We start from the raw sequence: 72,089 nt of genomic DNA, 5'->3' as shown, positions 1-72,089 counted from the left end.
GTGGTTTATCAAGTACAGCTCATCAGTCTGCGTCTCCATAGCGCCAGGGACACAGTCGTCACACCTACCATGGAGTTATTTCCCATAACCCGTACCACCCTGAGGGAATAGACTATCAGCCGACAACACACTGCCTGCCACCTCCCACGGGCCCTGTCACACACAATCCTACACATACTCCTCATCTGCTAGCAGATACTGTCATTCCTTCAATCAGCTAGCCCCAATGCTACTGAAGCTACTTATGCCAGAGGACGCTTGTGAAGGGAGGACGGCTCACAATGATGGCTGAAATGGATTTAATGGAATGGTTTCATTCCGAGCCTGTCCTCCGACTTAAACTGCCACCAGTCACCACTGGAAGTTTAGTTACCTGTATACAGGCTAAACAACGTAGAGCTGTATCTTGTCTGAGAACCATACAATGGTATTCCCTGACTCTCACACTCTATTCTTCAGCATTCGATATCAAAGCTACTGTATGCTGGCCAAACAATGCAGTGCCAGACACTACTCAGTCACAATGGTATTCCTCTGCTGTTTGTGAGACCCTACATGAATTCACTGTTATTCCCCACAGTATAGCGAGATGGCAGTGGAAGGGAGCAGTAGTTGTACACATCAGGGTTTCAACATCTGGTTGAATGCAACAGACCATGTCGTGAGCACAGTGACTGATTGGCTGCCCTCATAGATGACTCAGGAAGTAAACAATAAACAATGTGACTCACAGAAAGGACTGCACTTCCTGATGTCAAATTACTTAATGTCATCTGAGAAAGATGAAAAATATGTGTAATTTTTCTACAACACAAAACACTGGAAAAGCAACTAATAAAATTGTATTTGTCACATGCTTCGTAAACAACAGGTGTGGACTATCAGTGAAATGCTTATGGGCCTTTCCCAACAATGCAGAGAGAAAGAAAAAAAAAAAAAATATTAAAAAACTAAAATGCCTAATAATAAAAGTAATAATAGAGACAGTGCATAATGAGTAATGATAACTTGGCTATATACAGTACAAAGGCGTACCAGTACCGAGTCAAATCTATGTGCAGGGGTATGAGGTAATTGAGGTAGTGCCTTCAGAAAGTGGAAGTGCCTTCAGAAAGTATTCACACCAGTGTTAAATTTGAGCCAGATCCTGTACCTCTGTGTCAGTTCTCATTCTAATTCTAATAAAAGCGATCAAAGTTTATTCGAGTTGCCTCTTCTTTTATTCTCTTTTTATGATCTCTCCCTTTCTCTGCTCTGATAGAAACGAGCATGCAACTCTCATCTCTCCAGCATTGCACTTCATAATTTATTTCCTTCTAGAGCCGCGCGAAGGGTTCTGGAGGAGCTGCAGCACGCCTGATGAATTGAAATACATTTTCCAAAGTTATAGAGTTACTACTGTCTGTTCATAAAGAAATGTAATAATTCAGAATAGCCTATTGCACCATGAGAAAGACAAAAATTTTGCCACAGAGTACAAAGAGCTTATTTTAAAAATAGCCTCGCTGTGGAGTGTAAGCCAATAACAAGGCATAGCCTGCAGTCGGGAACACACAGCAAACCTGTCAGTGAAGAAACAGCATGCAGACAAAACTGGCCTTCCGCAATATTTCAAAAAGTCTACAATCGCGGAAAAACACAGGTTGGAAAGCAAATGGCTCCTACTGAAAGGAGAATACTCTAATCTGTCAACTGTAGGATACCAAAATACTTGATCAACTTGTCTTCCAAATATTGTTTTACAAAGTAAAACACTAGCGCATATGGCATCACCAGCAAGTGAGCTGCACATCATTGGGTGAGGTCAGAGAAACTGGAAAGCTTTTTTATATTGTAGCATACAATATGTCTCCCCACACCTAGGCCTAGGCTATTGATGGATTCAAGACAAGATCGTTTTCATTGATCTCAGATTCTCAGTTTGTCGTGTCAAAGTAGCCTGTCATTTGTGTGGTATTATGGTGTTCAAGACAACGGGGAACTTTGAAAAAAAAAAAACTTGGTTAAATCATGACGTCGTGCTCTTCAGGTCGGAAAGTTAGAGCTCTAGAAAGAGGCCAGAGTTTCCAATTTGGAATTCTGAGTTGGATGACTGTTCAAAACTCATTTTCCTAGTCGGAGCTAATTTTTTTCCAACTTCCCAGTTGTCTTGACCACACTGAAGTTGGAAGTCTGAGATTGCCCATCTTTTATAAAAGGACATATTCTGGAACCCTAGGCCACACATTTTCCCATATGTGCAACTTCTGTAAGTGCCTTTCCTCTACTGCTCTATGCCACTATGTAAATGTCATGAAATGTATGCAATGATTTATTATAAAAGTTTTTTTTTTTTCTTTATGTAAATGTCATGATATGCATGCAGTGCTTTATTATAAAAGTGATATTTTCTCCCCAGGTCACCCTCTAATCCCCCCTTAACTTCCATCACCTCCCGATTTACAAATTAGGCACTGATTCACACCCCTTGTAACATCCTGAATTTTAAAAAATTGATTAAATGTAGATGTTTTGTCACTGGTCTACACATAATACCCCATAATGTCAAAGTGGAATTATGTTTTGATTATTTTTTACTAATTAATTAAAAACTTGAACCTGAAGTGTTTTGAGTCAGTAAGTATTCAACCCCTTTGTTATGGCAAGCCTAAATGAGTTCAGGTGTAAACATTTGCTTAACAAGTCACATAATAAGTTGCATGGACTCACTCTGTGTGCAATAATAGTGTTTTTATGATTATGTCCTCTTTGTACCTCAAACATACAATTATCTGTAAGGTCCATCAGTTGAGCAGTCAATTTCAACCACAGATTCAACCACAAAGACCAGGGAGGTTCTGCAATGCCACGCAAAGAAGGGCACCAATTGGTAGATGGGTAAAAATTATGAAAAAAGCAGACAATGAATATCCCTTTGAGCATGGTGAAGAAATTAATTACACTTTGGATGGTGTATAAATACAACCAGTCACTTCAAAGATACAGGTGTCCATCCTAACTCAATTGCCGTAGAAGAAGGAAACCACTCAGGGTTTACACCATGAGGTCAATGGTGACTTTAAAACAGTTACAGAGTTTCTTGGCTGTGATAGGAGAAAACTGAAGATGGATCTACAACATTGTAGTTACTACACAATACTAACCTAATTAACAAAGGAAAAATAAGGAAGCCTGTACAGAATGCAAATAGTCAGTCTGCTTTCCACCAGACACTAGGAGATGAATTCACCTTAAAGCAGGACAATAAGCTTAAACACAAGGCCAAATATACACTGGAGTTGCTTACCAAGAAGACAGTGAATGTTCCTGAGTTGGGAAGTTACCGTTTTGATTACGGTTTTTAATTAAATCTACTTGAAAATCTATGGCAAGATCTGAAAATGTTTAATCCATTTTGAATTCAGCCTGTAACACATCAAAATGTGGTCAAGGGGTATGAATATTTTCTGAAGACACTGTATGTACATATAACTAGGAATAAAGTGACAGATTGTAAACAGTAGCAGCAGAGTATGACTGCTGAGTAAAACATTTTTGGCAAAAAGGGTCAATGCAGTAGTTAAATAGTTAACCAAATAGCTACCCGAACAAACTATTTAGCAGTCTTATGGCTTGGGGGTAGAAGCTGTTCAGGATCCTGCTGGTTCCAGATTTGTTGCATCGGTACCACTTGCCTTGCAGTAGCAGAAAAACAGTCTATGACTTGGGTGGCTGGAGTAGGGCCTTCCTCTAACACCGTCTGGTATAGAGATCCTGGATGGCAGGGAGCTCAGCCCAGGTGATATACTGGGCCGTCCACACTACCCTCTGTAGCACCTTGCGGTCAAATGCCAAGCAGTTGCCATACCAAACGGTGATGAAGCCAGTCCAGATGCTCTAAATAATGCAGCTGTATAACTTTTTGAGGATCTGAGGGCCCATGCCGAATCTTTTCAGCCTCCTGAAGGGGAAGAGGGGTTGTCGTGCCCTCTTCACGACTGTGTTGGTGTGTTTGGACCATGATAGAAACTTAGTGATGTGGACAACGAGGAACTTGGAGCTCTCAACCAGCTCCGCTAAAGCGCCGTCGATGTGAATGTGAGCGTTCTTGGCCCTTTGTTTCCTGTAGTCTTGCTGACGTTGAGGGAGGGGTTGTTGTCCTGGCACCGCACTGAAAGGTCTCTGATCTCCTCCATATAGTCTGTCTCATCGACCGTCGGTGATCAGGCCTACCGCTGTCGTGCCGCTGGCAAACTTAATGATGGTGTTGGTGTAGTGAGCGGCCACACAGTCGTGGATGAACATTGAGAACAGGAGGGACCAAGCATGCACTCCTGAGGAGCCCCTATGTTGAGGGTCAGCGTGGCAGATGTGTTTTTACCTTACCTACCCTTACCACCTGGGGGCGGCCTGTCAGGAAGTTCAGGATCCAGTTACAGAGGGAGTCTTTCGTCACAGGGTCCTTAGCTTAGTGATGAGTTTGGAGGACACTATGGTGTTGAACGCTGAGCTGTAGTCAATGAACAGCATTCTCACGTAGGTTGTCTTTTGTCCAAATGGGAAAGGGCAGAGTGAAGTGTAATAGAGATCGTGTCATCTATGGATCTGTTGGGGCTGTTGACCTGCCTTTCAAAGCATTTCATAGCTATAGATGTGAGTGCTACAGGCTAGTCATTTAGACAGGTTACCTTGGCGTTCTTGGGCACTATGGTGGTCTGCTTGAAACATGTAGGTATTACAGACTGGGTCAGGGACAGGTTGAAAATGTCAGTAGAGACACTTGCCAGTTGGTCAACGCAGCTGTTGACCTGTTTAAAGGGCTTACTCAAATCTGCTACGGAGAGCATGATCAGACAGTTGTCCGGAACAGCTGGTGCTCTCACGCGTAGTTCCGTGTCGCCTGCCTCGAATTGAGCATAGAAGGCATTCAGCTTGTCTAGTAGGCTCGCATCACTGGGCAACTTTTGGCTGGGTTTCCCTTTGTAATCTGTGATAGTTTGCAAGCCCTGCCACATCTGATGAGCATCAGAACAGTTGTAATAGGATTCGATCTTAGTCCTGTATTGACTTTGCCTGCTTGATGCATCGTCGCAAGGATTTCTTATAAGCATCCGGGTTAGTGTCCCATTCCTTGAAAGTGTCAGCTCTAACCTTTAGCTCAATGTGGATGTTGTCTGTAATCTACGGCTTCTGGTTGGGAAATACAGTGCATCCAGAAAGCATTCAGACCCCTTAAATTTATCCTCATTTTGTTACGTTACAGCCTTATTCTAAAATTGATTAAATTGTTGTTTTCCCTTATCAATCTACACACAATACCCCATAATGTCAAAGCAAAAACATGTAAAAATACAAATAAAATCAAAAAACAGAAATAGCACATTTACACAAGTATTCAGACCCTTTACTCAGTACTTTGTTGAAGCACATTTTGTCAGCGATTACAGCCTTGAGTCTTCTTGGGTATGACGCTACAAGCTTGACACCCCTATATTTGGGAAGTTTCTCCCATTCTTCTCTGCTAATCCTCTCAAGCTCTGTCAGATTAGATGGGGAGTGTCGCTAAACAGCTATTTTCAGGTCCCTCCAGAGATGTTAGATCGGGTTCAAGTCCGGGATCTGGCTGGGCCACTCAAGGACATTCAGAGACTTGTCCTGAAGCCACTCCTACATTGACCCTAAGCACATAGCCAAGACATTGTCCTGTTGGGAGGTGAACCATCACCCAAGTCTGAGGTTGTGAGTGCTCTGTGGCAGGTTTTCATCAAGGATCTCTCTGTAATTTGCTCTGTTTATCTTTGCCTCAATCCTGACTAGTCTCCCAGTCCCTGCCACCAAAAAACATCCCCACAGGATGATGCTGCCACCACCGTGCTTCACCGTAGGGATGGTGCCAGGTTTCCTCCAGACGTGAAGCTTGGTATTCAGGCCAAAGAGTTCAATCTTGGTTTCATCAGACCAGAGAATCTTGTTTCACATGGTCTGAGAGTCCTTTAGCTGCCTTTTGGCAAACTCCAAGCGGCCTGTCATGTGCCTTTTACTGAGGAATGGCTTCCATCTGGCCACTCTACCATAAAGTCCTGATTGGTGGAGTGCTGCAGAGATGGTTGTCCTTCTGGAAGGTTCTCCCATCTCCACAGAGGAACTCTGGTGCTCTGTCAGAGTGACCATCGGGTTCTCGGTCACCTCCCTGACCAAGGCCCTTCTCCCCCGATTGCTCAGTTTGGCCGGGCGGCCAGCTCTAGGAAGAGTCTTGGTGGTTCTAAACTTCTTCCATTTAAGAATGATGGAGTCCACTGTGTTCTTGGGGACCTTCAATGCTGCAAAAATGTTTTTGTACCCTTCCCCAGATCTGTGCCTTGACACAATCCTGTCTCGGAGCACTACGGACAATTCCTTCGAACTCATGGCTTGGTTTTTGCTCTGACATGCACTGTCAAATGTGGGACCTTATATAGACAGGTGTGTGCCTTTCCAAATCATGTCCAATCAATTGAATTTACCACAGGTGGACTCCAGTCAAATTGTAGAAACATCTCAAGGATGATCAATGGAAACGGGATGTACCTGCGCTCAATTTTGAGTCTCATAGTAAACGGTCTGTACATTTATGTAAAATAGGTATTTCTGTTTTTTAAATGTGCAAAAATGTATGAAAACTTGTTTTGACTTTGTCATTATGGGGTATTGTGTGTAGATTGATGGGGGAAATGTTTTATTTAATCCATTTTAGAATACGGCTGTAAAGTAATAACATTTGAAAAAAGCCAAGGGGTCTGAATACTTTCCGAATGCATTGTATACGTATGGTCACCATGGGGATGACGTCGTCGATGCACTTATTAATGAAGCCGGTAACTGATGTTGTAAACTCCTTAATGTCATCAGATGAGTCCCGGAACATATTCCAGTCTGTGCTAGCGAAACTATCCTGTAGCTTAGCATCCGCTTCATTGCACCACTTCTGTATTGAGCGCGTCACTGGTACTTCCAGATGGACTTTTTGCTTGTAAGCTAGAATCAGGAGGATATGGTCAGATTTTCCAAATGGAGGGCGAGGGAGAGCTTTGTATGCTTGTCTGTGTGTGTAGTAAAGGACAGGGCGAGGGAGAGCTTTGTATGCTTGTCTGTGTGTGTAGTAAAGGACAGGGCGAGGGAGAGCTTTGTATGCTTGTCTGTGTGTGTAGTAAAGGACAGGGCGAGGGAGAGCTTTGTGTAGTAAAGGTGATCGAGCATTTTCTTTCTGCCTCTAGTTGCACAGGTGACATGCCGGTAGAAATTAGGTGAGACAGTTTTCAGTTTTCCTGCATTGAAATCACTGGCCACTAGGAAAAGGTTTCATCCTTGGCAGAGTCTTCCAAAAGACTGAGTGAAGTGTTCATATTTCTACTCAAATGTTCCTATTTCCCCTCCAGCACCTCACCATCTTGTAGGGTCTTGAGAGGGAGGACGCGAGGAGTCAGGGAAATGTAATTGAGAATCTACCTTGGCCTCTTGGTTTTCTTTGAGATGTCTTTCTGTTATGAAAAGTGCTATAGAAGTTAAATAAATTATTATTAATAAATCTCCTGTGAGATAAGATGAAGGTATTTCCCTAAGATGATTTCACATAGATTGGAGGGAAATAAATATTTGATGCACCACAACACTGGAGAAACATACATGATACCGTTACTGTGGAATATCTTTTGATGCCTATGAATCTGGTATCATAACTCCCGTACCAATCTCGAATTAATGATACATACCTGCCTACTAGTCATGATGTGTTGGTTGCTGTGCAGTTACAGTATATAAATAGCACATGTGCACCCAACATTGTGACAATGAGGTACAGAATAGAAAATACAGAAAAGGTAAAGTAATCAAATCACTTCCCTTTTGGCTGTCTAAAGCATGTAATATACAGCATATATTTGACAGTTGTATACAAACGCTGCAAACTTCTACTTGATCATTTGCCTCTTTCTATACCTGCCATTTAGAAAATGTCACAGTATGCAAATGTTTCACAAATGATTTAACTCGCTGGTGTTAAACCTTTCCGACTGCATTTAAAGAGGTTGCTTGTGTACATGACGAGGAGGCTTGCATAGTTCAATTCATTCTAACTTTACAACATAGCATGCAGTTTTTAAGCTAGGTTCTTACAAGCAGCGTAATTTGAATTCTGGTCGTGCTCTTGGCAGTCCAATAGAGGACAGTTTAAATCTAAATCTTCTGTCTGGCAGCTTCACTAATAAGTGACAGGCAATGGAGCAAAGCGCCGCACAAATTAAATTCCTTTTAAGTGGCTGCCACTTTGTGATTGGGCTTAATATGCACATTTAGAAAGTAAATAGTTCCACAATCAAAGCCTCTAAAATTAATTTTGTCCCCAGATAGTAGGTGTAAGAACATTAGGCACCCCAAGTATAAGACCAAATATATATATTTTTTTGTGTTTCAGGTGATAAAATAGAAAGTGATACAATTTGAAAAGATAATCCTTATTAATAACACTGGGTATGTTGACAAGCATTGAACTGAACACTGAAAATGTTACTGTAGGGTATACTTGAAGTGTGGGTGTGTGGGTGTGTGCATGCGTGAATCCAACTTGTGCTAAATTAAAATGTATCCATAGTAGCCATAGGATGTTCCAAGAGGATGACACTGATGAGAGAATCAAGACACAAAACAACAATTCAAGTTTTGTATTATCATTGGACAACACTGACATCAAGTGACAGCTTGCTACCATTGCATAAGACTGACTGACAACAAGACTGTAATGCAGAAAGACATGAGTCAAGTTAACATGTTTAGTGGCTAGATAATATGGCAATGATACAGGTCATACATCCGGGTATTGATATTGACCAAAATGGTATAACCCTTTACAGGACAGCAACCTCTTATACAGGGAAGTAGTGGGATGTCTTGCATCCTATTTACACACACATACCAAGCTCAGTTGCTGTTTCCTCAAACAACTCTAAGCAACCAATCATACTTGTCACCAGAGCCATCCCACAGGGTAGACACTGGTTGAGTCAACCTTGTTTCTATGTCATTTCAATGAAATTGAGTTGAACCAACGTGGAATAGACGTTGAATTGACGGGGACGGGATGGAGCACATGTTGTTACCACTATTATATAATTAAGCAATAATGCACGAGGGGGTGTGGTATAACCACCCAGTTTATAATCCTTTTAATAAATTGGGTAGTCGAGCCCTGAATGCTGATTGGCTGACAGCCGTGGTATCAGACCGTATACCACGGGTATGACACAACATGTCCTTTTACTGCTCTAATTACTTTGGTAACCAGTTTATAATGGTAATAAGGCACCTCAGGGGGTTGTGGTATATGGCCAATATGCCCCGGCTAAGGGCTGTTCGCCCTGGCTAAGGGCTGTGTCCAGGCACTCCGCTTTGCGTTGTGCGTAAGAACAGCTCTTAGCCGTGGTAAATTGGCCATATACCACACCCCCTTGGGCCTTATTGCTAATTGTTCTTTACTATTAAACTCTGAGTAAATATGTGGGTATGATGTTCCCTTCTGAGGGGATCAAAACAATAGCGATGTTGACAAGAACACGTTCCTGATAAACCAGAAATATCACATGGAGTACTGCAACAACTTAAGGTGATCATGAAGTCTAACAAATTAATTAGATATAACTGAGAGACGATTGATTGTTTACAAATGTACAGACATCTATTGAAAATCTGATTTAAAATGTAGGGCTCTATTTCAACAACCTAACTCAATGGCAAATCTTAGAGCTGGCGATAGTGTTATAGGTTCGGGGGTGTGTCAGAAATATTTTTGCTATTTTCACAACCATAATTATGGGCACAATACTGTAGCTGGTGGTGGCTTGTGGATGTGTCGACGCTTGGCCCCTCACTGGACAATCAGAACGTGCTCCATGGTTAAAAATGTGGTTGCTTGTCTATTTACGGTCTTTTATGTATTGCGTTGTCATCAATTTCAATTCGAATGTTAGTCCTTTGTAGCCTAGTTCGTTAAAAAGCCATATTTGCTAAATATGTTGAACGTTTTCAGTCCACTTTGTTCTAATTGCATTTCTTCAATAAGGAAATACATTGTTAAACATAGGCTATAGCCTTCACACTGATATAGGGGCTGGGCCTACTGGAAATTATAATCTGGACATGGACATGCCAAACATAGTCAATAAGCAAGATTAAATTCACTTGGCTATTGTTGAGGACTAAAAGATAGTGTATAATTCTAATCAAATTCTAAATAAAACTCAACAATAGGCTGTTCCTAAATATAGTTAAAGGCACCATAATTGCTCCATGTGGGCGTATAATAAAGGCAGTTTAGACTATGAAAGGTTTTACACACATCCAAACTTTTCACAGGAGCTGGATAAATATCCAATATAAAGATAAATGGGGAATGTTCACTCACTGTTATGTTGCTTGCAAATGTAATATTGTAAGATCATATCTGCACTTCTCCAAAAAAAAAATCCTAGCGGATGAAATTGCATTGCATTCGAGCCATGTACATTCTCACCATAGACCCATGGACAGTGAATCTTTTTGGTTTTTAATCAAATTAAAAAAAAATTAAACATTTTTTTTAAACATTTTTTTAAACATACAATAAGATTTCTAAAAATGATTGGGTCAGAAGCATGATATCATGAACCACTTCTCTCGTTCCACGGCACTTTGTGCACACGTATAAATGTTTTTATGCATAACATTCACACATCTATAAAATATACTAGGCTCCTGTCAATTGTATCGTTGCCTATGTGTGAGGCATATTCTCCAAAATTATTCTTTCTAAATACACAATTCACTGGCACAAAAGGCACATCTCTCCTTCCATGGGCACTGTGTGTCATGGCTGGGTAGGCTGCGCTTCCACTCTCAAAATCCATGCCTTTATCAACTGCATTTAAGACCTGCTTTTTGTGGGTCTTAAAAATTCCCATTAGCACTGTATGAAATTGTCACTTTTGCGCTTGTTTTTAAGGACACGCCTCAAATATTGCCACCCCTCCCCCTTAGCAGAAGCTAGCTGATGTTACAGGTAAATTGTCAAATATATGCCAGTGCGACAGTTTTAACATGACCAAATTGTAAACTAACATGCGTTTGACACTTGCCACTCCTTAGAGCCAGCTGAAAATAGAAACCTTAGTGTGTAACAGTCATATGCACATGATAATGCGTATTCACTTTTTTTTTTTTTTTTAAGTTTGTTTTGTGTCATTAGCAGGATCTCTTGAAAACAAAAGTGCTAGTTAATTGATTACAGTGTAGAGTTGAGTGAAACGTGTGGTCGGCTTTCTGTCAGGCTCTAACATCTTTAATACGTGTCTTTTATTTGCCTTTTGATCATTACAACCATGATGGATAGGGTGATGGAGATACCAAACCCAATGGCCCCATTTTATACCCCAAGCAACGCCCGTACCACAACCCCCACCAGGCATAACATAATAAAAAGAACCATCACGAACAAGCCCCACACCAGTAGTTTTGAGGTAGCCCTGAGTTCTCGCTCTCTTATTGGTTGTTGTCCTTGTTCGTTGTCACCTGAATGACCTAGGTCTTTTGAGTGACCAGCTCCATGTTTCCTGACATTGTTTCTAGTCTAGCTAAAAGCTCTATGATCTGATTGTTGTTTGCCACGGCATTGCTAATGAAACACATATATCCGACCGTTACATTTCTGAACAAGCGGCGGCAGGTTTGTGTCTTGTTGAATGAACTCATCTATCAATATGTTCTTTAGTCTCTCTCTCCCTGTGAAGAGAACAACAGTGTAGTCATTGACCTCAGTCTCCATCACTCTCTGTTCTTGCGGTGTGAATTGTCCCAGCTGAAGGACCAGTAGGAAGGGATGAGGGCATACAGGGGCATACAGAGACAAGGCCTTTTCCATCTGAGCCTCTCCAGAGGGCTCACTGTTGAACAAGCATGGAGTCTCAACCACTGTTACTCCTCTCCCACACAATGCCTCTGCTTTCCAAAAGTCGTTGGTCAGGGTGGAAAGACCAATGCAGTCCATATTCAAATGCCTCTGTGCTTAGGACGGTGTTACCCACAGTGCTCTTCCCCACTCCACACTGGCCAATCAACATCAGTCTCAGACATGAGTCATCAGACCGTGCAAAGAAATAAAACACTATTGTCCTGGACACAGATTAAGCCTAGTCTTCGACTAAAAATCATTCTCAATGGAAATTCTCCATTGAAAGCGCTGAGAGATTATGTCGGTGTCTACATGAAAATAAACTAGAGATGCTCCTGATCGTTGATGGGCTTCTTGTACCTCTGGACAAGTAGCTAGAACACCCAGACCAGTAAACATAGGCCTCCAGTACACTAAACTTCAATTCTGAAAACTTGACTCATACATGTCTCAGCTAAAGCTATAAGTGATTGCCATCATAAATAATTTGGTAACACTTTACACTTTACTTTACTGGTCTATGATGAGGGCTTAATTGAATCATCTTTAAGCGGTTGTGTAAAAAAATCAAGCACACCCGATTCCAAGCTTGTGTCATTCATATTATGTAGATGTGTGCAGTAAATTCATACAAATGTTTCTGCACTCCCCTTGTAAAAGAATCCTTCTATTCTATGAACACAAAGCACATGACTTTTACAGATATATATATTTTTTTTACACAGATGAAGCAAAGAGATTAATCGTTTCATCTTTGTGAAATATGAATGGTATTCAGGTCAGTACTTTGCCTTTTCTTTACCGCGTGATAAAAAAGATCATTGCAATAGAGTGTTAGGGCAGTTTCACAGAAGAAAAGTAGTCAGTGTGGCTCAGTTGGTAAAGCATGGCACTTGCAACGCCAGGGTTGTGAGTTTGATTCCCATGGGGGAACAGTATGAAAATGTGTGCACTCACTACTGTACATTTCTCTGGATAAGAGTGTTTGTACGAAAAGACAATTGAGACAACCTTTTGTGAAGAGTCAACATACACAACATTACTTTTCACACATGAGAACAGGCTCAAGGAACAACCAATTGAGGAATTTGTGGCGAAGATTCCAGACCCTCAAAACTAATTCAGAAATGCCAAGGGTGATATCATGTATTTAACAATTAAGTTTAGAGTCCCTCAGAGACCATTGAGCTTCTTGACAAAGTTGTCATTGATTATTCACATAAACGCATTGTATTCATCACATGTGCCGAATACAACTGGTGTGGACTTGAAAGGGACATGCTTGCTTATGAACCTTTCCCAATGATGCAGAGTAAAAATTATATGATAATTTTTTTTAAATAGTGAGGAACACAAGAAGAATAAAATAAAATACACACGAATGGAGCTGTAAACAGGGAGTATCTGTACCAAATCAATGTGCAGATGTACAAGGTATTTGAGGTAGATATGTACATGAAGGCAGGGTAAAGTGACTAGGCATATGGATAGATAATAATAAGGTATTTGAGGTAGAGATGTACATGAAGGCAGGGTAAAGTGAATAGACATATGGATAGATAATAATAAGGTATTTGAGGTAGATATGTACATGAAGGCAGGGTAAAGTGACGAGGCATCAGGATAGATAATAATGAGGTAGATATGTACATGAAGGCAGGGTAAAGTGACTTGGCATATGGATAGATAAGAGTAAAATGAAGAACAGAATAGAAGCAGCAAATGATCAAATCAAATGTTATTTGTCACATGCGCCGAATACAACCTTACAGTGAAATGCTAACTTACAAGCCCTTAACCAACAGGCCGTTTTAAGAAGGGAAGAAGTGTTAAAGAGAAGAAGTGTTAAAGAAAGTATTTACTAAAAGAAACTGAAGTAAAAAATGAATAAATGAAAAATAAGAAAATAACTGAGGCCGGTACACCCTATATACAGGGTGTACCGGTACAGAGTCAATGTACGGGGGCACCAGCTAGTCGAGGTCATTGAGGTAATATGTAAATGTAGGTAGGTAAAGGTAGAGTGGTGTAAATGTAGGTAGGTAAAGGTAAAGTGACTATGCATGGCAAATAAACAGAGAGTAGAAGCAGCTTTAAAGGGAGAGGACAATTCAAATAGAAGCCATTTGTTATGGCTGGGGTAGAAGCTGTTTAGAAGCCTTTTGGACCTAGACTTGGCGCTCCAGTACTGCTTGCTGTGCAGTAGCAGAGAGAACAGTCTATGACTAGGGTGGCTGGAGTCTTTAGAAATGTTTTGGGCATTCCTTTGACACCGCCTGGTATAGAGGTCCTGGATGGCGGGAAGCTTGACCCCAGTGATGTACTGGGCCATACGCACTACCCTCAGTAGTGCCTTGCGGTCGGAGGCCAAGTAGTTGCCATACCAGGCAGTGATGCAACCAGTCGGGACGTTCTCAAAGGTGCAGCTGTAGAACTTTTTGAGGAGCTTAGGACATGCCAAATCTTTTCAGTCTCCTGAGGGGGAATAGGCATTGTCGTGCCCTCTTCATGACTGTCTTGGTGTGTTTGGACCGTGATAGTTTGTTGGTACTGTGGACACCAAGGAACATGAAGCTCTCAACCTGCTCCACTACAGCCCCGTCGATGAGAATGGGGGGCGTGTACGGTCGTCCTTTTCCTGTAGTTCACAATCATCTCCTTTGTCTTGATCATTTTGTGTGAGAGTTTGTTATCCTGGCACCACACTGCAGGTCTTTGACCTCCCTGTAGGCTCATCGTTCTCTGTGATCAGGCCTACCACTCTTGTGTCATCGGAAAACTTAGAGGGTGTTGGAGTCGTGCTTGGCCATGCAGTCATGGGTGAACAGGGAGTACAGGAGGGGACTGAGCACGCACCCATTAGGGGTCCCCGTGTTGAGGATCAGCGTGGCAGATGTGTTGTTACCTACCCTTACCACCTGGGGACGGCCCGTCAGGAAGTCCAGGATCCAGTTACAGAGGGAGGTCTTTCGTCCCAGGGTCCTTAGCTTAGTGATGAGCTTTGAGGGCACTATGGTGTTGAACACTGAGCTGTAGTCAATGAATAGCATCCTCACGTAAACTATTAGCTAACACAATGTGCCATTGGAACACAGGAGTGATGGTTGCTGATAATGAGCCTCTGTACGCATACGTAGATATTCCATCAAAATCTGCCTTTTCCAGCTACAATAGTCATTTACAACATTGACAATGTCTACACTGTATTTCTGATCAATTTAATGTTATTTTAATGGACATAAAATGTGCCTTTCTTTCAAAAACAAGGACATTTCGAAGTGACCCCAAACTTTTGAACAGTAGTGTTCCTTTTGTCCAGGTAGGAAAGGGCAGTGTGGAGTGCAATAGAGATTGCATCATTTGTGGATCTGTTGGGGCGGTAAGCAAATTGGAGTGGGTCTTGATGTGAGCCATGACCAGCCTTTCAAAGCACTTCATGGCTAAAGATGTGAATGCTACGGGTCGGTAGACATTTAGATAGGTTACCTTGGTGTTCTTGGGCACAGGGACTATGGTGGTCTGCTTGAAACATGTTGGTATTACAGACTCGGTCAGGGACAGTTTATAATGTCAGTGAAGATTCTTGCCAGTTGGTCAGCGTATCCTCGGAGTACACGTCCTGGTAATCCGTCTGGCCCTGCGGCCTTGTGAATGTTGACCTGTTTAAAGGTCTTACTCACATTGGCTACGGAGAGTGTGATCACACAGTTGTCTGGAACAGCTGATGCTCTCAAGCATGCTTCAGTGTTACTTGCCTCGAAGAGAGCATAGAAGTTATTTAGCTCGTCTGGTACGCTCGTCTCACTGGGCAGCTTGTGGCTGAGCTTCCCTTTGTAGTCCATAATAGTTTGCAAGTCCTGTCACATCTGACGAGCATTGGAGCCGGTATAGTACTATTCAATCTTAGTCCTGTATTGACACGTTTGATGGTTCGTCGGAGGGCATAGCAGGATGTCTTAAGTGTCCGGGTTAGTGTCCCTCTCCTTGAAAGTGTCAGCTCTACCCTTTAGTTCAGTGCGGATGTTGCCTGTAATCCATGGCTTCTGGTTGGGGTATGTACATACGGTCACTGTGGGGCCGACATAATCGATGCTGTTGTGGTGACTGATGTGGTGTACTCCTCAATGCCGTCGAACAAATACCAGTATGTGCTAACAAAACAGTCCTGTAACTTAGCATCTGCTTCATCTGGCCACTTCCTTATTGAGCGAGTCACTGGTACTTCCTGCTTTAGTTTTTGCAAAACCTCGAGACTTCCTTAATATTAGATTTCGTGCACCAGCTGTTATTTACAAATAGACACAGACCGCCACCACTTGTCTTACCGGAGGCAGCTGTTATATCTTGCCGATGGAACGAAAACACAGCCAGCTGTATGTTATCCATGTCGTCGTTCAGCCATGACTCTGTGCCATTGTAAAAGTTTGTGAGTGTGCGTGTTGTGTGTGTTATGTGTGTGTGTGTGTGTGTGTGTATGCGTATGTAGTGTTGTGTGGGAGTGTAGTGTCTATCAGTGAGTGTGTATATCAAGTTTATAGTTTCAAGTTTTTAATGTCACATGCACATGTACAGTAAATGCCTTTCTTGCAATCTCAAAATTGTCTAGTAAGTGTGCGCACACTCTTAGAAAAAAAGGTGCTATATAGAACCTAAAAGGGTTATTCGGCTGTCCCCATAGGGGAACCCTTCGCAAAATGCTTTTTGGTTCCAGGTAAATGCTTTTGGTTCCAGGTATAGCAATTATGGGTTCCATGTACAACGTTTTGCACAGAGGGTTCCACCTAGAACCAAAAAGAAATTCAACTTTAACATGCGTTGTATGGAACATACTGGCCATATGGGTAGTCCTATAAGCTACTTAATTTTGGTAAGATTTGTTTTTTAAATGTAAGCCTAGATATTACACATGATTATTCCTTCAGTCTTCATTTTCTGCTTGCCTCTCTCCCACCTGGAATTTTGTTAACAGGCATAGAAAGCAATCATTGTTGTGTCTACCCCATGTCTAGTCTAGATGTTTAGATTTGTGTTTTGTTGGTGTGTATTGTTATACTGCTCAAAATATCTTAAAACATAAATGTTCCAAAAAGAAAAGGGGATGCAATTTACCAATTGACTGAACGTCACTTCATCAAGTAAGCAGTCCAGGTGTTACAGAATCCCCATGCCGAGGGTGCAGTAGGACTATTTTCCAGGTTGTGTGCTGTTTATTTGTCTGGCAGGCGCCACAGAGTCTGGCTATAACCCATGCTCACCTTTTCTCCCCCTCACTTGAGAGAACGCTATTACCTCCAGTTCATGGCTTCAGCCAATCAGATTCTCCCCATGCACCCCACACTCTGCCCATGCAATGTTCACGCATTCTGGTCAGACATGTCCGTTGCACATTTCTGCAAGGGTATAAATATTTCCCTGGCCCTGACGGTGTTATCATGTGTAGAGTTTTGTGCATGGAATTCGTGAACACAAATATCTTTACAGGACCATCCTCATGTACTTGACTATTTGTGTGTTTAAAAAAAGTTCCCTGTGTGTTAGCTCTTGGGCTGCCTTATTCCCCTTTAACCGAGGCAGTCACAAACCAGTAGAATACGTAGAGCTGGGTTGCTCTCTTTCATTATTACTGTATGTTTATAATCATGTACCACTGAGCCATATATTTAGAGTTCTGACAGCTTTTAGAATGGACTCCATTAGTGCCTTTGAGCATTGCATGAGATTAACAAGCTCCTTGTTATGAGGTTGTGGAAGCACAGAAGCTGCAGTTGTTGTAGTTTCTTGCAGACTCAGGTTTCGGCTTGACCTATATGGCATCATGGCCTCCACTGCAGTTTAACTCAAGGAGGCCTTTACTATTTACTGAAAGTAAAAGCTTCAGATACACATGAAATTAAAACTCTTTCCTCTGGTCTAAAAAATATCCCAATGCCCCAGGGCAGTGATTGGGGACACTGCCCTGTGTAGGGTGCCGTCTTTCGGATGGGACGTTAAACGGGTGTCCTGACTCTCTGAGGTCATTAAAGATCCCATGGCACTTATCGTAAGAGTAGGGGTGTTAACCCCGGTGTCCTGGCTAAATTCCCAATCTGGCCCTCAAACCATCATGGCCACCTAATCATCCCCAGCTTACAATTGGCTCATTCATCCCCCTCCTCTCCCCTGTAACTATTCCCCAGGTCGTTGCTGCAAATGAGAACGTTTTCTCAGTCAACTTACCTGGTAAAATAACGGTAAAATAAAAAATAAATAAAAAAAATTCTATTGCCGTTAATCTTTACTTCATTTTCACGAAATGTATACGCTATAATTTAACCGACAAGAACTGTTGAACATCAGATCGGCAGTTACTCAATTTATCTGCCCTGGGCTCTTTCTGTAATTCCGACCCAATTTACGGGGTATCGTTACAGAGGCAAGAGAGTGGGGGTCCTGGTGAGATTAAGGTGAAGGGAAAACCGACCACCTTTTCCCTCCATTCTATTGGCCAGTCGCTTGATAAGATGGATGACCTCCGATCGAGGATTTGCTAGCAACGAGACTCTAGTAATCGCAATATTCTCTACTTTTCTGAAACTTGGCTATTGGACAAGATAACCCCCCCCCCCCCCCCCCATGGCTATCCAACTGGATGGATTCTCCATTCACTGAGCGGACAAGACATTGGAGTCAGGGAAATCGAGAGGGGGTTTGCCTCTTCATTAACAACAAATGGTGTGCCGACTCGAGCGCAGTGGAAGTCTTGACCCATTGTTAACCCATCTACCTCCAGAGAGAGTTTTCAGCTGTTATCGTGACAGTACATTCAGAAAAAATAACAAGCTCAATTAACTGTACCAGGCTATTAACAATTTTTCTTCTTGGAACTGTGATGCCCAACTTCCATCAACACTTTCTTTCAGCATTATGGATGATACAGTCCTAGACCACTGCTATTCTACTCACAAGCAAGCATACAAGGCCATCCCTTGTCCGCTATTCAGCAAATTTGATCATGACTCCTTACTCCTGCTTACAATCAGAAGTTCAAACAGGAAGTGCCCGTGACGGAGGTGTTTAGCTCGTCGATGTCATCGGCGAGTCTCAGGACATCTCTGCCGATGACATCAACAAGCTAACCACCTCCGTCACCGGCTTCGTTAGGAAATGCATCGGCGACGTTGTCCCCACAGTGAAGGTTCGCTGCTTCCCCAATCAAAAGCCCTGGATTAACATGAGGTTGGCGCTAAAGTTAAGGAGAGGGCTACCACACACAGGGCTATCACAGACAACCCCGAGGCTACGGCTGAGGACAGGAACAAGTACCTCCGCAGAGTCATCAAACGAACAAAAGGACAGTAAGGTGGAATCATATTACACAGTTCATTACGCATTACAAAGGAAGACCCAGCCGTGATCTCCCCAACTATGCCTCTCTACCAGACAAACTCAATGCATTTCATACATGCTTCGACAATAACAACACCCTACCTGGTGTGAGGGCCACCACTGACCCAGAGGACTGTGTGATGCCGCTCTCCAAGGCAGATGTGAATAAGGTCTTTAATCAGGTCAACACTCGCAAGGCTGCTGGGCCTGACGGTATTCCAGGGGAGCGTTCTCAGAGCATGCGCAGAACAGCTGGCAGGCATTTTCACGGTAATTGTAAACTTCTCCTTGACCCAGTCTGTAATCCCCACCATCATTCCTGTGATTCCACCATCAGCCGACAAGAAGGAAGTCAGTGACCTGGCAGTGTGGTGCCGGGACAACATCCTCTCCTTCAAAGTCAGTAAGACCAAGGAGCTGATTGTGGACTACAGGAAACATGTGGGAAAGCACGCCGCCATCCACATCCACGGTGTCCAAATCACTAAAATGATCCACACACGTGCACACAGTCATGAAGAAGGTGCGATAGTGCCTTTTCACCCTCAGGAGGAGGAAAAGTTTTGGCCCTAATTTTTCAAATGTATACACTGCTGCTACTCTGTTTATCATATATCCTGATGCCTAGTCACCTTACCCCAATACATTTCTACCTCTATCATTCTAGTATCCCTGTAAATTGTAAATATGTTATTAGACCTGATTGACCCTGTATACTGTATAATTTACCTACTTTCTCGTGTTGTTATTTCTTGTGTGTTTTGATCTTCCTAATGTTAATCTAGGATTATACTGCATTTTGGTATTGATTAGTGCGTTGTTGGGTTTAGAGCTCACAAGAAAGGCATGTCACTGTACGTATGCACGTTACATCAAAACTTTGTATTTGACATTTATTTAACTAGGCAAGTAAGTTAAGAACAAATTCTTATTTACAATGACAGCCTAGGAACAGCCATTGTTCAGGGGCAAAACAACACATTTTTGCCTTGTCAGATTGAGGATTTGATCTAGCAACCTTCCGGTTACTAGTCCAACGCTCTAACCACTAGGCTACCTGTTGCCACAAAACTTCACATTTTTGGAGGCATCTTACTACTCTAGTGAAGTAAGAATGCTCGGCCAATTTGGTACAGTAGGTGTCACTGACTCTGGCCTGGGGCCTATCAAAACAGGTTACGCACCGGTTAGGAGGCAACAACAAGTGTAACAGGGTTGGTTTTGTTTCCACTTGGCTCTAAAGAAATGTGTATTTAATGTTCAAGCATTCTTATTGGATGGTTCAACTCTGATGACAATACGGTGTGTTGTGATTGGCCCCGCTTGCAGATAGGGGGAGATCGCGAACGTCAGGTCTTCCCAGTATGAAAATGTGATGCAAGGGATTTTGCCATCGACAGCCATCAATATCGTTAAGCCCTGCACAACTAACGTGCTGTTTCCCATTTAACAACAGCAACAGAAATAAATGATGCTCAACTGGGACCACTGGCTGATGTGATTTACTTGGACATAACACAGCGCAAGGAGAGTACGATATAAATCTGTTACACAAGCAACATGAGCTGTTGAAACTACCATAATTTTAAAAAAACACATGGACACTGGATATATTTTTACATCACTGGTTAGAGGAAAACCTACAGATCAGTCAGCTACATTTTGGAATATTGTATTTTGATACGAGTTTCACCAAAACAGAAAGAGAAACATGAGAGGTGGGAGATGGTTACACGTCCTGAACTAACACAGCTCAAAAACAACACAGAATCTGGGAATAATGTGTACATCACTGGTTAGAGAACAACTTGTAGAAGACAGCTAGCTATATTTTGAAGTGTTGCATTTTGATTTAAGTGGGTCACCAACACGGTAAGTGTAACGCAACACTTTCTTTGTTAATCACTTCCATCGATATCATGCTGAAATCAATAGAACAGAGGGCAGACGTTTGGGGTGTAGTGCTGCTTAAACTAATACTATTCAAAGACCACACGTAAACTTTGAATAGCCTAATAATGGTTGCGTAGATGACAATTTGTGAAGGGCTACTATCTATATTTTGGAATGATTGATTTCGGGAGGCTGCCTTCACGGGAAAAGGGAACAAACAATGAATCAAGACCCGCCATAGGATGTCAACAGTGACAACAGCTGGTTGCTATTTAAGTGATAGTTTGACTTAAAAACATATGTGTGTGGCCAGTTGGAAGATCTACTCTGTGCTACTGAGTTTGTATGCTAGCTCGGTAGCTAACTCAAGTTGGCCAACGTTAGCCACTAGCTATGCTAGCATGTAATTACATTTCAGACCAAGTGTTGGCAGTGGTGAGCTACAATCCACCAATCACAGGAAGTGCAATATAAACAAGAAGCAAATGGGGCACGTGCGGCCGTGCTCTTCAATGACTTCTTGGCTCAGTTGTCCATTGGGAACATGTTAGCATGTGGGAAACGCCCCCTCTCGAGCATCCAATTGGTTCCTTCATGGACACTCCCCCTCGAGCATCCCAGTGGTCCTGCATGAACGCTCCCATCTGCCGAACACATGTCTTCGCAGTTGTTAACAGAGCTGCAGGAAAACAGTGCCCGACAGGCCTGCCCCTTCTGTGGGGTTTATCTGTGGCTGGCATCCAACGTTATTGTGCATTAACGTCACCTATTGTACAGGAGCTCCCCCGACTCCCCCCTTTTCGAACTTAAAAATAGACCAATAGAAGAATAAAGAGGGGTTCCTGCAGATGCATGAATACCAACATGCAGGAATGCCCCAAATTGCGGCCTGCAATTGCATCCTTTTCGGCTAGCTGAAGGACATCTGGAGCCCCAGTAGTTGGGCTCTAACTTGCCTACCATAACCGTAGTGGTTGGCTAGGCTGCCTAGGTTAATAGATAGTTTGGAAAATAGCTAACGCTGGCTAGCTTGCTGGCTAAGATAACTGCAGATGGCTAACATTATTTGATAACTGGTTAGATGGCATTATGTATTTCCAAAACTTTAGTTTTCTTTAATGTAGCTGTAAGCTAGATGTTGATAGAAACTGGCTTACTCAGGTTGTGCTAACATAACGTTAGCAGGCTGGTAAGGCTAACGTTAGCAGGCTAGTTGGCCAGCAACCTTGCAAGTTGATTTGTAACAATACAGTCATAAATGATTTGCTTGTAAATTGGCTGAAAATGTTATTGATGAGTGTAGTCATTCATGAGTGCAAATGATTTGGTTCAATTTGAAGTTATACATTAAGTTATTTCTGTTGGAGTTTACGTTATAGGGAAAATGCTGGCTTGCCGTGTCCTCCATATTACATCACATTTTCCAACATGACGTTGGCATTCTTCTGAATTCTGATCGAGTTTATGTATTAACTCGAAAAATAGAAAGGGTGAGGTGTAACTTGCATTGGGACTTTTGATACATATTCTAATGCAAATTCATATGTTACATGTGGTTAAGTTTATGTTACCTACCCTTTAAGGCACAGGTGTCAAACTCATTCCACGGGGGGCCGAGTGTCTGCGGGTTTTCGCTCCTCCCTTGTACTTGATTGATGAATTAACATCACTAATTAGTTAGGAACTCCCCACACCTGGTTGTCTAGGGCTTTATTGAAAGGAAAAACCAAAAACCTGCAGACACAAGGCCCTCCGTGGAATGAGTTTGACACCCCTGCTTTAAGGTATATTTACTTTTACTCAAGTATACAATTTAGTACTTTTTCCACCACGGAACCAATGAAATCTCCGTTTCAATTTTGACCTAGTGTATGTCATTGGCGTCAGCTGATGGAGGCTGGAGGCAAAAAAGTGCATACATTTTTGGACCATTATTTGGACAAAACACTTCATCAAAGATTTTAGATTTGATTGGAATAAAGCCCTCCCTTTACCTAGTCTCATTGTAAGAAAACAAGTTCGATATCATGCACCTTGTTGTCACATGATCTACACTGGGGCGAGGTTATATGAAAACTTGTGCGTTTACGTCGCTCACAGTAGTCAGCCAGACTTTTTGTAAACATTGAGGATGAGGATGATTTATAAATTATATTTTTCTATCACCTTGTGTGTTTGTTTGTGTGTTGATCTCTGCACTCCTGAGAGCTACGTTTTGGATAATAAAATCGGATTAGGGAGAGAGTTTGACGGCATTGGAGGTTTGAGCGTTGGAGGGGTAAGTAGCTAATGCTAGCTGCTAAAACTAGGCTTCTTCCTGGTTCGACTGCACGAGAAAGATGAATGAAACAAAAGAGCACATTTACAATCTAATCGTAATCACTTTCTGACACGTTTCCTTCTTCGTTTTAGGCAACATCTCGCCTGCTTGTAAATTAAGCTTGAACCCTACCGCAGCCAGATAATGGACTACCTTTTCAAGGTAAATTAGCTACAAATGTAAACATTCTTATGTCATGACTGAATACCTCTTATCTCATTTAATGGGTAGCCATTCATTAATCGTATCTTAGTGTGAGATCATAACAGTATGTCACTTTTATTTGCTGTCTGTAGCCAAACTTTGGGGCTTCTCTACACATCCTGAAAGTGGAGATTAGAGGTGATGCCCAGACCACAGGTAAACATGGAAAATGCCTCCTGCACTTCCTATGTTAGGTTCATAAATAGCACCCTATTCCCCTTTATAGTGCACTACTTTTGCCAGGGCCCATAGGGAGGTATACTTTGTGTTTATCAATTATGACAGGCAAAACATTTATTTGAGTTACCTTACCTAGCATGTAGGATTTTGCATTCTACAATGTAGGCTAGTAATAGCTGAAGAGTACATTTCAATTCAGTTTTTCCCCACTGGATGGAACAGAACCCTCACACATGCACTATGAGAAATATGAGAACTACTTCAGAGGGTATGAGTAGTGACTGATGAGAGAAGTCAAGAAGAGGAATCCCAACATCACTCTCATAGGTGAGGCTGGACGACCATTAGGGCCTTTCTGCCGTACTGTGATTAGGATAACACACTATACTGAACAAAAATATAAAACGCATCTTTGAAATTGTTTTTACTGAGTTACAGTTCATAGAAGGAAATCAGTCAATTTAAATAAATACATCTGGCCCTAATCTATGGATTTCACATGAGTGGGCCTGGGAGGGCATATGCCCACCCACTTGGGAGCCAGGCCCAGCCAATCAGAATTTGTTGTTCTCCACAAAAATACTTTATTGCAGACAGAAATACTCCTCAGCACCCCTCCTCAGACGATCCCGCAGAAGAAGCCGGATGTGAAGGTCCTGGGCTGGCGTGGTTACTCGTGGATTGCGGCTGTGAGGCCAGTTGGATATACTGCCAAATTCTCTAAAACGACATTGGAGGTGGCTTATGGTAGAGAAAGGAACATTCAATTCTCTGGCAACAGCTCTGTTGGACATTCCTGCAGTCAGCATGCCAATTGCACTCTCCCTCAACTTGAGACATCTGTGGCATTGTGTTGTGTGACAACTGCACATTTTAGTGGCCTTTTGTGTAATGATCATGCTGTCTAATCAACTTCTTGATATGCCACACCTTTCAGGTGGATGGATTATCTTTGCAAAAGAGAAGTGCTCACTAACAGGAATGTAAACAAATGTGTCCACAAAATTTGAGAGAAATAAGTGTTTTGTACGTATGGAAAAAAGATCCCAGAAATGATTTCACCTCATGAAAAATGGGACCAAATCAGATTGTACTTATCACATGCACAATTTACAGATGTAGACCTTGCAGTGAAATGCTTAATTACAAGCCCTTAACCGGCAAGGCAGTTAAGAAAATGCCTAAATTAAAGATCATCAGTAATATAACAATAGGGAGGCTATATACAGGGGGTACCGGTACAGAGTCAATATGTGGGGGCACCGGTGTCGAGGAAATTGAGGTAATATGTACATGTAGGTAAAGTTATTAAAGTGACTTTGCATAGATAATAATAGAGTAGCAGCAGCGTAGAAGGGGGGCAATGCAAGTAATCTGGGTAGCCATTTGATTAGATGTTCAGGATTCTTATGGCTTGGGGGTAGAAGCTGTTTAGAAGCCTCTTGGACCTAGACTTGGCGCTCCGGTACCGCTTGCCCGTGCGGTAGCAGAGAGAACAGTCTATGACTAGGTTGGCTGGGGTCTTTAACAATTTTAGGGCCTTCCTCTGACACCGCCTGGTATAGAGGTCCTGGAGTGCAGGAAGCTTGGCCCCGGTGATGTACTGGGCCGTAAGCACTACCCTCTGTAGTGTCTTGCGGTCAGAGGCCGAGCAGTTGCCATACCAGGCGGTGATGCAACCCATCAGGGTGCTCTCGATGGTGCAGCTGTAGAACATTTTGAGGAACTGAGGATCCATGCCAAATCTTTTCAGTCTCCTGAGGGGCAATAGGTTTTGACGTGCCTTCTTCACGACTGTCTTGGTGTGCTTGGACCATGTTAGTTTGTTGTTGATGTGGATGCCAAGGAACTTGAAGCTCTCAACCTGCTCCACTACAGCCGCGTCAATGAAAATGGGGGCATGATCAGTCCTTCTTTTCCTGTATTCCACAATCATCTCCTTTATTTATTTTGATCACGTTGAGGGAGAGGTTGTTGTCATTGCACGACACAGTCAGGTCTCTGACCTCCTCCCTATAGGCTGTCTCGTCGTTGTGTCATCAGCAAACTTAATGATGGTGTTGGAGTCGTGCCTGGCCGTGCAGTCATGAGTGAACAGGGAGTACAGGAGGGGACTGAGCACGCACCCCTGAGGGGCCCCTGTGTTGAGGATCAGCGTGGCGAATGTGTTGTTACCTACCCTTACCAACTGGGGGCGGCCCGTCAGGAAGTCCAGGATCCAGTTGCAGAGGGAGGTGTTTAGTCCCAGGGTCCTTAGCTTAGTGATGAGCTTTGAGGGAACTGTGGTGTTGAACACTGAGCGGTAGTCAATGAATAGCATTCTCACATACGTGTCCCTTTTGTCCAGGTCGGAAAGGACAGTGTGGAGTGCAATAGAGATTGCTTCATTTGTGGATCTGTTGAGGCGGTATGCAAATTGGAGTGGGTCTAGGGTTTCTGGGATAATGGTGTTGATGTGAGCCATGACCAGCCTTTCAAAGCACGTCATGGCTACAGACGTGAGTGCTATTGGTCGGTAGTCATTTAGTCAGGTTACCTCTGTGTTCTTGGGCACAGGGTCTATGGTGGTCAGCTTGAAACATGTTGGTATTACAGACTCTGACAGGGAGAGGTTGAAAATGTCAGTGAAGACACTTGCCAGCTGGTCAGTGCATGCTCGGAGTACACCTCCTGGTAATCCGTCAGGCTTTGTGAATGTTGACTTGTTTAAAGGTCTTACTTACATTGCCTGCGGAGAGCGTGATCACACAGTCGTCCAGAACAGCTGATGCTCTCATTCATGTTTCAGTGTTACTTGCCTTGAAGCGAGCATAGAAATTATTTAGCTCATCTGGTAGGCTTGTGTCACTGGGCAGCTCTCGGCTGTGCTTCCCTTTGTAGTCTGTAATAGTTTGCAGGCCCTGCCACATCCGACAAGCGTCGGAGCCAGTGCAGTACGATTCGATTTTAGTCCTATATCGACGCTTTGCCTGTTTGATGTTTCGTCGGAGGGCATTGCTGTAACAGTCCTGACCTGTTTTATGTTGTTTTTATGTGTTTATGGTCAGGGCATGTGTTTTGGGTGGGCAGTCTATGTTATTCGTTTCTATGTTGGTTTTGGTTTGCCTGGTATGGCTCTTGATTAGAGGCAGGTGGTTTGCATTTTCCTCTAATCAAGAGTCATATTTAGGTAGGGCATTCACACTGTTTGTTTGTGGGTGGTTGTCTCCTGTGTCTGTGTTATGTCTTACACCATACGGGATTGTTTCGGTTGTTCGTTTCGTTTTCGGTTTATGTAGTCTGTTCCTGTGTCAGCGTGCTTCGTGTATATGTAAGTTCGGTTGTTCAGGTCTGTCTACATCGTTTTGTTATTTTGTTAGTTATATCCAGTATAGTTCGTTTTCGTCTTTGTCTATTTTGTTTATTTAATAAATCATTATGTGTTCAAACTTCGCTGCGCCTTGGTTCCCTCAATACTCCTCCTTTTCCGAAAATGGAGAGGAGGAGGAACGGCTTAACAGAACCACCCACCTCTCCAGAGCCAAGCAGCGGAGTCAAAGGAGAAAGGGACAGGAAAAGAAGGAGCAATGGACATGGGACGATGTTCTGGATGGAAAGGGTGTCTACACATGGGAGGAGATCCTAGCTGGTAGAGATCGCCTCCCATGGGAACAGCTGGAGGCACTGAGGAGAGCGGAGGCTACCGGAGAGAGGAACCGGAGCTATGAGGGAACGCGTCTGGCACGGAAGCCGAAAAAGCCCGTGAGTAACTCCCAAAAATTTCTTGGGGGGGGGCTAAAGGGTAGTGGGCCAAGGGCAGGTAGGAGACCTGCGCCCACTTCCCAGGCTTACCGTGGAGAGCGGGAGTACGGGCAGGCGCCGTGTTACGCAGTAGAGCGCACGGTGTCTCCTGTACGAGTGCATAGCCCAGTGCGGGTTATTCCACCTCCCCGCACTGGGAGGGCTAGATTGGGCATTGAGCCAGGTGTCATGAGGCCGGCTCAACGCGTCTGGTCTCCAGTGCGTCTCCTCGGGCCGGCATACATGGCACCTGCCTTACGCATGGTTTCCCAGGTTCGCCTACATAGGCCGGTGCGGGTTATTCCACCTCCCCGCACTGGTCGGGCAACCGGGAGCATTCAACCAGGTAAGGTTGGGCAGGTTCAATGCTCAAGAGTGCCAGTACGCCTCCACGGTCCGGTATTTCCGGCACCACCTCCCCGCCCCAGCCTAGTACCTACAGTGTCTACACTATGCACTAGGCTACCAGTGCGTATCCTGAGCCCTGTTCCTCCTCCACGCACTCTCCCTGTGGTGCGTGTATTTAGCCCGGTGCCTCCAGTTCCGGGCCCACGCACTAAGCTACCAGTGCGTCTCCAGAGCCCTGTACACACTGTATATTCTCCCCCTACTAATCCTGATGTGCTTGTCCTCAGCCCGGCGTCACCAGTGCCGGTACCACGCATCAGGGATAGAGTAGGCTTTGAGAATACAGTGTGCCCTGTCCCTGCTCCCCGCACTAGTAGGAAGGTGCTTGTCATTAGCACGGTGCCTCCAGTTCCGGCACCACGCACCAGGTCTACAGTGCGCCATATCCGGCCAGAGCCATCCGTCTCCCCAGCGCCATCTGAGCCATCCGTCTCCCCAGCGCCATCTGAGCCATCCGTCTCCCCAGCGCCATCTGAGCCATCCGTCTCCCCAGCGCCATCTGAGCCATCCGTCTCCCCAGCGCCATCTGAGCCATCCGTCTCCCCAGCGCCATCTGAGCCATCCGTCTGCCAGGAGCCTGCAAAGCCGCCCGTCTGCCATGAGCCTGCAAAGCCGCCCGTCTGCCATGAGCCTACAGAGCCGTCGGCCAGACAGGAGCCGCTAGAGCCGTCAGCCAGACAGGAGCCGCTAGAGCCGCCCGCCAGACAGGATCTGCCAGAGCCGCCAACCAGACAGGATCTGCCAGAGCCGCCAACCAGACGGGATCTGCCAGAGCCGCCAACCAGACAGGATCTGCCAGAGCCGCCAACCAGACAGGATCTGCCAGAGCCGCCAGCGAGCCATGAGCAGCCAGAGCCGTCAGTGAGCCATGAGCAGCCAGAGCCGTCAGAGAGCCATGAGCAGCCAGAGCCGTCAGAGCGCCATGAGCGTCGAGAGCCGTCAGCCTGCCATGAGCGTCGAGAGCCGTCAGCCTGCCATGAGCGTAGAGAGCCGTCAGTCTGCCATGAGCGTCGAGAGCCGTCAGCCTGCATGGACCTGCCAGAGCCGTCCAAACAGGACCTGCCAGAGTCCTTCAGCCGGGATCTGCCCCTTGTCCCGGTGTTGCCCCTTGTCCCGGTGCTGCCCCTTGTCCCGGTGCTGCCCCTTGTCCCGGTGCTGCCCCTTGTCCCGGTGCTGCCCCTTGTTCCGGTGCTGCCCCTTGTCCCGGTGCTGCCCCTTGTCCCGGTGCTGCCCCTTGTTCCGGTGTTGGCCGTTTATTTAGGGGAAAGTGGTTTTAGGGTGGTCATTAGAAGGGGTAGACAGAAGAGGGGAGTGACTAAGGTGGTAAGGGGACAGCGTCCTGAGCCGGAACCACCACCGTGGTCAACTGCCCACCCGGACCCTCCCCTGGACTTTGTGCTTGTGCGCCCGGCGTGCGCATCTTGAGGGGGGGGTACTGTAACAGTCCTGACCTGTTTTATGTTGTTTTTATGTGTTTATGGTCAGGGCATGTGTTTTGGGTGGGCAGTCTATGTTATTCGTTTCTATGTTGGTTTTGGTTTGCCTGGTATGGCTCTTGATTAGAGGCAGGTGGTTTGCATTTTCCTCTAATCAAGAGTCATATTTAGGTAGGGCATTCACACTGTTTGTTTGTGGGTGGTTGTCTCCTGTGTCTGTGTTATGTCTTACACCATACGGGATTGTTTCGGTTGTTCGTTTCGTTTTCGGTTTATGTAGTCTGTTCCTGTGTCAGCGTGCTTCGTGTATATGTAAGTTCGGTTGTTCAGGTCTGTCTACATCGTTTTGTTATTTTGTTAGTTATATCCAGTATAGTTCGTTTTCGTCTTTGTCTATTTTGTTTATTTAATAAATCATTATGTGTTCAAACTTCGCTGCGCCTTGGTTCCCTCAATACTCCTCCTTTTCCGAAAATGGAGAGGAGGAGGAACGCCTTAACAATTGCGGGATTTCTTATCAGCTTCCGGGTTAGAGTTCCGCTCCTTGAAAGCAGCAGCTCTAGCCTTTAGCTCAGTGCGGATGTTGCCTGTAATCCATTACTTCTGGTTGGGGTTTATTTTTTGGTTCATTATAGATATGTTTGCCTTTCAAATTAGAAGACAAGCAGTTAGATATATCCAGTGCTAACTTGGACTGAAATAGGTGCCGGTACTGTTTATATTTATGTGCGGGAACTCTGCAATACTTTTGAGCTAGGGGAGGTGGATTAACTCACTCTGTTCTGGTGTGCTCCTGCCCAAGCCAAGCGCTGGAAATATCTGGTATGATTTCACAGGTAAGACCTGTAGCTAGTGTGTCAGAGTTTGCATAGGCCATTAGAAAAGCGTCAGCTGTGGTCTTTCTCTAACAATGGTCTCTGTTAATGTTACCTCTTGTACCTGTAGGCTTGCCGTGGGCCTTCCCAGGTTGGGTTGGGCAAGGGAAGAACTGGCCATACGACTTTCCTGATACAACTGCATCCTATGTGGTGTCCTGGATCTTAGGAGTAGCCAAGCAGTACCATGACCTGGATATTGATTATGTTGGGGTGTGTATTCTATTTGTTTTTGTGGGTTGTATTTTGAGAATATTGTAATTTATTTAACCAGGAAGGGCTCATTGAGATTTTAAATCTCTTTCTCAAGGGTCATTACACAATTACAGACAGACAACATGAAAAACTACAAGAAATCTAGTAAAAATCACTGAAGTATAACAAAATCATAAACAGCAAATTTAAAAACATTGACAGGTCAAGGAATCAGCCTCAAAATCTTTCATCAATTATTTAAAAACACCAATCGGGACAAGTTCTTCCAGTTTAAAACTATTTTGTATTTTCATGAAAGCCCTTTTACCAAATTCAGTTTGGACATTTGGAACAGTTAGCAGGATAAAGTCTGCGAATGAAGAGAGTACCCACCACATTTCTGAACAATAAAAATTCCCAAATAAAATGGAAGTAAACCCAAAATGGCTTTGTAAATAAAAGTATACCAGTGACTGAGCATACGAGTGACTAGAGAAGGCCAGCCAACCAGTTGTGGAAAAAGTACTAAATTGTCATACTTGAGTAAAAGTAAAGATACCTTGATAGAAAATGACTCAAGTGAAAGTCACCCAGTAAAATACTACTTGAGTAAAAGTCAAAAAGTGTTTGTTTTTAAATATTCTTAATTATCAAAAGTAAATGGAATTGCTAAAATGTACTTAATTAAAAGTATAAATAATTTAAAGTTCCTTATATTAAGCAAACAAGACGGCACAATCTTCTTGTTTTTTTGTTGACGGATAGCCAGGCGCACACTCCAACACTCAGACATCATTTACAAACTAAGCATTTGTGTTTAGTGAGTCTGCCAGATCAGAGGCAGTAGAGATGACCAGGGATGTTCTCTTGATAAGTGTGTGAATTTGACCATTTTCCTGTCAAACTGTAATGAGAATTTTTGGGTGTCGGGGAAAATGTAAAAAGTACATACTTTTCTTTAGGAACATGGTGAAGTAAAAGTTGCAAAAAATATAAATAGTAAAGTACAGATACCCCCAAAATCTACTTAAGTAGTACTTTAAAGTATTTTTACTTAAGTACTTTACACCAATGCAGCCAACCCTGGTTTATAAAGTGCAGTGTTGCATAAGAGTTTTTCAGTTTAAAATAAATCTCAATGCTCCATGGTAAAGGGTGTCAATTGATCTCAAACACTGAGTGGAATCATTCATATATAAAATATCACCATAGTCTAGGCATAAATGTAGCTGATAGACTCTTTCTGGCTTCAGTAGACCGTACCATGGTAAAATAAGGGTAAAAAAGCAGGCCTAATCCCAACTTCAGCTAATTGGATACAAACACGATCTACATATGTGTTCCTTCAATCTACCCACCTGTTTAAATATATGCTGTTGATGTTTCCTAACTATATAGATCTGGAATGAAAAGAACTTTGACAGCAAGTACATCAAGGTTTTCTGTCCCTATTTTAGCAGCCATTACCATTTTACACAATGTGAACTGTCTTAGAAGAAAAAAAGCCACTAACATTTGGTTTTACTTTTGTTAATTTAGGTCTATATGCAATTGTCAGAGAGAGATGTAGAGGTATACATAGGTTCATAAATTCATCAAAATCCAATCAAGATAGATCAGCTGTTTGCGTCTGAGAGCATTTAATTTGTGGTCAAGGTGCTCTGAGACACAATGGATAAAGTTGGCTTAACCGGTTTGGGTATCATCACAGCTGACGGTGACATTTCAAATGCCATGGTTGTAGACCCGTACCTCAACAACACTGTCGAGGTGGTAGGGTAAGTAGGGGACAACGTGGACCACAACTTGCTCTGAAGTGATAAAGAACAGCCCCTGTTTCCTCCATGGCATGGTATTTCTCACGTGAAGCTAAGTCATTTCACAGGTATTTTTCTCTGTAGATGTGATGTAGGCAATAGTGTTCTATAGGTCTATAAATGCACTGCTCCATACCAAACAAACATACTCTCAGATGCATTTTCACCAAAGTAAAGGGTTAAATAACATTGCATCATTAAACCCAGATGCCAGTTAAGGTGATTGAGGAACTGAACAGTCTTTCAGTTCGCTTTAGTCACCAGTTAGTTATTCCACTCCACCCTTCTAGAACACTTGGCAGGCAAGCGATAAGGAAGTCTGCGTGATGCCATCCCGTTTCATAACTGGGATTGCTCTGTTGTGTTCAGACTAGCCAATAAGCTGAACGTTGGTGGCTGTTTTTACTTCAGATGCCTGAGCAGTCAGGAGATGTAGATGCCTAACAATTACAGTCAACTCCTGGTAAATCCAAACTTTGTTTTAAGTGCATTTCAGTGCACCAGTACAAATGCAAATACATTCTTCATAATTCATCTGCATATCTGGATAATCTTATTTAGTGCATGTAGTCATGGCAGTCCTGAGACATTGCATTTACCAGGAGTTGATTATCTATTAATAGAGAATGTGTCCGCTCTAGTATCTAAGCTGCTTCTATTGCATGGCGCTGGCATATGTTAAAGTAAAAGGTGAATACAATAATGTAGTCCATGGTCCTGAATGGTTCTTCAATACTTAATCACCTTCTCACTCACCTCTCTCTCTCTGTCACTGGGTAGCTGCTGCGGCACACTCTGGATAAGGGGGGTTTGGAGAAGGTCAGAATCATAGCCAGTGATAACCTATGGCAGCCCATAACCTACTCAGTGCTTGTCGATCGAGAGCTGGCCGAAGCAGTTGATGTGATAGGGTAGGAGAGTGTTTCTGCTGAATTCTGCTGCGTCATCGCTTGAAGAGACCACCTCTTCCATTTACTGCATGAAGCACTTCATCCTTTCAGAAAGTATTCCTCAGGCCTACATTGTCACGGCTTTCTTCCTGGGAGGAAGGAGAGGACCAAAATGCAGCGCGGCTAGTGTTCAACATGATTTAATAAAGAAGAGACAATAACGTGAACACTATACAAAATACAAAATAACAAATGTGAAAACCGAGACAGTCCTATCTGGTGCAGAACACAAAGACAGGAAACAATCACCCACAAAATCCCAACACAAAACAAGCCTCCTATATATGAATCTCAATCAGGGACAACGATTGACAGCTGCCTCTGATTGAGAACCATATTAGGCTGGACACAGAAACAGACAAACTAGACACACAACATAGAATTCCCACCCAGCTCACGTCCTGACCAACACTAAACAAGCAAAACACATAAGAACTCTGGTCAGGACGTTACATACATTCTGCTTTCACAGTGCTTATTTTTTTAATCATGATTCTGTATGTGTTATTTCATAGGTTTGATGTCTTCATTATTATTCTACAATGTAGAAAGTAGTAAAAATAAAGAAAAACCTTTGAATGAGTAGGTGTGTCCAAACCTTTAACTGGTACTGTATGTCTGTATACGTACAGTATGTGTGTGAACATGTGTGTGTGTATGCACGCGCGGGTGTGTGTTCATCACCTTCATACCATTCCATGTGTGTGGCCTGACAGGGCCCACTACCCAGGCACCACCACAGTGATGGAGGCCCGGAAGAAGCAGAAGAAGCTGTGGTCGTCTGAAGACTATAGCACTTTCAACGACGAGGTGGGGGGAGGCTGCTGGGCCCGCATTCTCAACCAGAACTATGTCAACGCACTCATGACTGCGTACGTTTTATTTATTTCTACACAAAATCAGCCTAAGTACGGAAACAGTGAGAAGGTCGTTCTATGACTTACCCAAGGATTGACATTAAGGGTTGCCCTATTGACCATGGGCAAGTGAACTTAGCAGTTAGACAAATTGAGCCTGCTTAGATCATTTATTGTCAATTGTCACAGAGATGCTGAAATTTGTAATTTTTTCTTTTGTTACTCCGTTTGCGATTGAAATAGTTGACTTTTGTTGTTAACTAAATAGAGTTAGTTGTCAATTAAGGCCCTGGCTGAGAATACGGAGTTTTCGCCCCCGGTCTTAAAGAAATCTTTCTCAATCTCTTTATCGAAGCTAAGGATCCGGATCACGCTCTGAGCATGTTATTTTACTCACAGTACGTAGCTACTGCTCACACTCCCCTTTATGTTGCTCTCTTTACTCACCCTTGATGAAGAAGCCTACACTGAGTGTACATTAGGGACATGACATAGACTGACCAGGTAAATCCAGGTGAAGGCTATGATCCCTAGTTGATGTCACCTGTTAAATCCACTTCAATCAGTGTTGATGAAGGAGAGGAGATGGTTAAAGAAATATTTTCAAGTCTTGAGACAATTGAGGCATGGATTGTGTATGTGTGCTATTCAGAGGGTGACAAAATATTTAAGTGCCTGTGAACGGGTTATGGCAGTAGGTGCCAGGCGCACAGGTTTGAGTGTGTCAAGCACAGCTACATTGTCGGGTTTTTCACACTTAACAGTTGCCTGTGCGTATCAAGAATGGTCCACTACCCAAACGCTATCTAGCCAACTTGATACAAGTGTGGAAAGCATTACCGGTAGTCAACATGGGCCAGAATCCCTGTGGAAAATGTCCGACACCTTGTAGAGTCCATGCCCCGACTAATTGAGGCTATTCTGAGAGCAAAAGGTGGAGCAACTCAATATTAGGACAGTGTTCCTAATGTTTTGTACACTCAGTATTTGTGTGCCTCATATTTCTGAACAGCTAAAATAAAAAATAAAAACCTGTGGCGATTTGAACAAACATTCTCAAAATGAAATATATGTTTGTTCAGCACCATGTCCTGGAACCTGTTAGCCAGTTACTATGAGGATTTTCCCTTTGGGCGAGATGGCTTGATGGCAGCAGAGGAGCCCTGGACTGGGAACTATGTGGTGGAATCACCCATCTGGACAACTGGTAACCCTCTACACTTAAAGAAATGGATGGTTCACCCTCAAATTGTTGTTTTTCATATATTTTGAGTTACACTTGTAACTATATGAGTTACACTTGTTAACACTTGAAAAGTAGGTACAGATTAGCACAATGATGTTTGATGAATATTTCTTTAACCATCTCCTCTCCATCTACACTGATTGAAGTGGATTTAACAGGTGACATCAACTAGGGACCATAGCCTTCACCTGTATTTACCTGGTCAGTCTATGTCATGTCCCTAATGTACACTCAGTGTAGGCTTTCGGATGGGACGTTAAACGGGTGTCCTGACTCTCTGAGGTCATTAAAGATCCCATGGCACTTATCGTAAGAGTAGGGGTGTTAACCCCGGTGTCCTGGCTAAATTCCCAATCTGGCCCTCAAACCATCATGGTCACCTAATAATCCCCAGTTTACAATTGGCTCAATCATCCCCCTCCTCTCCCCTGTAACTATTCCCCAGGTCGTTGCTGCAAATGAGAACGTGTTCTCAGTCAACTTACCTGGTAAAATAACGGTAAAATAAAAATAAATAAAATAAATGACCTTCTTACAGTTTTGCTATTATGTGAAGCTTCCCCAAAAGTAGCTATCAGCATTTCACATTTTGTCTTGAAGCAAGTGACAACTGCTAATGTAGAAAGACTTCATAAAATCATTGGATTATTTGATTTACATTTGACAATATTGTCTCCTAGCACACACCACCCAGTTTAGCCAGCCTGGATGGACCTACCTACCAGTAGCTACGTTGGGCATCTGGCAAAAGGGGGAAGTTATGTCGCACTGACTGACAGCAAGGGAAACCTCACCGTCGTCATAGAAACCATGGTCAGTATTTATCTTCCTGTATATTACATGTGTTAAACTGAATATTTATTCTGAGTAATGCTATCTAATGTTAGTAGAAGTCTTCATTATTTTGTTGATTGTACACTGTGCTTTGAACAATTTCCTAATTTGAATAGTCCATTCAAGTAAAGCTCTTTTTAGATCTCTGAAGCTTAACTTTTAAGGCTGGTTTTGGAGGAAGTCAACAATTTCCTCAGGCTCTCTTTTTCATACTAAGCTGTGCTTTCCCAGGAGCCTCTGATCTAAGCTTTAGCTAGTAAAAGGAAGTCCGGTGAGTTATCAGCTCACTTCCGCTGTCTGTTGATGCAAGGACTGTGTTGTGACCATAGTTTGTTTGTAGATTAAATTGTCTGTGACACAACATGACTGTGAAATGTGATAAATGTTTTTATTTTTCTATCTTTCAGACTCATGATCATTCTGTGTGCGTAAGGCCTCCACTCCTGCCCTTCAATGTCACACCCCAGAATGTAACATCCCAACTCAATGGATCTTTTGTGAGTATTGTTACAGTTATCGCATGCCTGTTAATGATTAAAAGGTTACTTTGTCTTAGTAAACGTGTCTCTTTCCTAGGGCTCGATCAGGGAACTACAGGTGTGGCAGTCGAGGTTTGACTTCAAGACTAAAAAGCCATTCTTCTTCAAGAAACTGAGCGCCTTAAAGGTAAACTTACTCCTCTGACAATCTTTTAATGTACATATATACAGTTGAAGTCGGAAGGTTACACAAACTTTGGTTGGTGTCATTAAAACTTGTTTTTCAACCACTCCACAAATTTCTTGTTAAAAAACTATAGTTTTGGCAAGTCAGTTAGGACATCTACTTTGTTCATGACAATACATTTTTCCAACAATTGTTTACAGACAGTTTATTTAACTTATAACTCACTGTATCACAATTCCAGTGGGTCAGAAATTTACGTACACTGAAAAATTCCAGAAAATGATGTCATGGCTTTAGAAGATTCTGATAGGCTAATTGACGTCAATTGGAGGTGTACCTGTTGATGTATTTCAAGGCCTACCTTCAAACTCAGTGCCTCTTTGCTTGACATCATGGGAAAATCAAAAGAAATCAGCCAAGACCTCAGAAAAAGTATTGTAGACCTCCACAAGTCTGGTTCATCCTTGGGAGCAATTTCCAAACACCTGAAGGTACCACGTTCATCTGTACAAACAATAGTACGCAAGTATAAACACCATGGGACCACACAGCCGTCATACCGCTCAGGAAGGAGACGTGTTCTGCCTCCTAGAGATGAACATACTTTGGTGCGAAAAGTGCAAATCGATCCCAGTACAACAGCAAAGGACCTTGTGAAGATGCTGGAGGAAACAGGTACAAAAGTATCTATATCCACAGTAAAACAAGTCCTATATCGACATAACCTTGAAATACCGATCCGCAAGGAAGAAGCCCCTGCTTCAAAACTGCCATTAAAAAGCCAGACTACGGTTTGCAACTGCACATGGGGACAAAGAGCTTACTTTTTGGAGAAATGTCCTCTGGTCTGATGAAACAAAAATATAACTGTTTGGCCATAAAGACCATCGTTATGTTTGGAGGAAAAAGGGGGAGGCTTGCAAGCCGAAGAACACCATCCCAACCGTGAAGCATGGGGGTGGCAGCATCATGTTGTGGGGGTGCTTTGCAGCAGGAGGGACTGGTGCACTTCACAAAATAGATAGCTCATTAGGGAGGAAAGTTATGTGGATATATTGAAGCAACATCTCAAGACATCAGTCAGGAAGTTGAAGCTTGGTTGTAAATGGGTCTTCCAAATGGACAATGACCCAAGGCATTCTTCCAGTTGTGGCAAAATGGCTTAAGGACAACAAAGTCAAGGTATTGGAGTGGCCATCACAAAGCCCTAACCTCAATTCTATAGAAAATGTGTGGGCAGAACTGAAAAAGTGTGTGCGAGCAAGGAGACCTACAAACCTGACTCAGTTACACCAGCTCTGAATGGGCCAGAATTCACCCAACGTATTGTGGGAAGCTTGTGGAAGGCTACCCCAAAACATTTGACCCAAGTTATACAATTTAAAGGCAATGCTACCAAATATGAATTGAGTGTATGTAAACTTCTGACCCACTGGGAATGTGATGAAATAAATAAAAGCTGAAATAAATCATTCTCTCTACTATTATTCGGACATTTCACATTCTTAAAATAAAGTGGTGATCCTAACTGACCTAAGACAGGGAATTTGTACTAGGATTAAATGACAAGAATTGTGAAAAACTGATTTGAAATGTATTTAGCTAATGTGTATGTAAACTTCCGACTTCAACTGTATATTTTTTTTTTATACAAGAGGTGTGTGCCCAAGCTTCTGAAAGTGTTAGAGAGTGTCATCTTGTCTTTGGATCTTGTTTTGAGTCTTGCACAGTATGATATTTCTCTATTTATGAGTGCTTACGTTGGATATGTTGTTTTGGTGTGGACAGTTTTGCCACATTGCCATGAGTTTCATGCTGGTTCCCTTACACTTTCCTTGCTAGATTTCTGATGGTTTGTTCACCTTGAGCCTGGATGCAGATGAGGTTTACACTTGAACTACCATAACCACTGGGCAGAAAGGGACTTACCCTGATTCACCCCCCAAAGTATACAAGGATGACTTTAAGGTTGGTAAGTACATTTTAAAGGGAGAAATGTCACTGTCTACCAAAAACAACCCGCAAATGATCAAAAAACATATGTAAATTAATGCCTCTCTCTCTCTCTCTCGCTCTCTCTCTCTCAGGCACCAGACTTTGCTGACCAGACGGGGGTGTTTGAGTATTCCATAAACCTGACGGACCCTGGTCCTCATGTCTTCACCCTGCGCCAGGTGGTCACACAGATGCCTGTTACCTGGTCAGCAGATGCCAAACAGACCATTAGCGTCATCAGAGACTATAAATGGTGAGATATCAGGGCAGGGGGAGTGGGGGCGAGGTATAGGTTGAAGTTGCCCCTAGTTGTTGATCTAGGGTTAGTTTTGCATTTTCCCCACTAATGGTTAAGTTTATGATTGGGGCAAGGGAAGCTGATCCTAGATCTGTACCAAGAGGAAACTTCTTAGACTCCTGCTCAAGTCATGATAATAACATTAATTAGAAAGGGCTTTTAATACTTTTCTCTGCCTTGATGTGCTACAAATGTCTTATGAAACTGGTGCGTGTAATTACTGGAAAGGAAAATGGGTCAAGAAAGAGTGCATTTTACGGTGTAGAATTGTAATGGTGTACACTGTATGTTTTCCAGGCAGAACCTGACAGTGAGCTGTGATGTCTTCATGGAGACGGTGAAGACTGGAGGAGTGTTCATCGCAACCAGAGTGGACAAAGGTGGCGGGTCGGTCCGCAGCGCCAAGGGAGTCTTCTTCTGGGTGTTCGCAGATGGCTCCTACAAAGTCACCAATGACCTTGGTCAGTATTTTACTCAAAATAAATGTAAATGGACGGACATTTTTCCAGACACAGGTTAAGCCTAGTTTAGGACTAAAAAGGCATCTCAATGCCAATTATCCATTGAAAGAGATTTTACATTTAGTCATTTAGCAGACACTCTTCTACAGGGCTGAAAGTAGATTTAATTTCTTCCTGGTACGGGACCTCCTGTGTGTGCACGCTCTTGCACCCAAAACATTTATGAGTGGCAGAATGGCCCTTTACATTCTGCCGCCCTGTACGTTCTGCCGCCCTAGGCTAGACAAAACATTACCACCCCCATCCTATCCTCTCTAAACTAGAATGAATTCAGGAGGGGTTGGCAATAGGTTTGGACTTGGGACCATTTCTTTTTCTCAGCTAATAGTCGGCAGAACAGAACATAACGGCAGCCCAATTCTTAGACCTATGCTACAAATTAAACCCAATTTAACATATGTGATTAGTAGGACATATAAATCAGTTCAATGTCAATAATATATCCTAATATTTTCAATCTGATTACTGTGATAAAATCACCAAGATCTCTCTTAAATTAGTTTTTTAATGTTTCTTTGTGTGTTGATTGGGGAAAAACAGCTTGCATTCAACAGTAGATGTAGCTCTGAAAGTCTCAAAAGAAAGGTGGATCATGAAAATAGACATTTCAGGGAAGAATGGATAGAGAAATATGCATTCTTACCATATTTGTCCATTGTCAAACCAGAGTGTCTTGTTTACAAAGAAACGTTTTCTGTTTGCAAATAATTTAATATTAGACATGAGTATGAATCTAACCAGGCACTTTAAAAAGTTACCTGTCCACCCACACATGCGGCTCAACCAACACACACAAATGGAAACTCCAACTGCTTGCTACTTGTCCGTCGCCTAGCCCAACAACAGAAGTGTTTCTAAATGCTGCCTGGGACAAAATAGCAAAGTACATGTTGCTATACATTCTGCAGCTCAGCTTCAGAATGTCATAGAGACTAATCGATTCATCCTATATGCATCAGTCACGTCTTTTGTGGGCATTTTAAAGCTTGTTTTTGTAGCGTAAGGCACCACAGAGTTAAGCATTGTTATAGAACACGTTGTATTATCTGGATGCTTTTTATTTAGTTCAAAATATAAAGCTAACAATGGGTGTCCTTTTTGCATTTTACTTAAACAAACAGTATGGCATACCCTCAATTAATTTGAGCCCTGGTTTAACCGAAACACACCATTTTAAAAAGTGTCTGTTTCATGACATTGTAATACATTTGGTCTCCAGTCTGGAGCTACAGAAAAGGCTACTCAACAGGCTACTCTTTCTACTGTAGGCTACACAGACCTAATTTATGTTAAATTGATTTGATGGAGCCCTGCATCTCTCCAACAGCACCCTGCAGAGGCGCGCTAGACATGGATAAGATAAATATTTTTGGCAAAGTGGGCATAGCTTATCATGAGGCAGCATCAGCGCTCACTTAAGTAGCCCTCATGCCACTGAGTGAGTGAAGTTATCATTGTTCTGGGGCAGAATAATGTGAGGTGTTATGTGTTGTTGGAGGTGCGTCTTGGTCAAACTGCTGATCATAGATTTATGTTTAGAATCCCTATTAATTCAATAGCATCTGTGGGCCTATGTCTGGCCTTTTACTGTGGCATGAACACAACAATCACTTCAAAGGGCTCCTTTACTAGGCTTCCTGCGCACATTTACCAACTGGCAACATATCTCTGGCAACAGTGGTGAATGGAAAGAGACTACTTCTGTTCCACTAAACACCAGTGTCATGCTATTTAGTGATAGAATTAATGGCTCCACTAAACACCACAGTGTCATGCTATTTAGTGACAGAATTAATGGCTCCACTAAACACCACAGTGTCATGCTATTTAGTGACAGAATTAATGGCTCCACTAAACACCAGTGTCATGCTATTTAGTGACAGAATTAATGGCTCCACTAAACATCGCAGTGTCATGCTATTTAGTGACAGAATTAATGGCTCCACTAAACACCACAGTGTCATGCTATTTAGTGACAGAATTAATGGCTCCACTAAACGCCACAGTGTCATGCTATTTAGTGACAGAATTAATGGCTCCACTAAACACCACAGTGTCATGCTATTTAGTGACAGAATTAATGACTCCACTGCTGTCCTTGCGAGTCTCGGTTTTCGACCACTCATCTCTGCCTTGGCAAAATGTCAGTGTTTTCCTCGAACCACGTGGCATTCTGGAACATAGGCTATACCACCCGCTTTCAAGTTGATTCTCTCATGTTTCATCCCTCAGACGTGAGATAATGATAAATAATGATGTAATAGCCTACAGTTTTGACATTTTGTTTTCATTATTGTGGTAGGATCATGTTTTACCAGTACGGCGTACCCCCACAATTTATTTTGCCGGGACGCCAATGTTTGTGAACAATGTAATCATAAACAAAAACTGTATAGCCTCAAAACACGGTTAAATCTATAATTTTGATATCGTGGATGGTCAGTCCTTGAATCCATAGCTCTGTCTATGAATCTGAGTGGTTACATTTCTCCATCCCCATTCCTTAACTTTTTTAGTGTTTGAACTGCAGATTGCCCCTTTAATTGTTTGAAGTGACACCTGCGTTTAACAAATTCCTGCTTGTCAGTTAATGCATTGTTGTGTAGTGCACAAGCCATTGATATATTAATGCCTATTGTTTACCAAGTCTTTTTTGTTCCACGGTTGGAGAGACTGTGCTTGCGGAGGGTCATTCTGGAACGAGCACGTAGGGCTGGAGCGCGTAGGGCTGGAGCGCGTAGGGCTGGAGCGCGTAGGGATGGAGCGCGTAGGGCTGGAGCGCGTAGGGCTGGAGCGCGTAGGGCTGGAGCGCGTAGGGCTGGAGCGCGTAGGGATGGAGCGCGTAGGGCTGGAGCGCGTAGGGCTGGAGCGCGTACGGCTGGAGCGCGTACGGCTGGAGCGCGTAGGGCTGGAGGGCGTAGGGCTGGAGCGCGTAGGGCTGGAGCGCGTAGGGATGGAGCGCGTAGGGCTGGAGCGCGTAGGGATGGAGCGCGTAGGGCTGGAGCGCGTAGGGCTGGAGCGCGTAGGGCTGGAGCGCGTAGGGCTGGAGCGCGTAGGGATGGAGCGCGTAGGGCTGGAGCGCGTAGGGCTGGAGCGCGTAGGGATGGAGCGCGTAGTGCTGGAGCGCGTACGGCTGGAGCGCGTAGGGCTGGAGCGCGTAGGGCTGGAGCGCGTAGGGCTGGAGCGCGTAGGGCTGGAGCGCGTACGGCTGGAGCGCGTAGGGCTGGAGCGCGTAGGGCTGGAGCGCGTACGGCTGGAGCGCGTAGGGCTGGAGCGCGTAGGGCTGGAGCGCGTAGGGCTGGAGCGCGTAGGGCTGGAGCGCGTAGGGCTGGAGCGCGTAGGGCTGGAGCGCGTAGGGCTGGAGCGAGTAGGGCTGGAGCGCGTAGGGCTGGAGCGCGTAGGGCTGGAGCGCGTAGGGCTGGAGCGCGTACGGCTGGAGCGAGTAGGGCTGGAGCGCGTACGGCTGGAGCGAGTAGGGCTGGAGCGCGTACGGCTGGAGCGAGTAGGGCTGGAGCGCGTAGGGCTGGAGCGCGTAGGGCTGGAGCGCGTACGGCTGGAGCGCGTACGGCTGGAGCGCGTACGGCTGGAGCGCGTAGGGCTGGAGCGCGTAGGGCTGGAGCGCGTACGGCTGGAGCGAGTAGGGCTGGAGCGCGTAGGGCTGGAGCGCGTAGGGCTGGAGCGCGTAGGGCTGGAGCGCGTAGGGCTGGAGCGCGTACGGCTGGAGCGCGTACGGCTGCAGCGCGTAGGGCTGGAGCGCGTAGGGCTGGAGCGCGTACGGCTGGAGCGCGTACGGCTGGAGCGCGTACGGCTGGAGCGCGTAGGGCTGGAGCGCGTAGGGCTGGAGCGCGTAGGGCTGGAGCGCGTAGGGCTGGAGCGCGTAGGGCTGGAGCGCGTAGGGATGGAGCGCGTAGGGCTGGAGCGCGTAGGGCTGGAGCGCGTAGGGATGGAGCGAGTAGGGCTGGAGCGCGTAGGGCTGGAGCGCGTAGGGCTGGAGCGCGTAGGGCTGGAGCGCGTACGGCTGGAGCGCGTAGGGCTGGAGCGCGTACGGCTGGAGCGAGTAGGGCTGGAGCGCGTAGGGCTGGAGCGCGTAGGGCTGGAGCGCGTAGGGCTGGAGCGCGTAGGGCTGGAGCGCGTAGGGCTGGAGCGCGTAGGGCTGGAGCGCGTACGGCTGCAGCGCGTAGGGCTGGAGCGCGTAGGGCTGGAGCGCGTACGGCTGGAGCGCGTACGGCTGGAGCGCGTACGGCTGGAGCGCGTAGGGCTGGAGCGCGTAGGGCTGGAGCGCGTAGGGCTGGAGCGCGTAGGGCTGGAGCGCGTAGGGCTGGAGCGCGTAGGGCTGGAGCGCGTAGGGCTGGAGCGCGTACGGCTGCAGCGCGTAGGGCTGGAGCGCGTACGGCTGGAGCGCGTACGGCTGGAGCGCGTAGGGCTGGAGCGCGTAGGGCTGGAGCGCGTAGGGCTGGAGCGCGTAGGGCTGGAGCGCGTAGGGATGGAGCGCGTAGGGCTGGAGCGCGTAGGGCTGGAGCGCGTAGGGATGGAGCGAGTAGGGCTGGAGCGCGTAGGGCTGGAGCGCGTAGGGCTGGAGCGCGTACGGCTGGAGCGCGTACGGCTGGAGCGCGTACGGCTGGAGCGCGTAGGGCTGGAGCGCGTAGGGCTGGAGCGCGTAGGGCTGGAGCGCGTAGGGCTGGAGCGCGTAGGGATGGAGCGCGTAGGGCTGGAGCGCGTAGGGCTGGAGCGCGTAGGGATGGAGCGAGTAGGGCTGGAGCGCGTAGGGCTGGAGCGCGTAGGGCTGGAGCGCGTAGGGCTGGAGCGCGTACGGCTGGAGCGCGTACGGCTGGAGCGCGTACGGCTGGAGCGCGTAGGGCTGGAGCGCGTAGGGCTGGAGCGCGTAGGGCTGGAGCGCGTAGTGCTGGAGCGCGTAGGGCTGGAGCGCGTAGGGATGGAGCGCGTAGGGCTGGAGCGCGTAGGGCTGGAGCGCGTAGGGATGGAGCGCGTAGGGCTGGAGCGCGTAGGGCTGGAGCGCGTAGGGCTGGAGCGCGTAGGGATGGAGCGCGTAGGGCTGGAGCGCATAGGGATGGAGCGCGTAGGGCTGGAGCGCGTAGGGCTGGAGCGCGTAGGGCTGGAGCGCGTAGGGATGGAGCGCGTAGGGCTGGAGCGCGTAGGGCTGGAGCGCGTAGGGCTGGAGCGCGTAGGGATGGAGCGCGTAGGGCTGGAGCGCGTAGGGCTGGAGCGCGTAGGGATGGAGCGCGTAGGGCTGGAGCGCGTACGGCTGGAGCGCGTAGGGCTGGAGCGCGTAGGGCTGGAGCGCGTAGGGCTGGAGCGCGTAGGGCTGGAGCGCGTAGGACTGGAGCGCGTAGGGCTGGAGCGAGTAGGGCTGGAGCGCGTAGGGCTGGAGCGCGTAGTGCTGGAGCGCGTAGGGCTGGAGCGAGTAGGGCTGGAGCGCGTAGGGCTGGAGCGCGTAGGGCTGGAGCGCGTAGGGCTGGAGCGCGTACGGCTGGAGCGAGTAGGGCTGGAGCGCGTACGGCTGGAGCGAGTAGGGCTGGAGCGCATACGGCTGGAGCGAGTAGGGCTGGAGCGCGTAGGGCTGGAGCGCGTAGGGCTGGAGCGCGTAGGGCTGGAGCGCGTACGGCTGGAGCGAGTAGGGCTGGAGCGCGTACGGCTGGAGCGAGTAGGGCTGGAGCGCGTACGGCTGGAGCGAGTAGGGCTGGAGCGCGTAGGGCTGGAGCGCGTAGGGCTGGAGCGCGTAGGGCTGGAGCGCGTACGGCTGGAGCGAGTAGGGCTGGAGCGCGTAGGGCTGGAGCGCGTAGGGCTGGAGCGCGTAGGGCTGGAGCGCGTACGGCTGGAGCGCGTAGGGCTGGAGCGCGTACGGCTGCAGCGCGTAGGGCTGGAGCGCGTAGGGCTGGAGCGCGTACGGCTGGAGCGCGTAGGGCTGGAGCGCAAACGGCTGGAGCGCGTAGGGCTGGAGCGCGTAGGGCTGGAGCGCGTAGGGCTGGAGCGCGTAGGGCTGGAGTGCGTAGGGCTGGAGCGCGTACGGCTGGAGCGCGTAGGGCTGGAGCGCGTACGGCTGCAGCGCGTAGGGCTGGAGCGCGTAGGGCTGGAGCGCGTAGGGCTGGAGCGCAAACGGCTGGAGCGCGTAGGGCTGGAGCGCGTAGGGCTGGAGCGCGTAGGGCTGGAGCGCGTACGGCTGCAGCGCGTAGGGCTGGAGCGCGTACGGCTGGAGCGCGTAGGGCTGGAGCGCGTAGGGCTGAAGCGCGTAGGGCTGGAGCGCGTAGGGCTGGAGCGCGTACGGCTGGAGCGCGTACGGCTGGAGCGCGTACGGCTGGAGCGCGTAGGGCTGGAGCGCGTAGGGCTGGAGCGCGTAGGGCTGGAGCGCGTAGGGCTGGAGCGCTAACGGCTGGAGCGCATAGGGCTGGAGCGCGTAGGGCTGGAGCGCGTAGGGCTGGAGCGCGTAGGGCTGGAGCGCGTAGGGCATGAGCGCGTACGGCTGGAGCGCGTACGGCTGGAGCGCGTAGGGCTGGAGCGCGTAGGGCTGGAGCGCGTAGGGCATGAGCGCGTAGGGCATGAGCGCGTACGGCTGGAGCGCGTACGGCTGGAGCGCGTACGGCTGCAGCGCGTACGGCTGGAGCGCGTAGGGCTGGAGCGCGTAGGGCTGGAGCGCGTAGGGCTGGAGCGCGTAGGGCTGGAGCGCGTAGGGCTGGAGCGCGTACGGCTGGAGCGCGTAGGGCTGGAGCGCGTAGGGCTGGAGCGCGTAGGGCTGGAGCGCGTACGGCTGGAGCGCGTACGGCTGGAGCGCGTAGGGCTGGAGCGCGTAGGGCTGGAGCGCGTAGGGCTGGAGCGCGTACGGCTGGAGCGCGTAGGGCTGGAGCGCGTAGGGCTGGAGCGCGTACGGCTGGAGCGCGTAGGGCTGGAGCGCGTAGGGCTGGAGCGCGTAGGGCTGGAGCGCGTAGGGCTGGAGCGCGTAGGGCTGGAGCGCGTAGGGCTGGAGCGGTAGGGCTGGAGCGCGTAGGGCTGGAGCGCGTAGGGCTGGAGCGCGTAGGGCTGGAGCGCGTAGGGCTGGAGCGCGTAGGGCTGGAGCGCGTACGGCTGGAGCGCGTAGGGCTGGAGCGCGTAGGGCTGGAGCGCGTACGGCTGGAGCGCGTACGGCTGGAGCGCGTAGGGCTGGAGCGCGTAGGGCTGGAGCGCGTAGGGCTGGAGCGCGTACGGCTGGCACACGCTATCCCTCACAGTCGAGGTATGTTCACAACTTCAATCTCTGAAACAGTAGGAAAACTAGTTCCAAGAAAACCTGATAATTTTCATCAAAATGCATCTCTGTCAGCTCTTCTTTTCATATAAATGACTTCAAGTTCTTAGTAGAGGAAAATCGTGTTTGTCTCTAACAGACAACTTAACAAATTGAAGTATTTGGTGGTTAGTTTCCTCTCCCTGCCTTTTCCTTTACACAAATAGCCGTATACAGTATATTTATCTGTGTTATATGGACACATTAACTAATATAAACCTGTCTATTTTCAGGGGGAATGTGCCACAGGGTTGCTGAATGGATATCAGCTATGGAAGAATACTATGGTATTGGGACCAAGGAATGGCTGGGCTGCCATAGGAACACACTCATTTGAACTGGCACATTTCGACAACTTTGCTGTGGAGGCAAAATCATCATTTGTCTGTGTTTGTTTGCAGTGAAAATGTCTTGGTCATGAATTAATTTATTGAAACCATTATGCCTCTGTGGGCCCTTAAATGTGATTGTGTGTCAAATGAGAAAAGGATGGCTTTTATTTACAAATGTTTTTTAAAGGGAATAGCTCATTTGATTGCACAGATATTCGATTAACAACTATACTGTACGTTTGCCACATGTGTGTGTGCAAGCCTTGCTAGCTTTAAATATTGGGAAATGCTTTGTATTTTCCAACAAATAATGGGAAATCAACCGTTTCAATCTGAGAATGACCTTTTCTATTAACTTTTTGTTCTCTATGCACTGTGAAAAGAATCATTGCCTAGTGACTAAATACCGAAATTATTATTTCATTTTTATTTTACGAATGTTTACAATGAAGAGGAGGCCTATTTTGAAATTACCTCTAGCATATTTTTTTCAACAAGTTTGCACCTGCACAAAAACGTGATGAAACGATACCCCTTGTTGTTAAATAACGTGACAGACGCCCAGACAACATCTGAGCGCAGGAGAAGATTATTAGTAGCACCTTGACTCCTATGCCTCAATGTATTGCAGAGGTTATTATTTTAGATGTTGATATACAGGTACATATCATATAAATAATAATGAACTGTACGCCTCCGAGCTAAACAGAGAAATCTTCTATTATTCATTGCCGGCGAGCTAATGTTAGCTTTGCTGTGCGCTTTTCAAAACCAGTAGAAATAGGCTGTGTGGCTGTTTAATACACCTAGGTGAGGATGATGATAATAACAGTTAGCTACAACGGGGTAAGACCAATCATTTATATATAGACTAGATGACAGATTGTGTTGAAGCCACCCGGCTGCCATCTTGGCACTCCCCCACCGTTATATTATATTTTGCAAGCTATAGAAATGCATTTATGTTTTTGCCACATTTATTATATTAAAGACTACTTAATGCATACTTTTAAATTGTATAATGTGAAATAAATATATAAAACATTTGCTTTAATGTATCATTTTTTGAGATGCTAATGTTACTGTCCCCACAACAACAAAAATACGTAAATACATGTAATTTGGTCCTTGAAACATCTAATTGAAATACTGTAGGATTCCATTCATTCCTATGGTGGACTGCTCCTACTGGGGAGTGCCAATATGGCTGACTGGTGGCTTCAAAGCCTCTCAAAGTTGATATAGACCATTGGATAAGACTGCCGGCCTAAAAGGTCCCCCGTCTGTGTGCAGTTCTTGTCTACCTATGTAGTTGGGGCATCCTCGGTGGAGAGTGTTGAGCCAGAGGACATCCAAATGAAGCTGAACAAATCCTCATAGAAAACATGTCCGAAGTTACCAATAATCCTACAAATCTAAGTGATGCTCATAGCATGGCTTGCTAGACCCCATATCGTTGCTGCCGAATGACAACTTATCTCCAAAAATGAAACTAAGAAAAATGTAAATTCTTTATGAGGTTTCACCTCCGATCCGATATATTATTTATGTGTTTTGTATTTCAGTTAGAATATCTCTTCAAGATCATCCCCCAAGTGGAGTGAAGTAGGGCTTGTCATCAGGATTTAACATCAGGTTAGTACCCTCTGCAATTCAGAATTGTACTCGCATCATATGTAAAAGTGATTCAGTGAAAGCCTTTCCTCCCTTTGATTATATTTAGGGGGAGTTCTTATATAAAGTTATGTAGTAGCATTTTTATATTATTTGTCCAATAATGTGATCACAACATAATTGTAACAGTTGATGCAATTAAGCTGTCATGCCCTACTAACAGTTTACCTCAAAAGTCCTATTTAAACACTTAGAAAGTGTGAACTGAACAGGGAGGGGTCCCTTGAGTTTGAGTGCAGACAGTATTTCAGCCATTTCAAGTGGCCCCTCATTTCACCTAGACTTTGATTAGGTTGATTAGTAAATGTGTCGTTCCCTGCCCTGTTTTGTTAACACACAGTTTTATTTGTGCTGTTTTTCTGTAGATCATTACTTAAAAGCCCTGAGAACGGGGTGAAACCCTGACTGAAGCCAACAGTTAATTAACATGTTAATTGGAGCAATGAACTTGGGTGCGCTTGGTAACTAAAAAGTAGTCCCAGGCTTATCATAATGACTTTGATTTGTCTTGTGATTTCAAAGGACACATGTAAAAAAAAAAATGGCAGCTCATTGCTCGTCACTCTCATGTTTCCACTTGCAGCTCTAAGCGTACATAATTGGTTGCAGTGGAACCACATTATTTAATTGTACATGCTTAATCAGCACGAGCTAACACAACACAATTTCAAGTTTTTATATTTTCCTTTCTGATATGTAGGCCTAAATCAAACTACAACTCTGAGGTATAAAAACACATTTTACTTGGACTCAATCCCTTTTTTACCCTCAAACAAAACCAGATTGATGTACTTGTATTTGGTGTTCAAATAGTTTGTTGAAAGTAAGACAGATTCTTTATACTTACAGTTCCTTCTGTTAACGTGGCTTCCTCCATCTTCTTATTTTATTTCCTCTATCTGAACTGACAGTAATGACAAACCATCAAACGTGAAAAAAACACATTGTTTTGCATCTATTCCGATTGGTGCAGTTGGAAAAAGGGAGATGAAGAAATGAGAGAAAGCCACAAGACTGGAGATGCATCTCATGACATCATCCACCATGGGTCACTCTACTTATTTTAAATGTCAGTATTAGACCACTAGATGGCAGCCTTGCCTCAGCTATGGGCTCATTGGAGTTTTTCAGTCTTCCCATTTAACATTTATGCAGAGATATTTACAGCAGATATTGTCTATCATATCTATGTACTGTATGTGTTTAAACATAAATTGATTAATTTAAATCTTTACCATAAAGAAATGCAGCACATTACAGCACATTACTCAGTGTAAGAAGGTATAGCTTACTGTGTCACAGGGTCCAATTCAAAATGCTGAGCTGCAGGTGGAAGGGATCCACTGTGAGTGATGCTGGTCACTGTTCCTCAAAGCCCCTTAAGCCATGGAGGGATGTCTTTTTCACACACATACAGAGGACACACACACCATGAGCCGAGGCCTTAATTCGGTGGGGAAATTTCCCCCAGTAAACCTCAGCCTCATCGGCATTCAGAAAGAAAATGTGTTTTGTTGCTTAGGAACAGTTTGCCTTGCGTCTCTGCAGGTGGTCTCCTTGTGAATATCATTATGTGCCCCTCAATTCGGGAGGATGACACATTTTTCATTTCTGCCAATATTTCTGGTCTGCTCCAGTCAATCTCAGGAGGCCTGGGAAATGCTTTCATTGATTAAAGAGGGAGCTAGGCAGTCAAAGTCTGTGAGAGACATGTCACCTACCTGTATATTAATGTCTAATTTATCAACATTATATTTCTGGGGGGACAGCTTCAAGCTTACAGTCAATATTGTTATGTTTGCTTTATGGGGACAACTGAAAAGACAGTGTCATTTAAGTGCCAAAACATCCCAAGTCATGTCCTCAGAGCATGTGCAGATCAGCTGGCTTGAGTGTTTACAAACATGTTCATTCTTGCTATATTCCAGCCTGTTGCCCACCATTGTTGCCCACCATTGTTCCTGTGCCAAAGAAAGCGAAGATAACTCAACTAAATGACCATCTCCCGGTAGTACTTCTGTCATCATGAAGGGCTTTGAGAGGCTAGTTATGGACCATATCACCTCCACCTTACCTGACACCCTAGACCCAGTTCAATTTGCATGTAGCAACAACAGATTCACGGGCGACACAATCGCCATTCCACTGCACAATGTCCTATCCCACCTGGACAAGAGAAATATCTATGTAAGAATCCTGTTCGTCGACAACAGCTCAGCCTTCGAATCGTGGCGGGGCAAACTCAAAAAAAGTGTTTTAGATGCATGCCAGCAAAGTCACTAAACAATACATTAATTGCACTATACCGGCCTACATAAAGCTGTCCCAACAGCAGAGCTTTCTTTTTAGCACCAAGGAGTGAATCCTTACCACCGCTACACCTGGTTATCAGCGGAGCCTTGTCTGGCAGCAAAACAGTTCATTCAGCCTCATTTACTACATAAAAAAAAAACATAGCTGCTATGGCTGACTTGCTTAAATAAATGTGGTTTCTACCATCAATTGAGATGTACAAACTATGGCATAAGGCTCAATGAGCAGATAAGAAGCAATCCGTAATTTTGATTAAGACGTTAATGAGAGAGCTAAGACGGACGTAGTCAAAATAAGTATTTGTTCAGCACTTTTGAAATGTTAAGCGACAGAATTCAGAACATGGGCCGTTCTTACAGTATTCTCCCTGTACACCAAGTCAGAACCGTATGATAAATAAAAATAAAGGGTGTCACGCTCTTGGAAATGAGCGGACCAAGGCGCAGCGTGAGTATCGTTCCACATATTTATTTAAGTGAAACTAACAAAACAAAATAACTAAACTTACAAAGACCATGAGGACGTAGTGCCCAAACACACTAACAAACAATCAATATCCCACAAAACACAGGTGGGGATATAGCTACCTAAATATGATCCCCAATCAGAGGCAACGATAAACAGCTGCCTCTAATTGGGAACCACATTAGCACCAACATAGAAATAGATATACTAGATCACCTCCTAGTCACGCCATGATCCAACTACACCATAGAGAACCAATGGTCAGGGCGTGACAAAGGGGGCATATAAGCAAGCAATGAAAGCTCTTACAATATTCAATGATGACATTTCTCTAAGACAGGCTATAGGCTACATGTGCACCACCAAGTCAGAATAGTAGGCTAAGTTCTGAGGAGGAAAGAGACCAAATTATTAGGGTGAGGCACATGGGCTACTAACTACTTACTACAGAACATACACTTATTATTACTTTCTTAGCTACAGTATACATATCTCCCTGGCATATTACATCATTTATGCAGCAGCATACAATACATTTTTGGACTCACCTTGTTGTGATGTTCTCACTTGAACAGAAAGGTGGCGCGGCAGTCATTCTTGTGGGCAAATTTTGTCCTCAAACTTTGTCATCAAAGTCTGGCATTCTCTGGTGCTTTAAAGACAATTTGCGAACTCTAAAAAAAACAAGGTTGAATCATGACATCAGTGATCTTCAGGTCGGAGAACTAGAAAGAGTCCCGAGTTCCTGACTTGGAATTTCGAGTTGGATGACCGTTCAAAATGTTTTTTTCACAGTCAGAGCTCGTTTTTTTCCTGGTTCACAGTTGCTTTTAACACAGCAGAAATCATGCTGGACTGACAGCATGGCCACTGTATTCAACCTTTTTTTATGTTGCATGTGAATGTTTATCCTTTTAAACGTAGAAAAGAGACCCTTAAACCCAGACTTGGACCACACACCATCTCCACTGAATAGCAGGCTTGTGATTGCTTTGCAGTTAGCCACTGATTCCTTCCAAACCACTCATTGTTGAATTTGCGACCACAGAATACCAGGCTGAAACACCTGCATTTTGGAGCTGCCTTACTCAAGAAAGCAAAAAAGAGACCATGTTGGAACCATACACCCTCTCCACCATACACCCTCCAACACTACTAACTCATTTTATTTTATTTTTACATTGTTTACCAACTGATATGTGACACGTATAAATTCAAAAATAACATAGGAAACAGGCAACCAAATATCTATATTTTTTTAGCTAAGCAGGTGGGGCTCAAAACAGGTGGGGCTCTGCTTCACCTGCAATGAATGACGGGTCAGCACTGCCAACAACAATGAATGACGGGTCACCACTGCCAACAACAATGAATGACGGGTCACCACTGCCAACAACAATGAAACAACCTACAGGGAGAAGGTGAGGGCCCTGGCGGAGTGGTGCCAGGAAAATAACCTCTCCCTCAACGTCAACAAAATCAAGGAGTTTATTGTGGACTTCAGGAGATAGCATAGAGAACACGCCCCATCCACGTGGCTGCAGTGGAGAGGGTCAAAAGCTCTCCACTGTGCATATCACTGAGGATCTGAAATGGTCCCTTCACACAAACAGCGTGGTGAAGAAGTCTCAACAGCGCATCTTCAACCTCAGGAGTCTGAAGAAATTCAACTTTGCCCCTAAGACCCTTATGAACTTCTACAGATGCGCCATTAAGAGCATATTTTCAAGCTGTATCACTGCCTGGTAATGCAATTGCATCTTCCGTAACCGCAGGGCTCTCCAGAGGTTGGTGCACATCACCGGGGGCACACTGCCTGCCCTTCAGGACATCTACAGCACCCGGAGTCACAGGAAGGCCAAGAAGATCATCAAGATCTACACCCACCCTGTTCCCCCTGATACAGGTGCATCAAAGCTGGGACCCAACATATTCAGTTGGCCTTGCTGTTATGATTTTTGTTGTCCTTGATGTCTTTTGTTTTTTTGCATTGTTGTTTTCTTTTGTCTTTCTCTTTTTTCTCTTTTGTTCATTTTATTGGTTTTGGTGCATTGGAGGATGGGGCTTGGGTGACTGGAATGGAATTATAATTTTTTTCTCGGTGGAGGAGTGGGGGCTCTGGGGGGGTCTCGGATGGTTGAGGGGCAGCTCTCGGGGATCTGTGGGGGGGACCTTGGAGGGTGGGTGGCCTGGCGGTTGGAAGCTTGGGCCAGTGGCTGATTGGTCGCTGGCTCAGATCCTTGTTTTTGACCTTGTGGGAGATATGTTGACCTTGCCATTGAGCAGGGAGTTGACCCTGGTTGCTTCTGTGGGTCGCTCTGGATGGGAGTCTGTTAGATGACTAACGTGATGTAGATGTTGAGCGGCTTCACTGCAAGTAGATTGTATGTTTTACATATTCAATAAAAAAATCTGAGAAACAGCTTCAATCTCCAGGCCATCAGACTGTTAAACTTCTTCGGGATCGGTCTCCCGTCCACGGGAAGGTTGAGCTAACGTAGGCTAATGCGAATAGCATGAGGTTGTAAGTAACAAGAACATTTCCCAGGACATAGACATATCTGAAAAAGCAGAAAGCTTAAATTCTTGTTAATCTAACTGCACTGTCCAATTTACAGTAGCTTTTACAGTGAAAGAATACCATGCTATTTTTGAGGAGAGTGCAATGTTTGAACATGAAATGTTATTAATAAACAAATTAGGCACATTTGGGCAGTCTTGATACATTTTGAACTGAAATGCAATGGCTCATTGGATCAGTCTTGCAGTGCGTTGAGCGTCACAAATAGAACAAATCTATTTTAGCGTCTGGCCATGGAGACGCTCGCTGACGTGCATGGGCTGTGTGGGTGCAATGATTGAATAACATGTATGTGTACATTTATTTTGCAACATGAGCAGTGTGTTCAGCATATTATTGGTGTCCTTTAGTAGTGGTTTCTTCGCAGCTATTTGACCGTGAATGCCTGATTCACACTCCTCTGAACAGTTGATGTTGAGATATGTCTGCTACTTGAACTCTGTGAAGTATTTATTTGGGATGCAATTTCTGAGGCTGGTAACTGTAATGAATTTATCCTCTGCAGCAGAAGTAACTCTGGGTCTTCCTTTCCTGTGGCGGTCCTCATGGGAGACAGTTTCATCATTGTGCTTGGTGGTTTTTGCGACTGCACTTGAAGAAACTTTAAAAGTTCTTGAAATTTTCTAGATTGACTGACCTTCATGTCTTAAAGTAATGATGGACTGTTGTTTCTCTTTGCTTATTTGAGCTGTTCTTGCCATAATATACACTTGGTCTTTTACCAAATAGGGCTATCTTCTGTATACCCCCCTACCTTGTCACAACACAACTGATTGGCTCAAACTCATTAAGAAGGAAAGAAATCCCAAAGATTAACTTTTAACAAGGCACACTTGTTAATTGAAATGCATTCCAGGTGACTACCTCATGAAGCTGGTTGAGAGAAAGCCAAGAGTGTGCAGTGCTGTCATCAAGCAAAGATTGGCTATTTCAAATTGTTTAACACTTTTTGTCACGTTCTGACCTTTATTTCCTTTGTTTTGTCTTTATTTAGTATGGTCAGGGCGTGAGTTGGGGTGGGCAGTCTATGTTTGTATTTCTATGTTTTCCTATTTCTGTGTTTGGCCTGATATGGTTCTCAATCAGAGGCAGGTGTTTTGTGTTGTCTCTGATTGGGAACCATATTTAGGTAGCCTGTTTTGTGTTGGGTTTTGTGGGTGGTTGTCTTCAGTCTTCGTGTGTCTGCACCAGACAGAACTGTTTCGGTTTTTCGCATTTGTTGTTTTTTGTCTTTTGAGTGTTCACTTTTATTATACAAAGATGAACAATTACCACGCTGCACATTGGTCCTCCGATCCTTCTAACTTCTCCTCCTCAGACGAGGTGGAAGACGAAAGCCGTTACACTTTTTTGGTTACTGTATGATTCCACATGTGTTATCTCATATTTTTGATGTCTACACTATTATTCTACAATGTAGAAAATAGTAAAAATAAAGAAAAACCCTGCAATGAGTAGGTGTGTCCAAACTTTTGACTTGTACTGTATAAGAAATCTGCTCCTCCCTCAACGGGGATCGAACAACTGGGCTCTGCATTCCTCTCACTCTGGGCTCTGGTCCACCACCTAAAAGGGGCAATGTACTATTTTCAAATCTTCTCAAAATGACATACTTTAGAAACAAAAAATGAATGCAATTAATACAATGCAATTCTGAAGAATAGAATAATGACTTGCTAGATTATATTCCACAGATTTGTATTACATATCATAACAACAAAATGTAGCCTTTTAATAGCTGACTATAGAGAGAAATCATGCCAACCTATAGGCCCTGCATGAACCCAATGCATTTAAGAAGTACACCATCTCGGCCAGTAGACATTTTGGCGAAGTGGCAGCCTATAAACTATTTACTGTGCTTTGATTGACTATGAGCAAGCTTGACTAATTTATAAAAATGTATAAAAGGTGTCAAACTGACTGAATAAAGTCACTGTACACATAGTCATTAAACACTGGTCCCTTTAATAATGTTTACATGCTGTTTTACCCACTTCACTTGTATATACTATATACTACCCACTTGTATATACTGTATTCTAGTCATGGCTCATTCTAAATAACTACACACATTTTCTATTCATATACTGTCCATTCTGTCTTTACACACCATTATATTTGTATATATTTATATTCCTGTCTCTGACATTGCTTGTTCTGATATTTCTTAATTTCTTGATTTTTCTCTATTATGTGTGTTTTATTGAATTGTATTTACTGCACTGAGGCAGAAACACAAGCATTTCACTGAACCTGCGATAACATCTGCAAAACTGTGAAGGCGACCAAGAAACTTTGATTTGAACACAGCTATACTGTTCCACATTGTTTTTATTCTTAGCTTTGTGTGTAGACATTTTGTCTTTTAGGTGAGTTTATAAATGAACCTCCCTCTCCAAAGACTTGACACCTGAACGTTTACAGCATTTCATACCCTCAAACGCACACTCTCTCACTATCCTGTGAAAACATGCTTGACTTTACATTTTCCTCAGGTGCTACAGTATATTTATCCTCTTAAATGTAATGGCAAAATGTAGATTTCCACCTAAATAGACATATCCAGAAGTAACTGCTATTCATATGTAATTACATGATACTGACATGCAAAAACATGGTATGTTTGGAAAGAAGACATCTGAGAGATTATGATGAAATTAAGGAGTTACATAGTTCAGAATATACAAGATCAAGCACACAACAAATAACCGTTTGAAATTTATTTAATTTTGAAAGTCATCTTTCATTGATAAGCTATAATTGAATTATTGATGACTAGAGCTGGAAACACATAAGATGGCTTTCACAACATGTGAACAATATCAGAAATAAATGGGATTGATAGACTTAACAACGAGAAATGGGCAACGCTTTTAGTAAGTGGTGTCAGGTGTGGTATGGGGACTTTTCCAAGTGTCCCTAAAACTCTCCAAAGTGGCATATGTCTGTAAATGACATAATTCCAGTGCTATTACATATTTGAAATTCCTAAATGCTAGTTGTTCAGTATAAAAACACAATTTCTACCATATCAACCTCACTCAAACATTGTGGTGGTGTTATGGGGTATCCAGGGTACATGCAAGTGTTCTTTCAACCTCTCCAAAGTGTCCGAATGTGGTAATTGCACTGTTTTTGCACACTAGATGTGCCGAAAAGTTATTGTTCACAAAGAAAATGTATTTCTACAACACCAACCTCTCTGAAACATTGTGCTGGTGTTGGGGGACATACAGGGGATATGGATGTCTACAGTGTACATTGTGCTGGTGTTGGGGGACATACAGGGGATATGGATGTCTACAGTGTACATTGTGCTGGTGTTGGGGGACATACAGGGGATATGGATGTCTACAGTGTACATTGTGCTGGTGTTGGGGGACATACAGGGGATATGGATGCCTACAGCGCGTAAACAGGCAACATCATATTCTTGATGCGCAAAGATATAGTCATTCGGTAGAATTTTGATGTTGCCATTAATACATTCATCCTCAGATGACATTGTCCAGGGTGAGGGGAGAGCAGAGCCCAGAGTGAGGGGAGAGCAGAGCCCAGAGTGAGGGGAGAGCAGAGCCCAGAGTGAGAGGTGATCAGAGCCCAGAGTGAGAGGTGATCAGAGTGAGAGGAGTGCAGAGCCCAGAGTGAGTGGAGAGCAGAGTCCAGAGTGAGAGTTTCCTCCTTACTTCTCCCTCTAAAGTTAGTTTTTGCTTCGGAATGGCAGGGCAGATTCATTAATATGCCACAGATAAGTACCAAGGAAAATATTTGGAGGAAGAGGGGGAGAAAAAGAGGGAAGGTGGTGGTGCGACAAGACAATCATTCTATCGCTCTCTCTCCCGGCTGGGCCATGCCAGCTTTCGGAAGCAGATGACAGGCGCTGAGGGAAGGAGGGGGTGCAGACAGACAGGGCGGGAAGAGATGGGGCCCAGAGAGCGCCCAGAGGACGCAGCGAGAGGCGGAACGGCCCCCACCGCGCCCTAGCCTCACGACGGATCGACGGTGGGATTGTGTTGACAGGGGGAAGGAGGAGAGGAGAAGAAAAGGAGAGGCAGCCATACTTACAGCAGGGAAGCTGGGAACAGGAGCCTCCAAGAGCCACGCTGCAACAGCAGGCTCTGTCGAACTGTGTGCGTGGGTGTGTGCGGCTCTCCCTTCCCTATTGGAAAGTCAGGGCTTTTTCTTTGTGATGGAAGGCAGTGGAGGGTGTCTTTGTTAGAGCATTGTTCAATAGTAATGTATGCTACTGTTCTGTATAATTGCTTACCCATAATGTCAGTGTAGGATCAATGATTAAACTCCCTCTGACCTCTTCTCCACATCAGAACAGAAGATTCCCCTGCGCTGCAACTTTACTACTGTGATGAGTCAAAATGTGTTCAGCATCTGTTATGCTAACAATGTTTAATCACATACTAAAAGTTGCTTTAGTAAAACATGTTTTCTGACCTTTTTGCTCACCTTCACAAGTAGTTTATTATTCTGTTGTTCCGGTTTTATTTGTCTAAATCAACAACAAAATAGATTGAATGAAAAAGTACTAATGGTGCTGACCTTCTTGCGCTGTGCCTCACTGCTTTTCCCACATGTGATAAAGTGTGTAGCCGTAGAGGGGCCAGCACAGCCCTGCTCCTCTCCCACTGTCAGTGCATCTGCTCCCTGTCTCTCCTCATCTCCCTACCATCAGGTTTCATACGGTTGGCTCCAGAATTGTGGAGGCAGCGGCAGGATGGATGGGGCCTGTGTTGGGGCTGGGGGCTGGACCTGGCTACAGTTGACCTGGCTCGGGTAGGGTCTGGCTGGGGTTAGGGGTTGGAAGGCAGCCATGGCCAGGGATGTGGAGGTGCTGCTGGTAGTGGAGTTGGAGACGGAGGCCTTTGTTAAAACATCAGGTGGAGCGTGGGGGTTTAGGCACAGTGGAGGCTTGCCCATGCTGCTCTTTCAATCTGCCTCTATTACACACACAGTCACACACACTCACACAGAGGCCAGGGGGTAGGGGGCATTTGGGTGGGCATCCAGGCAGCATGAAATCCAATTCACAGCCAAGGACGAAGAGGGGCAGATCATCCCCTGTTATATACGCTCATCTGTCAATCAGGCTGATCTTTAATAAATATACATTTACAGGAGAGGAGAGCAATACACTGTTTCCCAAATTACATATGTTCCCTATGAATTGCAATACTTTTGACCAGGGCCCATAATGAATAGAACTAGCAGAGAAAAATGTGCCTTTGGAAAGTTATTTATTTGGGATTTTTTTACAAAAGGTACAATGCAACATATTTCTGCTGCACAAAGTTGTGTGACTGTTATATCCATCAGAATCACAACGTTAATCCCTGTATGATTAACTGTGAACATGGTGTACTGTAAGCCCCGTAAGTATCATGCCTGTGCATCAACAGAGCGTTAATGCAGAGAAGCCTTTTACCCACGCTCTCATTATCATGATGCTTATGTCCATATCCGCAATTCTGCTATTCCTTTTCACTGCCCGAGAAACTTTTTATAAAGTCTGTCAAATATACAGTAGGATTTTGCAGCAAATACACAGCAATACGGAGAGATTATGTCATACATTCAGGTGTCGTAGCAACGCAGCTCTGCTGGTTTTGAAATCATAGAACAAGAATAATAAATACCAGTGGTGGAAAAAGTACCCAATCGTCATAGATACCTTAATAGAAAGTTACTCAAGTAAAAGTGAAAGTCACCCAGTAAAATTATACTAGAGTAAAAGTCTAAAAGTATTCGGTTCTAAATACACATGAGCATCAAATGTAAATGTAATTGCTAAAATATACTTATTAAGGATCAAAAGTAAAAATCATTTAAAATGTCTTATATAAGCAGACGGCACCATTTCTTGTTTTAAAAATGAACGGATAACCAGGGTCACACTCCAACACTCAGACATAATTTACAGATAACCAGGGTCACACTCCAACACTCAGACATCATTTACAGATAACCAGGGTCACACTCCAACACTCAGACATAATTTACAGATAACCAGGGGCACACTCCAACACTCAGACATAATTTACAGATAGCCAGGGTCACACTCCAACACTCAGACATAATTTACAAATAACCAGGGTCACACTCCAAAACTCAGACATAATTTACAGATAACCAGGGTCACACTCCAACACTCAGACATAATTTACAGATAACCAGGGTCACACTCCAACACTCAGACATAATTTACAGATAACCAGGGTCACACTCTAACACTCAGACATAATTTACAGATAACCAGGGGCAGACTACAACACTCAGACATAATTTACAAAAGATGCATTTGTGTTTAGTGAGCCCGCCAGATCAGAGGCAGTAGGGATGACCATGTGTTTAGTGAGCCCGCCAGATCAGAGGTAGCAGGGATGACCATGTGTTTAGTGAGCCCGCCAGATCAGAGGCAGTAGGGATGACCATGTGTTTAGTGAGCCCGCCAGATCAGAGGCAGTAGGGATGACCATGTGTTTAGTGAGCCCGCCAGATCAGAGGCAGCAGGGATGACTATGTGTTTAGTGAGCCCGCCAGATCAGAGGCAGCAGGGATGACCATGTGTTTAGTGAGCCCGCCACATCAGAAGCAGAAGGGACGACCATGTGTTTAGTGAGCCCGCCAGATCAGAAGCAGAAGGGACGACCATGTGTTTAGTGAGCCCGCCAAATCAGAGGCAGCAGGGACGACCACGTGTTCCCATGATAAGTCCGTGAATTGGACCATTTTCCTGTCCTGCTAAGCATTCAAAATGTAACGAGTACTTTTGGGTGTCAGGTAAATTTCTTTAGGAATGTAGTGAAGTTGTCAAAAATATAAATAGTAAAGTACAGATACCCCCCAAAACTACTTAAGTAGTACTTTAAAGTATTTTTAACTTAATTACTTTACATCACTGTTGATCTGTTGATGTGATATCTGTTGGTGCCTCCGTGCATCTAGAATAGTGTAACCCGAAGTTCCACGGCCTCCATACCGATGATTGAAATGTTAATATCCAGGTAGGAAGGCTGTTTAAAGCTGGAATCCTAACATGTAAAAACACCAGGGTACAAATTGATTGTGTGTAAACTCATAAAAGTAGCACCAGACAGCTCACTATAAAAACGGAAGGTAAACCATGTCTCTAAAACAATATAAGGGTTCTATTCTCTGAGTTGTGTGTCTGGCCATGTCCTTTAACAGATGAGTGTGAATGTTTGGTTTGGTTCTGTTGTGGCTGTCATACCGTTGATGCTGTGGGACATCAGTAACAGCCAGACACAAGAGTGATCCCATGCCAAGGAGAGTGTGAACATTAGTGATGATGGAACAACACAATCAAAAATGGATTTACAAGTCACACACACAAACACAGACACACCTCCGTATCAACGTGGCTTTAGTCCGCATCACTCTCCGGGGACATTGAGCGAGGGAGATGGGGAGGAGAGGAGGGGAGAAGGAGAACAGAGGGAACAGTTCTCTTCATTTCTAGGTAACTCACGTTTCCAGTGGGCTTGCAAAATTGCTTTATGGAAAGTGTGTGTGAGCCTAGAAACAGCAGGGAGGCTGAGTCTGTGTCCCAAATAGCACCCCATTTCCTACATAGTGCACTATTTATGATCAGGACCCTATTGGCCCTGGTCACGAGTAGTGCACTACAAAAGAAATAGGGTTCCATTTGGGACGTAACCCAAGTTTCATTAGGGAACAGAGCTCCGGCTTTATTACCCAGGTTTGGAGTTTTATGGTTATCATTATTTCCCATCAAATTATTATTTGAATAGATCTGCTAGTCAGCTATTTGGGACAGGACATCAGTGTGTGTATATGTGCCTCAGTGTGTGTGTGTGTGTTTAAGAAAGACAGTGTGTTTTGTGTGTGAGTGAGAGGGAGAGGGAGAACATGTGTGTGTGTCAGTTGGTGTGTGTGAAAGAGAGTGGGTGTGTGTCTTTGCATTTGCACGTGTCTTTGCAAGCCCGCATATTTCTTTGCGTGTGTGTATCCGTTTCAGTCATGTCATGGGGTTGTCAGTGGGCCTCAGAGGAGTCGGGCTGCAGCGGTTCTGTTTCCGTGGCGATGAGGTGACGTGCAGCGTTCCCCGTGCAGAGCTCACTCATCTCTCTCAGTAGACTCTTCTGTGTCTCCAGCAGAAAGGCCTCCTGAGAATGACAACAATACAAAGACACTCAGTACAGTGGAGTACAGTAGGAAGGACCACTGGATGCATATTTAATCTCTTACAGCTCCATCTCTCCATCTCATCTTATTCTTATTTATTTATTCATCTATTCAGTTACTTTGTGTTTCTTTGAGTTATATATGATAGAGAGGATCTCATGAGTAAGGAAAGGGGAACAAAAGTAGAAACAAACAGATGCTTCTTGATGCCGTGTTGTGTTTGGGGGGAGAGAGAGGGAGAGAGAGAGAGAGAGAGAGAGAGAGAGAGAGAGAGAGAGAGAGAGAGAGAGGGAGAGAGAGAGGGAGAGGGAGAGGGAGAGAGAGAGAGAGAGAGAAAGAGAGAGAGAGAGAGAGAGAGAGAGAGAGAGAGAGAGAGAGAGAGAGAGAGAGAGGAGAGGGAGAGGGAGAGGGAGAGGGAGAGGGAGAGAGAGAGAGAGAGAGAGAGAGAGAGAGAGAGAGAGAGAGAGAGAGAGAGAGAGAGAGAGAGAGAGAGAGAGAGAGAGAGAGAGAGAGAGGGAGAGGGAGAGGGAGAGGGAGAGGGAGAGGGAGAGGGAGAGGGAGATATCCATGGTGTGGGATCTGGCGCATAGTGAGCTCGCTGGTGGACAGCATTAGAGATGCATTTTCCTCCTCATAAATTACCACCGTGACTACCGGGCCCTCCAGCGCACCGGTGTGATTCTGTCAGCGGTGGGGACGGTACCCAGCGTGGACCCGCCGTCATCCCGCGGTGACTCCCCATCCCACCCACACCAAACGCCAACTCGAGACAAACCCACGCCAATCCAACCCATGCCAAGGCCTGTGTGTTACTATGAGGCAGAGGCCCTCCCTCCCCTTCTCTTCTCTTCCTTCCTACCTTCCTCCTCCTCCTTTCTTTCCCACCGTGTGGCCGGGCCGGTCTGCAGCAGAGCAGTTAATAAAGAGATTGATTATCAGCCTGTCAGGAAGTGACAGTTGGACAGGGCGTCTCTGCGTGAGTGACAGAGGGCACGCTCGCAGCGCAGCAGCCAAGAGAGGAGGCGCAGGCACCACACCGCCATCCGCCCTACCCGCTCCACCCGCCCCATGCCCTCCACACCCCCAGCCCCCAGTCCGACACCCCGCGCCAAGCCGTGCCAACACTGCTGCCTGCCGGGGGGAGGGAGGGTGAGAGAGGAGGGAGGGAGTGAGGGGAGAGGGCGAGAGGAGGGAGGGAGGGAGAGGACGGGAGGAGGGAGAGGGGAAGGTGAGAGAGGAGGGAGGGAGGGAGGGAGGGAGGGAGGGCATGCAGAGCATGCTGCTCCAACCTTCTGGAGAGAGAGCAGGGGAGAGGAGAGGAGAGGAGGAGAGGAAATCAGCGGCTGGTGACTCTCACTGCCAGAGTCAGAGTTCAGAGCCGCTGCGTTCCTGAGAGAGAGAGGTGGGAAGAGAGAAAAAGAGAGAGGTAGAAAGAGAGGGGGGCGATGCCAGTGACGACATAATGTACTGCCGGCAAGGTCAAGAGTAGACCCCACACCAATCACTCACACAGATTCACATATCCACAGTGCACATGCTAGTACATATGCACACAATCAGACACACACACCCACACAGAAGTTTTAGCTATTATCTTGAGTAACATATGCAATGCTCTGTTTTGTTAGCTTAAACTCAGCCACAGACATGCACAACCAATCCCAGATCATTCTACGGTACTAGTGAGGATATCCCTGGCTCGGTGATGGAAGGAAAGGTGTCGAGTGCCAAGTGCACAGCCCACACCCTAATGAATGATTTAACAGCACACAGGTAAACCCAGACAGACAGACAGGCAGACAGACAGTGGTGTAAAGTACTTAAGTAAAAATTCTTTAAAATACTTCTTAATATGGCTGAAGTCCCGGTAACGGGACCGATATGACAACAGCCAGTCGAAGTGCAGGGCGCCAAATTCAAAAAACAGAAATCTCATAATTAAAATTCCTCAGACATTCATGTGTCTTATATCATTTTAAAGGTAATCTTGTTGTTAATCGCACCAAAGTGTCCGATTTCAAATAGGCTTTTCAGCGAAAGCACTACAAACGATTATGTTAGGTCACCACAAAACCACAATAAGCATAGCCATTTGTTCCAGCTAAATATAGCTTCACAAAAACCAGAATAGAGATAAAATGAATCACTAACCTTTGATTATTTTCATCTGATGACACGCATAGGACTTCATGTTACACAATACATGCATGTTTTGTTTGATTAAATTCATATTTAAATTAAAAAATCTGAGTTTACATTGAGGCGACTAGATTCACTAAATGCAAAAACATCAAGTGACTTTGCATAGCCCATCGTTTCAACAGAAATACTCATCATAAATATAGATGATAATACAAGTTATACACATTGAATTATAGATATACCTCTCCTTAATGCAACCGCTATGTCAGATTTCAAAAAAACTTTACGGAAAAAGAAATGCACGCTATAATCTGAGACGCCGCTCAAAAGTAGCATACCACAGCTGCAAAGATGGCGTCACCATAAACACAAAAATACATGATAAATATTCCATTACCTTTGATGATCTACATCAGAAAGCACACCAGGAATCCCAGGTCCACAATAAATGTTTGTTTAGTTCGAAAAAATCTGTTATTTATGTCCAATTGTTAGCGCGTTTGGTAAACATGTCCAAACGCTAATTCTGGTCAGCTTTATATCGGACAAAAACTTAAAAATGTGATATTACCGGTCGAAGAAACATTTCAAACTAAGTACTGAATCAATCATTAGGATGTTTTTAACATATAGCTTCAATAAAGTTCCAGTATTCGTTCTTGTCTGCGTGAGCAATGGAACGTAGGTGACTTCCATGAAAAAAAAGCATGATCAGAAAATGCCTGCTTGATGGACACCTGACTGATTCTGCTATCATTCTCTCCCACAACATCATAGAAGTCTCATTGGAATTTCTATTGATAGTTGACATCTAGTGGAACCCCTAGGCAGTGCAACATCATTCATAACTCAAGTGGATTTCTTAAGGGACTCTGGTGAATAGATACAGGCTCAGATTTCTGACTTCCTGTTTTGATTTCAACTCAGGATTTTGCCTGCCAATATGAGTTCTGTTAATCTCACAGACATAATTCAAACAGTTTCAGAAACTTTAGAGTGTTTTCTATCCAATACTAATAATAATATGCAAATATTAGGAACTATGACTGAGGAGCAGGCTGTTTGATATGGGCACCTTTCATCCAAGCTACTCAATACTGCCCCTTCAGCCATAAGAAGTTTTAAGTCGTTTTTTGTGGTATCTGTACTTTACTTAACTATTTATATTTTTGACAACTTTTACTTTTACTTCACTACATTCCTAAAGAAAATATTGTACTTTTTACTCCATACATTTTTCCTGGCAACCCAAAGTACCTGTTACATTTTGAATGCATAGCAGGACAGGAAAATTGTGAAATTCACACTTGTCAAGAAAACACGTGGTCATCCGTAGGCCAATGGTCTGGCGGACTCACTAAACACAAATATATCCTTTGTAAATAATGTCTGAGTGTTGTAGTGCGCCCCTGGCTATCCATACATTTTAAAAACAAGAAAATGGTGCTGTCTGCTTTGCTTAAAATACGGAATTTGAAATCATTTACACTTTTACTTTTGATACTTAAGTATATTTTAGCAATTACATTTACTTTTAGACTGTTACTCAAGTACTATTTTACTGGGTGACTTACATTTTTACTTGAGTAACTTTCAGACAGACAGACAGACAGACAGACAGACAGACAGACAGAGAGAGAGAGAGAGAGAGAGAGAGAGAGAGAGAGAGAGAGAGAGAGAGAGAGAGAGAGAGAGAGAGAGAGAGAGAGAGAGAGAGAGAGAGAGAGAGAGAGAGAGAGAGAGAGAGAGAGAGAGAGAGAGACAGGCAGGTGCTCCACTCAGTGTCACTCCTCTCCTCCACTGAAGGCTGCCTGGTACTATACACCTCCCCTCCTCCTGACTCTGTTTGAAGCTTGGGACCTCTCTGCCTGTCTGTCCATCAACAGCACACCCCCCAACTCCCAACATTACTCCCCCTTTCTAATGAAGTCCAGGCACTCTCTGGATCCATCTTTTCCATCTTTTTGGGGGTGGGGGCGGGGGGGTGTTGAGTTGCAGCTCGCCACATTGCCCTGTTCAAACAGTGCATTGTTCAAAGACAACGCATGCAAAAGAGAGAGAGGGCGTGATAGACAGTTCAGGAGAGATAGCTGCTCGCTGTCTTGAAGGAGATCAAAACCACCCTAGAGTCAAATACACAATGAAGGCCCCTGAATCTGCTCTGGCCATGCAGAGAGGAGGAGGAGGAGAGAGGAGCGGAGAGGGGAGCTGTCATTCTGCCATGCTGCCAAACACCGTAGCATGCTAGAGAAGAGTTGAGCAAGGCCTTTCTCTGGATGGACCATTGTGTTCAGTACTAGACATCATGTTACTCTACCATTACACAGTAAACAGATTCAGAACACAGACAGTAGACCACAGTGTTCGGCGTTCTGCATTACAAACTACTGGCCGTTCACACACTCATATATTTCTATATTTATTTATACTCATAGGCACACACACAGGCACACACACAGGCACACACACGCGCACATACACACACACGCACGCACGCACGCACGCACGCACGCACACACACACACACACACACACACACACACACACACACACACACACACACACACACACACACACACACAACACTTCTTATTCTGAAAACTGGAAGCATCTACCTGAGGGGAGACTACCTACCTAGCAATAGTATAAAAAAATATCCAGTATATATTTTATACCATGAGAATTCTGCAATTTTATCTTGACCAATGGGAAAAATATGATCACAATGAGGGTTCAATTGAACTCCAGCCTTAAACGGTAAATCTGAAAGAGTTGAAGCACAGCAACAATGACCATATGCTGTATAACGAGCATGAAGGGTTTTATACAAAGGCACAACCACCGCACCATATCTACCCCATAGGGAGCATTAAGAAACTCTCTCTGCCATAGAAGCCTTCACAGCCGTCAGGCAACATCCGTATGGCCATTACATGGATATGTTGATGAGATCAGTGGCCATACGTATCCAGCGAGTAATGATTTAGGATCAGTTTTTCCTTTTACATCACAAAAAAAAGGCTCCAGAGATGATTGTATTGTTCTTATTCACACTACAGTATATGTAGAAGGCAAAATGTCTATATTTTTATGTTAGAGTACATAACATGGAAGACATACATAAACATATATCAACCTGCTATTCTGAATGCAATCACAATGAATTCTTCATTGGTACATAAAACAGGCACAGTCTCACATAGCACTATTGCACGTTGGTACATAAAACAGACAAAGTCTCACATAGCACTATTGCACGTTGGTACATAAAACAGACACAGTCTCACATAGCACTATTGCACGTTGGTACATAAAACAGGCACAGTCTCACATAGCACTATTGCACGTTGGTACATAAAACAGGCAAAGTCTCACATAGCACTATTGCACGTTGGTACATAAAACAGGTACAGTCTCACATAGCACTATTGCACGTTGGTACATAAAACAGGCAAAGTCTCACATAGCACTATTGCACGTTGGTACATAAAACAGGCACAGTCTCACATAGCACTATTGCACGTTGGTACATAAAACAGGCAAAGTCTCACATAGCACTATTGCACGTTGGTACATAAAACAGACACAGTCTCACATAGCACTATTGCACGTTGGTACATAAAACAGGCAAAGTCTCACATAGCACTATTGCACGTTGGTACATAAAACAGACACAGTCTCACATAGCACTATTGCACGTTGGTACATAAAACAGGCAAAGTCTCACATAGCACTATTGCACGTTGGTACATAAAACAGGCAAAGTCTCACATAGCACTATTGCACGTTGGTACATAAAACAGGCAAAGTCTCACATAGCACTATTGCACGTTGGTACATAAAACAGGCAAAGTCTCACATAGCACTATTGCACGTTGGTACATAAAACAGGCACAGTCTCACATAGCACTATTGCACGTTGGTACATAAAACAGGCAAAGTCTCACATAGCACTATTGCACGTTGGTACATAAAACAGACACAGTCTCACATAGCACTATTGCACGTTGGTACATAAAACAGGCAAAGTCTCACATAGCACTATTGCACGTTGGTACATAAAACAGGCAAAGTCTCACATAGCACTATTGCACGTTGGTACATAAAACAGGCAAAGTCTCACATAGCACTATTGCACGTTGGTACATAAAACAGGCACAGTCTCACATAGCACTATTGCACGTTGGTACATAAAACAGGCAAAGTCTCACATAGCACTATTGCACGTTGGTACATAAAACAGACACAGTCTCACATAGCACTATTGCACGTTGGTACATAAAACAGGCAAAGTCTCACATAGCACTATTGCACGTTGGTACATAAAACAGACACAGTCTCACATAGCACTATTGCACGTTGGTACATAAAACCACTGTACATGTTTTTACATGTTCAAATTGTACTGTATAATGAATGACAGTAAACAGTATACTTTACATTCACAGTGCAACTTTCAATATGTCAATGACTTTTATGTTAGATTGTCAGTCTTCTAGAGCTAGGTCACATGGTTGCATGCAAAAAAATAAGTGTTAGGGAAAATTCACAATGCATAATGAACATGTTAGCGAGAGTATTGCAAATATACATGCATATTGCAATGTATTCTTCCAAAGGTGACAGACTGTGTCAGGTGGAGTAGCAGGTGGAGTAGCAGGTGGAGTAGCAGATGGAGTAGCAGGTAACCAGCATGTTTGAGAAAAAATTTGCAGTATGTAAATAACACAATAGTAAAGGTCTTCTAAAATCAATAAGAATGAATTCCAATACTATAGACCTCCATACCGGCAATGTGCCACAGACATATTCACACAGCAGCAGTATGTGTCACAACGACGCCACCCATCCCCTCGTCACCCGCTTGAGTGGGCTTATATTGTCTCGCTCTCTCTTTTCCCAGTAAATACTATTTTTGCACTCGATTGGCCGTCGGAGAGATCAATAGCCCCAACAGAGTGAGTAGAACACCAGGATGGGAACGTCTTGTTGGGTTTCTTCTCTCTTCATAAACTGACACAGAGCACGAGAGAGCATTTCGCAACGCCTAGAAAGAAGAGACTACAAGAGGAGGAGAAGAGGAGGAGGATAGTAAAAAAGAGAGGGTGAGAAGGCAGGCGACACAGATAGACAAGTTATTTTACGGCTGAAGCTTCTGCTGGCACGGTGCCACGGGCACAGACTCCTTGTGTTTGCCAGGCTACTAAACGAATGGACATAAAGGCAGGTTCCTGCTGGCCTGGAATTATAAAGTCATTAAGGAATACAAATACACACACGGCACACAACACACAGGGGCCAGAAGAGGGGACGACCTGACGAGGCCATACCCCTGGAGCAGGCTGAGGCTAGGGTGTGTGTGTGTATGTGCATGCGTGCGTGTTGGGGCCTTGAGTGACTTCACTGTGAGCGTCAAATATGCACACACACACACGCATGCACACAAACACAGACATGCATAACTGAAGAGGAGCTTAAACACATAAACACTTTCATAAAAAATACACCACCTCCACACACTCCACAAATCGTTCCAAAAACGGTTACCTTTGTTCCTCTGTAATCACAGTACTACATTGTCAAACAACGAATGTGTCATTCTTCACTATGAGTATTGTTCCCCTCCTTACATGTCTGCTTCGCCACAAAAGGATCCCCCGTGGGCTTTTGTCCTCGGCGTAATCTTAATATTATTTAAGATGGCCAGCGTACAATGGCAGCGAGAACAGGAGCTGCGTAAGCCCCTTTCCCTGAACAGTGGTCTTGGCAACTAAACTAGCTCATTTGTTAGCTGTGCAGTGCCTCAGACAGCATCGTAAATGGAGGTACTATCCAATTATTACAAGGGATAAAACTAGAGCTATTGCTGCTTCTGTATACACCTGGCTGGCCACACCACCATCTATGACCTCCTATGGCTGCAGAAAGAGACCCGTCAGGCCATTCCTAGCAGGCCATTCTGAGGTATTCCAGAAGTACGTAAATATGTTCTGGAATTTGTCTTTAGAATTTGGTATGGAATAGTTATTATCGGCATGATCTATTGTAAATGTGAAGATTTGGTGCCATCTGACAGTGATACCCATACGCACCCAGAGAGAGTTACTACTAAAGACCATGGTGTATTGATATAGTGGTAAACAAGCACAGGTTGTGATGTAGAAAGTACCTATATTCTCATGGGCTCACTTAACAAGAGTAACAATACAGTACCTGTCTTCAGATCAAGAGTTGTACTGTGGTACTGTGTGTTAAAAGCATAGTATTTATAACAGTAGAACACATCACACAGTAGAACACATCACACGTGTTTGTGTGTTTGTTCTTCTCCTGTAACCATGTATTCTCACTATGATAAACATGTTTCTTCTTCTCCTGTACACAAAGACGTACGCCTGTTTTCAAACAGGGATTCAGAAGGGCGATATTTCAAAGGCGACACTTGAGAGAGGAGGCTGCTTATTTACAATATTTATACATTTAAGTATGGCGTGGCGATACTACAGTAGGCATATTATGCATTTGTGTGTGTGGTTTGTGTGTGTGTGTGTTGTGTCTGTCTGTCTGTCTGTCTGTCTGTCTGTCTGTCTGTCTGTCTGTCTGTCTGTCTGTCTGTCTGTCTGTCTGTCTGTCTGTCTGTCTGTGGATTGTGTTTGGGTTGCATGTCTTTGTGGGTGTGTAGGTGACAATGAGACTATGAAGAGAATCACTGATGAAAAAAAAGGCTACTTTTGAAATTCTATGATAATTGGCTTCTTAAAAGGAACGTATTTTAACTATGTCACTGTGACTGCTGCATGACAATGAATCTGTTTTGCCACTGCTTCCTTGGCATCTGTGCCAATTACTTTATATGCTAATATATGTAAATTACTAAACATTTCAGATGCCAGTTATAAGTATATGCAAGTAGTGTATTGTATTTGAAGTAATATTCTTTAAGCCGGTCAACAAAGCAAATGCATAAAAAAAAATCGAGGTGTGTATAATATTTTTCTTCTTGTGGTATTGTCCTAGGATGTGACGGTATTTGGGGCAGTGAAATAATGCAATAAATATTTACTCTCCGACTGAAACAGATATTCATGATAATGATAACAATTTACACCATAACTATTTTCTGCACAGTAAATGAAAAACTGTTAAAGGTATAGTTTCAGTATATCGAAGCCGAATGTTTACAGCGCTACAATTCTAAAGCATTGAAATGAGAATAACAATGAGTTTTACAACGCATAGAGTAATTAAGTTAAGAAACTAGTTTCTCCATCAACCTGAATGTGTATTTAAATAACTAAATATGTGTTTACTCATCCAACCGTGTGTATCCTACCTTCTTCTGTCCTATCTCAG

At 44.5% G+C, this 72,089-nt stretch overlaps 1 pseudogene; it reads left to right on the top strand.

The window, feature by feature from the left end:
* Nucleotides 1-23,327: 23,327 nt before the first annotated feature.
* On the top strand, nucleotides 23,328-48,345 carry LOC129812819 (galactocerebrosidase-like; annotated as a pseudogene).
* The last annotated feature ends 23,744 nt before the right edge of the window (nucleotides 48,346-72,089 follow it).

Source organism: Salvelinus fontinalis, chromosome 16, assembly GCF_029448725.1.
Source record: "Salvelinus fontinalis isolate EN_2023a chromosome 16, ASM2944872v1, whole genome shotgun sequence".
Taxonomy (NCBI): domain Eukaryota; kingdom Metazoa; phylum Chordata; class Actinopteri; order Salmoniformes; family Salmonidae; genus Salvelinus; species Salvelinus fontinalis.
This window is presented reverse-complemented; position numbering and strand designations above follow the sequence as displayed.